We start from the raw sequence: 72,089 nt of genomic DNA on the forward strand, positions 1-72,089 counted from the left end.
TTTTTTTTAAAGCCAAGTATGAATCTCATCATTTAAGTCTTTTTAAGCATTTTACATTCATTCCAAAATAATAACTCAAGGCTATTTAGCTCTTCTTTTTAATAGTTTTTAACTGTTTTTGAATATCATTATTTTTGATATGTATGTATATAATTTTCAAGTCATAAAATTTGTACATCATCCCATTTTCTCCATGATGTATGTGGTCACTAAATACACAAGTAATATCATTATAGGAAAGGAAAAGGAAAGGCAAGTATTACTGTTTCAAGCCAAAGCTGCAGACACTTTTTCCATTTTGTCCAATTTCCATTTTATTTGCAGTTGGCTGTGGTTTATCACACCTGAGTTCAGTTTCTCTAGCCACAGCCAGGCCTGATTGCTGCCACACCTGTTCGCAATCAAGATATCACTTTAAATAAGACCTGCCTGACAAAGTGAAGTACACCAAAAGATCCTCAAAAGCTACACATCATGTTGAGATCCAAAGAAATTCAGGAACAAATAAGAAAGAAAGTAATTGAGATCTATCAGTCTGAAACAGGTTATAAAGCAGTGAACCACAGTGAGAGCCATTATCCACAAATGGCGAAAACATTAAACAGTGGTGTACCTTCCCAGGAGTGGCCGGCTGACCAAAATTACCCTAAGAGCGCAGCGACGACTCATCCAAGAGCTCACAAAAGACCCCACAACAACATCTGAAGAACTGCAGGCCTCTCTCACCTCAGTTAAGGTCAGTGTTCATGACTCCACCATAAGAAAGAGACTGGGCAAAAATGGCCTGCATTGATGAGGTCCAAGGCGAAAACCGCTGCTGAGCAAAAAGAACATAAAGGCTCGTCTCAGTTTTGCCAGAACACATCTTGATGATCCCCAAGACTTTTGGGAAAATACTCTGTGGACTGACCAGACAAAAGTTGAACTTTTGGAAGATGTGTGTCCCATTACATCTGGCGTTAAAGTAACAGCATTTCAGAAAAAGAACATCATACCAACAGTAAAATATGGTGGTGGTTGTGTGATGGTCTGGGGCTGTTTTGCTGCTTCTGGACCTGGAAGACTTGCTGTGATAAATGGAACCATGAATTCTGCTGTCTACCAAAAAATCCTGAAGGACAATGTCTGGCCATCTGTTCGTGACCTCAAGCTGAAGCGAACTTGGGTTCTGCAGCAGGACAATGATCCAAAACACACCAGCAAATCCACCTCTGAATGGCTGAAGAAAAACAAAATGAAGACTTTGGAGTGGCCTAGTCAAGGTCCGGACCTGAATCCTATTGAGATGCTGTGGCATGACCTTAAAAAGGCGGTTCAAGCTCAAAAACCCTCTAATGTGGCTGAATTACAACAATTGTGCCAAGATGAGTGGGCCAAAATTCCTGCACAGCGCTGTAACAGACTCATTGCAAGTTATGGCAAACGCTTGATTGCAGTTGTTGCTGCTAAGGGTGGCCCAACCAGTTATTAAGTTTAGGGGGCAAACAAACACTTTTTCACACAGGGCCATGTGGGTTTGGATTTTGTTTTCCCTTCATAATAAAAAACTTCATTCAAAAACTGCATGTTGTGTTTACTTGTGTTATCTTTGATTAATATTTAAATTTGTTTGATGATCTGAAACATTACTGTGTGACAAACACACACAAAAAAAAAAAAAAAAAAAAAAAAATCTCAGGAAGGAGGCCAACACTTTTTCACACCACTTTATATACTATCTTTAGGGTGCTATAACTGAAGTAGATCTAAGAACTTACTTCTTAGAGTAACCAATAGAATTTTTTATTTTTTTATATGCCCTTATGCTGTAACACATATTTGTAGTATATGATATGTACCCAGAAACAGTGTCCAGATTAGGCAAGTCTTTTGCAGGGTATTTTAAAAGTAACTTTAAAACTAATTGCAATAGATTGGTCTTTTATTTCTAATTCTGTAATAAGTTAATCATTTTAAAAGGTCAGTGAAATCTGAATATATTGACCGCAATATGAACTGAAATATCACATATCGTCCAGAGGGAGGCAATATAGTACCAATGTTTTGATACGACAGTAATGTTTTTAATGTTAAACAAGTGCAACGCCAAAAATACCGCTTCTGTTTTAAACTTTATATCTTAAAGGTTAAAAAAGGTGCGAAAGTGCAGACAATGTCATTATCTGGAGTCGACAAGTAAGAGTGAAGAGTAATTCTAAATCTTTCTTTTACTATAAATCCACATACAGGCAAAAACGCAAAAGTCTGAGTCTCGCTGTATCGCTCAGGCTGCACTGCAGTGTCTATTCACAGGCGCGATCCCACTACTGATCGACACGGGGGCTTTGACCTGCTCCGTCTCCGACCTGGGCCGGTTCACCCCTCCTTAGACGACCTGGTGGTCCCGAGCTCCCCCAGAAACACCATATCGATACCGAACTTAGTGCGGACACCCGATCGACATAGTCCACTGCAGCCCAGAACCCCTGAGCTCAAGCGATCCGCCAGCCTCAGCCTCCCAGTAGCTTGGATTACAGGCGCGCGCCACTGCACCCGACGAGAACTGCGACTATCAGCACTGATACTGAATCTAGTGCTCACTGCGCCCTCTAGTGTAGCAAAGCAGAACACTAGACTGCTATTAGAATAGCTGTTATGGCAAACATCCCAAGAACTTAATCACAGACAGGTCTCAGTTAACAGGTTAAATTATAAAATTCATGACAGTACAATTTGAAAAATATGGGACAAGTCTGGCATGTTTGGAAGGCTTGCCAGAAGAGAGCCTCTTCCGTCTAAAAAAGCATGGCAGCACGGCATGGTTTATGTTTGCAAAGTTGCATCTGAACAAACCATAAGACTTCTAGAACAATGTCGTTTGAACAGACAAGACCAAGGTGGAGATGTTTGGCCATAAAGCATATCAGCACAAACACCTCATGCCAAAAGTCACACATGCTGGTGGAGAGCTGATGATTTTGGGCTTGTTTTGTAGCAACAGGACCTGGGCACCTCACAGTCATTGAGTCAACCATGAACTCCTCTGTATACCAAAGTATTCTAGAGTCAAATGTGAGGCCATCCGTCTGACAGCTAAAGCTGAACCAAAATTAGGCCGTGCAACAGGACAATGATACTAAGTACACCAGCAAAGTATAGTCAGAAAATATAGTCATAACATTTTCTCCATGACATATGTGGTCACCAAAAGAGCAAGTAATATCACCATATGCAGGTATTAGCTACTGCCTCAAGCCAAAGCTATAGATGATACTAGGGTTGGGGAGCCTTGCAGGATACATAGTTGAGACAGAGAGACAGACAGTGACAGGAATCTCCGGGCCAAAAAATTGCTATTTTATTTGCATTTGGTTTTAATAAATGAGAAGGTGCTTCATTATGCTATCTATATACTAACTATTATTAGGAAGATATAAATACAGTAGATCTGAGAACTTATACTTCTTAGAGAAATAAGTAGGAATTATTTTATGAGCCTCTGTTTTATGCTATAATACATACTTGTGGCCCAGAAACAGTGTCCAACAAGTCTAGGATATTTTTTACACTAACTTTAAACCTAATTGCAATAGTTTTATTTTTCGTTCTTATTTCTGTAATGTTTATTTTTTTAAAGGTTAGTAAAGGCTGAATATATTACACATGACTTCAGTGTGCAGACATTGGGTCCAGTCAAGAGATGTAAACTGTAAAAACGTCTAAGATTTAAAGTGTGAAACAGCGACTCCATCTGGTCATTGAATGCAGACACTGAATATGAACTGAAATATCACATATCGTCCAGAGAGAGGTGATATAGTACCAAACATTTGACATGACATACACTAGCGTTCCTTATTGTAAGAAACAGGTGCAACACCACAAATGGTTTATGGCGATTGAATTCTTGAATTGAATTAAATGAATTGAATTCTTAATCATATAATTAATCTCTAAATCTTTCTTTCAATGTTGGTCCACATTCAGGCAGAAACGCAAAAGTCTGAGTCTCGCTGTATCGCTCAGGCTGCACTGCAGTGTCTATTCACAGGCGCGATCCCACTACTGATCGACACGGGGGCTTTGACCTGCTCCGTCTCCGACCTGGGCCGGTTCACCCCTCCTTAGACGACCTGGTGGTCCCGAGCTCCCCCAGGAGCACCATATCGATACCGAACTTAGTGCGGACACCCGATCGACATAGTCCACTGCAGCCCAGAACCCCTGAGCTCAAGCGATCCGCCAGCCTCAGCCTCCCAGTAGCTTGGATTACAGGCGCGCGCCACTGCACCCGACGAGAACTGAGACTATCAGCACTGATACTGAATCTAGTGCTCACTGCGCCCTCTAGTGTAGCAAAGCAGAATACAAGACTGCAGAGTGAAGTTGATAGTATTTAATCATCTCCAAACAGATCAGCAAAAATCTAGTTTTGCACTTTTAATTTGAAACATTCTACTGCTTTTATTTTATTATTTTACTTTAACCCATCTGGGTATCATTTGATCCTACTTAATGGATAGCTTTGCATTTTTAGCTTGTTTATGAACTGTTTTGTTTATCATATGTATGTATATTCATAAGGACGCATTAAGTAGGTTTTCTTTTACAGGTAAAATGTGCCAAAAAAGAGAATTAACTCACACTGAAAAAGTGAAAAATTATTAAATGTCTAAAATATTCTAAACTAATGCAATACAGAAACTGCTAAATTAAATCATGACCACTGGACAGCGGAATGCTCATTGGGTCAGCAGGGTCAGAAAAAAAAACAGGCCAAGAAGAAAAACACATTAACTGTAAAAGAATTAAGAATTAAGGAAAATAATTAGATATGAAACCTCCAGGAACCGTCTTCAGTGCCACCATTTTTCAGAACTGCTACCTACTCTGGAGTCTACAGCAGTACAAGGTGTCAGGTTCTCAGAGAATTTGCAAAAATATAGAAAACTCCTAAAATATGACCCCCAGAATCACATGCTGAAGTGTTTTGAAATACAGGCTAAAATAAAAGAATTAAGGGACTGTGGTCTGAGATGCCAGCCCTGACAGGAACCTCTGGAGCAGCTGTGACTGGAACCAGTGCATGTTCTGGTGATACAACATCTGGAAACTATGAAGCAGCTGTTACAGAAAACTCTTTTTCAGCTGGAAGCTCCATGAATTGGGCCGTGGCAGAAACCCAATAAGGGGCCTCAGCAAACAACCAGGAGGGCTCCTGTTTTGTACCACTTCTTACTGTTTGATTAAATATTTTGTCGTAGATATATATAAAAAATCAAAAAAAAAAAAATCAAACATAAGTTCATGTCCTAGTCACATTGTCTTGGTTAAATAAGCATTACTTACACTATTAGAAAAAATATTACACATAGTATGTTTTTATAAAATATAAAAAATGTAAAACATACATTTTACATACAAAAATATAAGAATATAAGAAAACAATGAAATCAATATTCTGTTTTTTTTAAAGCCAAGTATGAATCTCATCATTTAAGTCTTTTTAAGCATTTTACATTCATTCCAAAATAATAACTCAAGGCTATTTAGCTCTTCTTTTTAATAGTTTTTAACTGTTTTTGAATATCATTATTTTTGATATGTATGTATATAATTTTCAAGTCATAAAATTTGTACATCATCCCATTTTCTCCATGATGTATGTGGTCACTAAATACACAAGTAATATCATTATAGGAAAGGAAAAGGAAAGGCAAGTATTACTGTTTCAAGCCAAAGCTGCAGACACTTTTTCCATTTTGTCCAATTTCCATTTTATTTGCAGTTGGCTGTGGTTTATCACACCTGAGTTCAGTTTCTCTAGCCACAGCCAGGCCTGATTGCTGCCACACCTGTTCGCAATCAAGATATCACTTTAAATAAGACCTGCCTGACAAAGTGAAGTACACCAAAAGATCCTCAAAAGCTACACATCATGTTGAGATCCAAAGAAATTCAGGAACAAATAAGAAAGAAAGTAATTGAGATCTATCAGTCTGAAACAGGTTATAAAGCAGTGAACCACAGTGAGAGCCATTATCCACAAATGGCGAAAACATTAAACAGTGGTGTACCTTCCCAGGAGTGGCCGGCTGACCAAAATTACCCTAAGAGCGCAGCGACGACTCATCCAAGAGCTCACAAAAGACCCCACAACAACATCTGAAGAACTGCAGGCCTCTCTCACCTCAGTTAAGGTCAGTGTTCATGACTCCACCATAAGAAAGAGACTGGGCAAAAATGGCCTGCATTGATGAGGTCCAAGGCGAAAACCGCTGCTGAGCAAAAAGAACATAAAGGCTCGTCTCAGTTTTGCCAGAACACATCTTGATGATCCCCAAGACTTTTGGGAAAATACTCTGTGGACTGACCAGACAAAAGTTGAACTTTTGGAAGATGTGTGTCCCATTACATCTGGCGTTAAAGTAACAGCATTTCAGAAAAAGAACATCATACCAACAGTAAAATATGGTGGTGGTTGTGTGATGGTCTGGGGCTGTTTTGCTGCTTCTGGACCTGGAAGACTTGCTGTGATAAATGGAACCATGAATTCTGCTGTCTACCAAAAAATCCTGAAGGACAATGTCTGGCCATCTGTTCGTGACCTCAAGCTGAAGCGAACTTGGGTTCTGCAGCAGGACAATGATCCAAAACACACCAGCAAATCCACCTCTGAATGGCTGAAGAAAAACAAAATGAAGACTTTGGAGTGGCCTAGTCAAGGTCCGGACCTGAATCCTATTGAGATGCTGTGGCATGACCTTAAAAAGGCGGTTCAAGCTCAAAAACCCTCTAATGTGGCTGAATTACAACAATTGTGCCAAGATGAGTGGGCCAAAATTCCTGCACAGCGCTGTAACAGACTCATTGCAAGTTATGGCAAACGCTTGATTGCAGTTGTTGCTGCTAAGGGTGGCCCAACCAGTTATTAAGTTTAGGGGGCAAACAAACACTTTTTCACACAGGGCCATGTGGGTTTGGATTTTGTTTTCCCTTCATAATAAAAAACTTCATTCAAAAACTGCATGTTGTGTTTACTTGTGTTATCTTTGATTAATATTTAAATTTGTTTGATGATCTGAAACATTACTGTGTGACAAACACACACAAAAAAAAAAAAAAAAAAAAAAATCTCAGGAAGGAGGCCAACACTTTTTCACACCACTTTATATACTATCTTTAGGGTGCTATAACTGAAGTAGATCTAAGAACTTACTTCTTAGAGTAACCAATAGAATTTTTTATTTTTTTATATGCCCTTATGCTGTAACACATATTTGTAGTATATGATATGTACCCAGAAACAGTGTCCAGATTAGGCAAGTCTTTTGCAGGGTATTTTAAAAGTAACTTTAAAACTAATTGCAATAGATTGGTCTTTTATTTCTAATTCTGTAATAAGTTAATCATTTTAAAAGGTCAGTGAAATCTGAATATATTGACCGCAATATGAACTGAAATATCACATATCGTCCAGAGGGAGGCAATATAGTACCAATGTTTTGATACGACAGTAATGTTTTTAATGTTAAACAAGTGCAACGCCAAAAATACCGCTTCTGTTTTAAACTTTATATCTTAAAGGTTAAAAAAGGTGCGAAAGTGCAGACAATGTCATTATCTGGAGTCGACAAGTAAGAGTGAAGAGTAATTCTAAATCTTTCTTTTACTATAAATCCACATACAGGCAAAAACGCAAAAGTCTGAGTCTCGCTGTATCGCTCAGGCTGCACTGCAGTGTCTATTCACAGGCGCGATCCCACTACTGATCGACACGGGGGCTTTGACCTGCTCCGTCTCCGACCTGGGCCTGTTCACCCCTCCTTAGACGACCTGGTGGTCCCGAGCTCCCCCAGAAACACCATATCGATACCGAACTTAGTGCGGACACCCGATCGACATAGTCCACTGCAGCCCAGAACCCCTGAGCTCAAGCGATCCGCCAGCCTCAGCCTCCCAGTAGCTTGGATTACAGGCGCGTGCCACTGCACCCGACGAGAACTGCGACTATCAGCACTGATACTGAATCTAGTGCTCACTGCGCCCTCTAGTGTAGCAAAGCAGAACACTAGACTGCTATTAGAATAGCTGTTATGGCAAACATCCCAAGAACTTAATCACAGACAGGTCTCAGTTAACAGGTTAAATTATAAAATTCATGACAGTACAATTTGAAAAATATGGGACAAGTCTGGCATGTTTGGAAGGCTTGCCAGAAGAGAGCCTCTTCCGTCTAAAAAAGCATGGCAGCACGGCATGGTTTATGTTTGCAAAGTTGCATCTGAACAAACCATAAGACTTCTAGAACAATGTCGTTTGAACAGACAAGACCAAGGTGGAGATGTTTGGCCATAAAGCATATCAGCACAAACACCTCATGCCAAAAGTCACACATGCTGGTGGAGAGCTGATGATTTTGGGCTTGTTTTGTAGCAACAGGACCTGGGCACCTCACAGTCATTGAGTCAACCATGAACTCCTCTGTATACCAAAGTATTCTAGAGTCAAATGTGAGGCCATCCGTCTGACAGCTAAAGCTGAACCAAAATTAGGCCGTGCAACAGGACAATGATACTAAGTACACCAGCAAAGTATAGTCAGAAAATATAGTCATAACATTTTCTCCATGACATATGTGGTCACCAAAAGAGCAAGTAATATCACCATATGCAGGTATTAGCTACTGCCTCAAGCCAAAGCTATAGATGATACTAGGGTTGGGGAGCCTTGCAGGATACATAGTTGAGACAGAGAGACAGACAGTGACAGGAATCTCCGGGCCAAAAAATTGCTATTTTATTTGCATTTGGTTTTAATAAATGAGAAGGTGCTTCATTATGCTATCTATATACTAACTATTATTAGGAAGATATAAATACAGTAGATCTGAGAACTTATACTTCTTAGAGAAATAAGTAGGAATTATTTTATGAGCCTCTGTTTTATGCTATAATACATACTTGTGGCCCAGAAACAGTGTCCAACAAGTCTAGGATATTTTTTACACTAACTTTAAACCTAATTGCAATAGTTTTATTTTTCGTTCTTATTTCTGTAATGTTTATTTTTTTAAAGGTTAGTAAAGGCTGAATATATTACACATGACTTCAGTGTGCAGACATTGGGTCCAGTCAAGAGATGTAAACTGTAAAAACGTCTAAGATTTAAAGTGTGAAACAGCGACTCCATCTGGTCATTGAATGCAGACACTGAATATGAACTGAAATATCACATATCGTCCAGAGAGAGGTGATATAGTACCAAACATTTGACATGACATACACTAGCGTTCCTTATTGTAAGAAACAGGTGCAACACCACAAATGGTTTATGGCGATTGAATTCTTGAATTGAATTAAATGAATTGAATTCTTAATCATATAATTAATCTCTAAATCTTTCTTTCAATGTTGGTCCACATTCAGGCAGAAACGCAAAAGTCTGAGTCTCGCTGTATCGCTCAGGCTGCACTGCAGTGTCTATTCACAGGCGCGATCCCACTACTGATCGACACGGGGGCTTTGACCTGCTCCGTCTCCGACCTGGGCCGGTTCACCCCTCCTTAGACGACCTGGTGGTCCCGAGCTCCCCCAGGAGCACCATATCGATACCGAACTTAGTGCGGACACCCGATCGACATAGTCCACTGCAGCCCAGAACCCCTGAGCTCAAGCGATCCGCCAGCCTCAGCCTCCCAGTAGCTTGGATTACAGGCGCGCGCCACTGCACCCGACGAGAACTGAGACTATCAGCACTGATACTGAATCTAGTGCTCACTGCGCCCTCTAGTGTAGCAAAGCAGAATACAAGACTGCAGAGTGAAGTTGATAGTATTTAATCATCTCCAAACAGATCAGCAAAAATCTAGTTTTGCACTTTTAATTTGAAACATTCTACTGCTTTTATTTTATTATTTTACTTTAACCCATCTGGGTATCATTTGATCCTACTTAATGGATAGCTTTGCATTTTTAGCTTGTTTATGAACTGTTTTGTTTATCATATGTATGTATATTCATAAGGACGCATTAAGTAGGTTTTCTTTTACAGGTAAAATGTGCCAAAAAAGAGAATTAACTCACACTGAAAAAGTGAAAAATTATTAAATGTCTAAAATATTCTAAACTAATGCAATACAGAAACTGCTAAATTAAATCATGACCACTGGACAGCGGAATGCTCATTGGGTCAGCAGGGTCAGAAAAAAAAACAGGCCAAGAAGAAAAACACATTAACTGTAAAAGAATTAAGAATTAAGGAAAATAATTAGATATGAAACCTCCAGGAACCGTCTTCAGTGCCACCATTTTTCAGAACTGCTACCTACTCTGGAGTCTACAGCAGTACAAGGTGTCAGGTTCTCAGATAATTTGCAAAAATATAGAAAACTCCTAAAATATGATCCCCAGAATCACATGCTGAAGTGTTTTGAAATACAGGCTAAAATAAAAGAATTAAGGGACTGTGGTCTGAGATGCCAGCCCTGACAGGAACCTCTGGAGCAGCTGTGACTGGAACCAGTGCATGTTCTGGTGATACAACATCTGGAAACTATGAAGCAGCTGTTACAGAAAACTCTTTTTCAGCTGGAAGCTCCATGAATTGGGCCGTGGCAGAAACCCACTAAGGGGCCTCAGCAAACAACCAGGAGGGCTCCTGTTTTGTACCACTTCTTACTGTTTGATTAAATATTTTGTCGTAGATATATATAAAAAATCAAAACAAAAAAAATCAAACGTAAGTTCATGTCCTAGTCACATTGTCTTGGTTAAATAAGCATTACTTACACTATTAGAAAAAATATTACACATAGTATGTTTTTATAAAATATAAAAAATGTAAAACATACATTTTACATACAAAAATATAAGAATATAAGAAAACAATGAAATCAATATTCTGGTTTTTTTAAAGCCAAGTATGAATCTCATCATTTAAGTCTTTTTAAGCATTTTACATTCATTCCAAAATAATAACTCAAGGCTATTTAGCTCTTCTTTTTAATAGTTTTTAACTGTTTTTGAATATCATTATTTTTGATATGTATGTATATAATTTTCAAGTCATAAAATTTGTACATCATCCCATTTTCTCCATGATGTATGTGGTCACTAAATACACAAGTAATATCATTATAGGAAAGGAAAAGGAAAGGCAAGTATTACTGTTTCAAGCCAAAGCTGCAGACACTTTTTCCATTTTGTCCAATTTCCATTTTATTTGCAGTTGGCTGTGGTTTATCACACCTGAGTTCAGTTTCTCTAGCCACAGCCAGGCCTGATTGCTGCCACACCTGTTCGCAATCAAGATATCACTTTAAATAAGACCTGCCTGACAAAGTGAAGTACACCAAAAGATCCTCAAAAGCTACACATCATGTTGAGATCCAAAGAAATTCAGGAACAAATAAGAAAGAAAGTAATTGAGATCTATCAGTCTGAAACAGGTTATAAAGCAGTGAACCACAGTGAGAGCCATTATCCACAAATGGCGAAAACATTAAACAGTGGTGTACCTTCCCAGGAGTGGCCGGCTGACCAAAATTACCCTAAGAGCGCAGCGACGACTCATCCAAGAGCTCACAAAAGACCCCACAACAACATCTGAAGAACTGCAGGCCTCTCTCACCTCAGTTAAGGTCAGTGTTCATGACTCCACCATAAGAAAGAGACTGGGCAAAAATGGCCTGCATGCCAGAGTTCCAAGACGAAAACCGCTGCTGAGCAAAAAGAACATAAAGGCTCGTCTCAGTTTTGCCAGAACACATCTTGATGATCCCCATGACTTTTGGGAAAATACTCTGTGGACTGACCAGACAAAAGTTGAACTTTTGGAAGATGTGTGTCCCATTACATCTGGCGTTAAAATAACAGCATTTCAGAAAAAGAACATCATACCAACAGTAAAATATGGTGGTGGTTGTGTGATGGTCTGGGGCTGTTTTGCTGCTTCTGGACCTGGAAGACTTGCTGTGATAAATGGAACCATGAATTCTGCTGTCTACCAAAAAATCCTGAAGGACAATGTCTGGCCATCTGTTCGTGACCTCAAGCTGAAGCGAACTTGGGTTCTGCAGCAAGACAATGATCCAAAACACACCAGCAAATCCACCTCTGAATGGCTGAAGAAAAACAAAATGAAGACTTTGGAGTGGCCTAGTCAAAGTCCTGACCTGAATCCTATTGAGATGCTGTGGCATGATCTTAAAAAGGCGGTTCAAGCTCAAAAACCCTCCAATGTGGCTGAATTACAACAATTCTGCCAAGATGAGTGGGCCAAAATTCCTGCACAGTGCTGTAACAGACTCATTGCAAGTTATGGCAAACGCTTGATTGCAGTTGTTGCTGCTAAGGGTGGCCCAACCAGTTATTAAGTTTAGGGGGCAAACAAACACTTTTTCACACAGGGCCATGTGGGTTTGGATTTTGTTTTCCCTTCATAATAAAAAAACTTCATTCAAAAACTGCATGTTGTGTTTACTTGTGTTAACTTTGATTAATATTTAAATTTGTTTGATGATCTGAAACATTACTGTGTGACAAACACACACAAAAAAAAAAATCTCAGGAAGGGGGCCAACACTTTTTCACACCACTGTATATACTATCTTTAGGGTGCTATAACTGAAGTAGATCTAAGAACTTACTTCTTAGAGTAACCAATAGAAATTTTTATTTTTTTATGTGCCCTTATGCTGTAACACATATTTGTAGTATATGATATGTACCCAGAAACAGTGTCCAGATTTGGCAAGTCTTTTGCAGGGTATTTTAAAAGTAACTTTAGAACTAATTGCAATAGATTGGTCTTTTATTTCTAATTCTGTAATAAGTTAATCATTTTAAAAGGTCAGTGAAATCTGAATATATTGACCGCAATATGAACTGAAATATCACATATCGTCCAGAGGGAGGCGATATAGTACCAATGTTTTGATACGACAGTAATGTTTTTAATGTTAAACAAGTGCAACGCCAAAAATACCGCTTCTGTTTTAAACTTTATATCTTAAAGGTTAAAAAAGGTGCGAAAGTGCAGACAATGTCATTATCTGGAGTCGACAAGTAAGAGTGAAGAGTAATTCTAAATCTTTCTTTTACTATAAATCCACATACAGGCAAAAACGCAAAAGTCTGAGTCTCGCTGTATCGCTCAGGCTGCACTGCAGTGTCTATTCACAGGCGCGATCCCACTACTGATCGACACGGGGGCTTTGACCTGCTCCGTCTCCGACCTGGGCCGGTTCACCCCTCCTTAGACGACCTGGTGGTCCCGAGCTCCCCCAGAAACACCATATCGATACCGAACTTAGTGCGGACACCCGATCGACATAGTCCACTGCAGCCCAGAACCCCTGAGCTCAAGCGATCCGCCAGCCTCAGCCTCCCAGTAGCTTGGATTACAGGCGCGCGCCACTGCACCCGACGAGAACTGCGAGGATCAGCACTGATACTGAATCTAGTGCTCACTGCGCCCTCTAGTGTAGCAAAGCAGAACACTAGACTGCTATTAGAATAGCTGTTATGGCAAACATCCCAAGAACTTAATCACAGACAGGTCTCAGTTAACAGGTTAAATTATAAAATTCATGACAGTACAATTTGAAAAATATGGGACAAGTCTGGCATGTTTGGAAGGCTTGCCAGAAGAGAGCCTCTTCCGTCTAAAAAAGCATGGCAGCACGGCATGGTTTATGTTTGCAAAGTTGCATCTGAACAAACCATAAGACTTCTAGAACAATGTCGTTTGAACAGACAAGACCAAGGTGGAGATGTTTGGCCATAAAGCATATCAGCACAAACACCTCATGCCAAAAGTCACACATGCTGGTGGAGAGCTGATGATTTTGGGCTTGTTTTGTAGCAACAGGACCTGGGCACCTCACAGTCATTGAGTCAACCATGAACTCCTCTGTATACCAAAGTATTCTAGAGTCAAATGTGAGGCCATCCGTCTGACAGCTAAAGCTGAACCAAAATTAGGCCGTGCAACAGGACAATGATACTAAGTACACCAGCAAAGTATAGTCAGAAAATATAGTCATAACATTTTCTCCATGACATATGTGGTCACCAAAAGAGCAAGTAATATCACCATATGCAGGTATTAGCTACTGCCTCAAGCCAAAGCTATAGATGATACTAGGGTTGGGGAGCCTTGCAGGATACATAGTTGAGACAGAGAGACAGACAGTGACAGGAATCTCCGGGCCAAAAAATTGCTATTTTATTTGCATTTGGTTTTAATAAATGAGAAGGTGCTTCATTATGCTATCTATATACTAACTATTATTAGGAAGATATAAATACAGTAGATCTGAGAACTTATACTTCTTAGAGAAATAAGTAGGAATTATTTTATGAGCCTCTGTTTTATGCTATAATACATACTTGTGGCCCAGAAACAGTGTCCAACAAGTCTAGGATATTTTTTACACTAACTTTAAACCTAATTGCAATAGTTTTATTTTTCGTTCTTATTTCTGTAATGTTTATTTTTTTAAAGGTTAGTAAAGGCTGAATATATTACACATGACTTCAGTGTGCAGACACTGGGTCCAGTCAAGAGATGTAAACTGTAAAAACGTCTAAGATTTAAAGTGTGAAACAGCGACTCCATCTGGTCATTGAATGCAGACACTGAATATGAACTGAAATATCACATATCGTCCAGAGAGAGGTGATATAGTACCAAACATTTGACATGACATACACTAGCGTTCCTTATTGTAAGAAACAGGTGCAACACCACAAATGGTTTATGGCGATTGAATTCTTGAATTGAATTAAATGAATTGAATTCTTAATCATATAATTAATCTCTAAATCTTTCTTTCAATGTTGGTCCACATTCAGGTAGAAACGCAAAAGACTGAGTCTCGCTGTATCGCTCAGGCTGCACTGCAGTGTCTATTCACAGGCGCGATCCCACTACTGATCGACACGGGGGCTTTGACCTGCTCCGTCTCCGACCTGGGCCGGTTCACCCCTCCTTAGACGACCTGGTGGTCCCAAGCTCCCCCAGGAGCACCATATCGATACCGAACTTAGTGCGGACACCCGATCGACATAGTCCACTGCAGCCCAGAACCCCTGAGCTCAAGCGATCCGCCAGCCTCAGCCTCCCAGTAGCTTGGATTACAGGCGCGCGCCACTGCACCCGACGAGAACTGCAAGGATCAGCACTGATACTGAATCTAGTGCTCACTGCGCCCTCTAGTGTAGCAAAGCAGAACACTAGACTGCAGAGTGAACTTGATAGTATTTAATCATCTCCAAAGAGATCAGCAAAAATCTAGTTTTGCACTTTTAATTTGAAACATTCTACTGCTTTTATTTTATTATTTTACTTTAACCCATCTGGGTATCATTTGATCCTACTTAATGGATAGCTTTGCATTTTTAGCTTGTTTATGAACTGTTTTGTTTATCATATGTATGTATATTCATAAGGACGCATTAAGTAGGTTTTCTTTTACAGGTAAAATGTGCCAAAAAAGAGAATTAACTCACACTGAAAAAGTGAAAAATTATTAAATGTCTAAAATATTCTAAACTAATGCAATACAGAAACTGCTAAATTAAATCATGACCACTGGACAGCGGAATGCTCATTGGGTCAGCAGGGTCAGAAAAAAAAACAGGCCAAGAAGAAAAACACATTAACTGTAAAAGAATTAAGAATTAAGGAAAATAATTAGATATGAAACCTCCAGGAACCGTCTTCAGTGCCACCATTTTTCAGAACTGCTACCTACTCTGGAGTCTACAGCAGTACAAGGTGTCAGGTTCTCAGAGAATTTGCAAAACTATAGAAAACTCCTAAAATATGACCCCCAGAATCACATGCTGAAGTGTTTTGAAATACAGGCTAAAATAAAAGAATTAAGGGGCTGTGGTCTGAGATGCCAGCCCTGACAGGAACCTCTGGAGCAGCTGTGACTGGAACCAGTGCATGTTCTGGTGATACAACATCTGGAAACTATGAAGCAGCTGTTACAGAAAACTCTTTTTCAGCTGGAAGCTCCATGAATTGGGCCGTGGCAGAAACCCACTAAGGGGCCTCAGCAAACAACCAGGAGGGCTCCTGTTTTGTACCACTTCTTACTGTTTGATTAAATATTTTGTAGTAGATATATATAAAAAAAAAAAAAAAAAAAAAAAAAATCAAACGTAAGTTCATGTCCTAGTCACATTGTCTTGGTTAAATAAACATTACACTATTAGAAAAATATTACACATAGTATGTTTTTATAAAATATAAAAAATGTAAAACATACATTTTACATACAAAAATATTACATATAAAATTACATATTATATACAAAAAGAAGGAAAGAATATAAGAAAACAATGAAATCAATATTCTGTTTTTTTTAGAGCCAAGTATGAATCTCATCATTTTAGTCTTTTTAAGCATTTTACATTCATTCCAAAATAAGAACTCAAGGCTATTTAGCTCTTCTTTTTAATAGTTTTTAACTGTTTTTGAATATCATTATTTTTGATATGTATGTATATAATTCATGAAATTCAAGTCATAAAATTTGTACATCATCCCATTTTCTCCATGATGTATGTGGTCACTAAATACACAAGTAATATCATTATATGAAAGGAAAAGGAAAAGCAAGTATTACTGTTTCAAGCCAAAGCTGCAGACACTTTTTCCATTTTGTCCAATTTCCATTTTATTTGCAGTTAGCTGTGGTTTATCACACCTGAGTTCAGTTTCTCTAGCCACAGCCAGGCCTGATTACTGCCACAACTGCAGGCCTCTCTCACCTCAGTTAAGGTCAGTGTTCATGACTCCACCATAAGAAAGAGACTGGGCAAAAATGGCCTGCATTGATGAGGTCCAAGGCGAAAACCGCTGCTGAGCAAAAAGAACATAAAGGCTCGTCTCAGTTTTGCCAGAACACATCTTGATGATCCCCAAGACTTTTGGGAAAATACTCTGTGGACTGACCAGACAAAAGTTGAACTTTTAGAAGATGTGTGTCCCATTACATCTGGCGTTAAAGTAACAGCATTTCAGAAAAAGAACATCATACCAACAGTAAAATATGGTGGTGGTTGTGTGATGGTCTGGGGCTGTTTTGCTGCTTCTGGACCTGGAAGACTTGCTGTGATAAATGGAACCATGAATTCTGCTGTCTACCAAAAAATCCTGAAGGACAATGTCTGGCCATCTGTTCGTGACCTCAAGCTGAAGCGAACTTGGGTTCTGCAGCAGGACAATGATCCAAAACACACCAGCAAATCCACCTCTGAATGGCTGAAGAAAAACAAAATGAAGACTTTGGAGTGGCCTAGTCAAGGTCCTGACCTGAATCCTATTGAGATGCTGTGGCATGACCTTAAAAAGGCGGTTCAAGCTCAAAAACCCTCTAATGTGGCTGAATTACAACAATTGTGCCAAGATGAGTGGGCCAAAATTCCTGCACAGCGCTGTAACAGACTCATTGCAAGTTATGGCAAACGCTTGATTGCAGTTGTTGCTGCTAAGGGTGGCCCAACCAGTTATTAAGTTTAGGGGGCAAACAAACACTTTTTCACACAGGGCCATGTGGGTTTGGATTTTGTTTTCCCATTCAAAAACTGCATGTTGTGTTTACTTGTGTTATCTTTGATTAATTTTTAAATTTGTTTGATGATCTGAAACATTACTGTGTGACAAACACACACAAAAAAAAAATCTATCTTTAGGGTGCTATAACTGAAGTAGATCTAAGAACTTACTTCTTAGAGTAACCAATAGAAATTTTTATTTTTTTATGTGCCCTTATGCTGTAACACATATTTGTAGTATATGATATGTACCCAGAAACAGTGTCCAGATTTGGCAAGTCTTTTGCAGGGTATTTTACAAGTAACTTTAAAACTAATTGCAATAGATTGGTCTTTTATTTCTATTTCTGTAATGAGTTAATCATTTTAAAAGGTCAGTGAAATCTGAATATATTACACACGACTGACTAATAATCAGTGTTGGGGAAAGTTACTTTTAAAAGTAATGCATTACAATATTGAGTTACTCCCTATAAAAGTAACTAATTACATTACTTATTTACTTTTTATGGAAAGTAATGTGTTACATTACATTTGCATTACTTTTTAAATCTGGGCAGGGCTTGCTTGTTTGTTTTTAATATTAAATGTTCTATTTTTGGCAAATGTAAAAGCCTTTTTACACCAAAAGCCTCAGGCTTAGAGAAAAGTAAATTCACGTCTGTACAGTAGACCGCAGAAGAAAAAATGCCAACTCTTCAGAAATAAAAAAAGGAAAACAAATGTAAGATTATCTTGAGAAATTTTTGCTTATAAGTATGGATGAATTGGATCATCGAAGATCGGCAGCAAAGACATCAGTTAATAAAATGGGATTAAATACATAAAGGACATTTGTATTATTTAACATTTATTTATTGCAGGTTTGTGTTGAATTTCACTGTTTTTATTCATTTTAAGGGAATACTGTATCTGTTTTTTTAGTGAGTGAGATGAATTAATGCATGTTCACATTTATTCTAGAACTAAAGTAACATCTTACTCACAATTTCTCTCAACATGAGGACAGGAGAGCTTTTAATCAATAAATGGGGGAAAAAAGTAACTGGCGTTACTTATTTGAAAAAGTAACTCAGATATTTTTGTCAATTAAAAAGTCATTTGTTACTTTACTAGTTACTTGGAAAAGTAATAATATTACGTAACTTGGGTTACTTGTAATGCATAACCACCAACGCTGTTAATAATTGATGATTCAGTGTGCAGACATTGGGTCTGTGCCAGGTCTGTCCAGTCAAGAGATTTAAAATGATAAAACTTCTAAGATGTAAAGTGTGAAACAGTGCCTCCATCTGGTCATTGAATGCAGACATAGAATATGAACTGAAATATCACATATCGTCCAGATGGAGGCGATATAGTACCAATGTTTTGATACGACAGTAATGTTTTTAATGTTAAACAAGTGCAACGCCAAAAATACCGCTTCTGTTTTAAACTTTATATCTTAAAGGTTAAAAAAGGTGCGAAAGTGCAGACAATGTCATTATCTGGAGTCGACAAGTAAGAGTGAAGAGTAATTCTAAATCTTTCTTTTACTATAAATCCACATACAGGCAAAAACGCAAAAGACTGAGTCTCGCTGTATCGCTCAGGCTGCACTGCAGTGTCTATTCACAGGCGCGATCCCACTACTGATCGACACGGGGGCTTTGACCTGCTCCGTCTCCGACCTGGGCCGGTTCACCCCTCCTTAGACGACCTGGTGGTCCCGAGCTCCCCCAGGAGCACCATATCGATACCGAACTTAGTGCGGACACCCGATCGACATAGTCCACTGCAGCCCAGAACCCCTGAGCTCAAGCGATCCGCCAGCCTCAGCCTCCCAGTAGCTTGGATTACAGGCGCGCGCCACTGCACCCGACGAGAACTGCGAGGATCAGCACTGATACTGAATCTAGTGCTCACTGCGCCCTCTATAGCAAAGCAGAATACTTTCTGTTTTTCTAGAAAAAAAAATCATTAAGTTCATTAGAGATCATTCCGTTGATACAAAAAATACAATGCTATTAAAATCATAGACTGTAAAAAATATAAAAAAATTAAAATACAATAGTTTAAATCGCATGCTGTGATTTGTTCTGTCCACTGCTATCCTCCTGACCAACAGATGGCGCACATGAGCGTTATAATGCCGTCAAGTCCCAGAACGTTCAGGAGTCAACTCAACACCTGTAACAGCAAATTCAAAACATAACGACGTCGACCGTCCTTTCCCATGGAGTATTTTTGACAGTGCACCGGTAACTCAAAATAATACATATTTGTCAACATATCAGATAACCCGGGTTAATTACGAGTAGTTCGTTTCAGTGTCATAAAAAGCACTGGTCTGTTAGCCAGCTAGCTAAATAGCTCACTTACTCTTTTGTGCAAGCTTAAGAAATTGGGCATCATTTTGATTTAGAAACGGAGTGTGCTCATTTTGTAAGGTATCCTGTATTTTAGAAAGTAGTCTTTGGAAGCTTTCTAGCTGGTTATATGCTTATTTTAATATCGCTGATATATTCCAATAGACCTTTGAATGTCATCTTTTACTTAATGTTTTTACTTTCGACAGTTTGTGCAACAAAAGCTTTAGTTTCTTGTAACGATCTACTTTAGGACTGATCATACGCCCTGCGAAGAAGTCTTAATTGCTTAAAGTAGACAGAGAACCGGTTGGACTGACTGACAGTACATGATCAGGATTATGACCCTTGGCTGTTTGGTTGTGTGGCTGCTTGAAAATAGCGACAGAGATATTTTTAACAGCCTGCTGTCAGTCAGTGTGTCAAATGGTGTCGTTTCACAGCTATGCAAGGTTTAGGTTCAGAATGCTTCTGGGGGGAAACTGTCCTGGCTATATGTCACAGGAAGCAGAACAAATATGCCTCAGAAATTGGCATTTAATTCAACAAGATAATACAGAGAAACATACTGACGCACTGAACTAAAAATGGCATTTTGAAGTCGAAATGTACGTGTCCTCCAGTAATCTGTTTTATTTATCATTTGTATCAGTGCTGTCTCATTATCAGGTCCAGGGCTGATCAGAATAAGAATAATCTGTTTTTGGAAATTCAATGTTTTGCAGTTCAGGATTTTCCAAATTACCAATTCCAGATCTAAATGTAGATGGGCCATTCTACAGAATTGGTGCAAACTGCTGTCCCACAATTTAAAATTTAAAAATGCTTATCTATTGAAACCCACAATCATTCTTCAAATATCAGTAAGCTTAATATATATAAAATCAACATTTATTGGATGCTTTCAATAGAGAGGTGGCTGTTCCAAACCCTAACCTCTAAATTTCAAATTATGAAAATGAAAATGATTTGTGAATTTTCCATTGTTGTTTTTAAAAGTGTTTTTTGATTCTTTTAAAAGGTGAAGTTACAAAAAAATTATCTTTTCTTTGTAAATTAGGAAACTTTATGTAAAAAAAAAAAAAAAAAAAAAGGCGGGGGGCTTCATATCACTACCGAAACAGTGTTTTGGTCCATTGGCTGAGACTGATTGAACTACACTACATTCATGATCAGGAAATATTTATGTGTCACTCTCTCTCATAGCTACAAGTTGAGTAGATTCCATAACATTTAGTCTTTATGTGTGTATAACTGTTCAAAACTGTGCTAGCTAACCATATGCTAAATAGGATCTTTGAGCTAGGTTTAAAAGTGTCTAAAATTGTCACTTGAAGCTTCTGTAATAGTTTTGGAAATGGCCTCAGTGAAAAAAGACAATTTGTGGATGATTTTTTCTCTCTCATGTATAAACTTGTAGCTGCATAAACAATGAGACCTACAATCAGTCAGTTCCAAAAAATGGTCAAAAGTACAAAAATTATTAATGTTTTGGGATCCTCCAGATCTCAAAATGACCGGAACACAAAAACAAGTGCATAAACTTGAATATAAACCACATAATACTAATGTTAGGTCACCGATTTTATTCCACCCATGATTGATTTTTTGGATTTAATACTTCTAAAATAATTTGAGTAACACTATACTAATGAAGGATTCATTTGATTTCAGATTCGAGAGATCATACAAAATGTTTATTTTTTATTCAGTACTCATATAAGTGACTCTTTTTTATTATTATTTTTTTATTTTAGGGATTTAGGGACTCAATTCTCAACTTCAAACGCTCACTGATGCTCCAGAAGGAAAAACGATGCATTAAGAGCACCTTTAAACTTTTAAAATTTGAAGATCAGGGTATATTTGACTTATTTTGTCTTTTGGGAAACATGTAAGTCTTTTCTGTAGCTTCTGAAGGGCTGTACTAAATGAAAAAAAATGACATTTAGGCAAAATAAGAAAAATATGCACATCTTCATTCTGTTCAAAAGTTTACACCCCTTGCTCTTAATGCATCGTTTTTTTCTTCTGGAGCATCGTTGAGTGTGTGAACCTTCTGTAATAGTTTTGGAAATGGCCTCAGTGAAAAAGAATATTTTTGGATGATTTTGGCAATGTTATCTCAAAAACTGAGCTGTATAAACTTGTAGCTGCGTAAACAATGAGACCTACGATCAGTCAGTTCTGAAAAATTGTCAAAAGTACAAAAATTATACATTTTTTGGGACCCTCTCTGTCTCAAAATGACCGGAACACAAAAACAAGTGCATAAACGTGTATATACACTACATAATACTAACGTTAGATAGCCAATTTTATTCCACCCATGATTAATTTTTTGGATTTTATACTTTTAAAATAATTTGATCAACATTATACTACACTGCAAAAAATGCTTTTCTTACTTAATTTTTTTGTCTTGTTTTCAGCCAAAATATCTAAAAAGTCTTAAATCAAGAAGAATTTTCTAGACAAGTAAAAACAAAAAAACCCAGAAAAAGCAAGTCAAAATTAAGTGTGTTTTTGATTGAAACAAGCTAAATAATCTGCCAGTGGGGTAAGAAAAATAATCTTGTTTTCTGTTTGAAATAAGATTTTTTTGCTTACCCCATTGGCAGATTATTTTGCTTGTTCTAAGCATAAACACACTTAATTTTGACTTGTTTTTTCTGAAAACAAGACAATAATTTTTACTCGTCTAGAAAATCCATCTTGATTTAAGAATTTGTAGATATTTTGGCTGGAAACAAGACAAAAATATCTAAGTAAGAAAAGCATTTTTTGCAGTGTAGTGAAGGTTCAATTTAAATTCCGATTTTTTTCAACCCAGTTTTGTTCCAATCTGAACGCTGAAATCCAATTCTTTTGAATTCCCGCCGATACTGAAATAATCTATTTTTGTGATTGCATGGAGGTTCCAGATGTAGCTGGGGTCTGGCAGCAGTGACCATGGTGCTGTGCTGGGGTGGTTTGTTGGTTTTGGCGGCCCTATCCCGGGCCCTGTGCTCCCTGCAGCCTTCAGAGGAGCCTTCCATTCCAGATGAATGGGTCCTGCTCCATGTTGTACAAGGCCACATCGGGGCGGGAAACTACAGCTACCTGCGCCTCAACCACGAAGGACGCATTATCCTGTGCATGCAAAGCCTTAAGGGAGATGCGGATCTCTACGTCTCCGACAAGACGCTGCGGCCAAACTTTGATACCTACAAGCTTCAGTCTACCACCTGTGGCCAGGATGTGGTGGTCGTCCCGGGGGATTTTGTTAGGCCTGTTGGAATCGGGATCTACGGACATCCGTCCTACATGGAGAGTGAGTTCGAGATGAGGGTGTTTTACGACCAGACGGCACTTGTGGGAGAGGAAATTGAGAAAAACTCTTATTCCTCAGATGAGACTCCTGGTCAGTCTCAACACTCTCAGGGTCCTGAGGACGTGATGGAAGAAGAGGAATCCATCCTGTGGACTATTCTAATCGGGATTCTGAAGATCATACTTGAAATTTTGTTTTGATTTTGATGTTCCAGCTGCCAAAATGACACATTTGCCACAATTAAACATTTTCGTTTAGATCAAATGAGCAGGTTCTTTTGTTCGGAGTTTTGACAAAGACCTAGAAATCTTTGAATTATTTGAATATGCAAATCATACATTTGTTTGTCAAATCACATGGCATATCAACACAATTGGTATGTCAAACAAAAGTTCTCTTCTGATATTTTATTGATGGCGTTTTAAAAAAATCAGTTGCGTGGTGCATTTGTTTGTCTTTTACTGACCTGGGGATGTGAAATCAAAGTTTTTAACTGCACTATGCAATCACACAAATCACCTTGTGACGAAGGTCATACGGCAGTGCCTAATGTGAAGAAGAGTCTCTTGACTAATAAGCAGCAAAGAATCTTCTGCGCCTGTAGTTGTAACATACAAATAAAACCACTTATTTTTGAAAATTGCTCTGTGTCTAGAATTACTTCGATTTGTGTTTAGCTTTTTAGTGTGTAAAGAATAAGGTGGGGTTTGTTTCCATTACCAAAAACTTCCAAAACATCTTTTAACTATTTTATTATTAGCTTTTTTTGCTGTTGTTGGTTTTTTTAATGTAATTTTGAAATTGTTTCAGAATGTGAGGGTACACTCTTAAAAATAAAGGTGCTTCATGCTGCCATAGAAGAACTTTTTTGTCTAAATGGTTCAATAAAGAACCTTTAACATCTGCAGAACCTTTCTGTTTCACAGAAGGTTCTTTGTGGCTAAAGAAGGTTTTTCAGATTATAAAAAGAACCTTTGACTGAATGGATCTTTGTGGGAGCAAAAATGGTTCTTCTATGGCATCGCTGTGAAGAACCTTTTAAAGCACCTTTTTTTTTGGAGTGTTGATCTTACATTTACATTAATGTACCTCTCTTTATATACAGTTGAAGTCAAACGTTTACATGCACCTTGCAGGATCTTCCCAATGTTCATTATTTGACTAAAATAAGAGAGATCATACAAAATGCTTGTTATTTTTTATTCAGTACTTATATAAGGGACTCATATGCAACTATTACAGAAGGTTCAAACACTCACTGATGCTCCAGAGGGAAAAATGATGCATTACGAACCGGGGGTGTAAACTTTTGAACAGAATGAAGATGTGTAAATTTATCTTATTATGTCTCAATATATATATAGATTTTTTATTTAGTACTGCCCTTCAGAAGTTACAGACGATACTTACATGTTTCCCAAAAGACAAAATAAGTAAAATTAACCCTGATCTTCAAATTCCAAAAGTTTTAAAAAGTTACAATTTAAAACAGGCTATATTTGAATAGTTTTTAAGATTTACTTACATACTGTTGAAGTCAAAAGTTTAAATACACCTTACAGAATCTGCAAAATGTTCATTATTTTAGCAAAATAAGAGGGATCATACAAAATGCATGTTGTTTTTAAAATATGTAGTCCACAAGAGAAAATAATAGTTGAAATTATAAAAATGACCCGGTTCAAAAGTTTACATACACTTGATTCTTAATACTGAGTTGTTAACTGAATGATCCACAGCTGTTGTTTTGTTTGATTTTTTTAGTGATAGTTGAGTGACATGAGTCCCTTGTTCATCCTGAACAGTTAAACTGCCTGCTGTTCTTCAGAAAAATCCTTCAGGTAGCACAAATTCTTTGGTTTTTCAGCATTTTTGTGTATTTGAACCCTTTCCAACAATGACTGTATGATTTTGAGGACAATTGAGGGACTCAAATGCAACTATTACAGATGCTCACAGAAGGAAAAACAATGCATTAAGAGCTGGGGGTGAAAACTTTTGGAATTTAAAGATCAGGGTATATTTTACTTATTTTGTCTTTTGGGAAACATGTATCTCCTGTAGCTTCAGAAGGGCAGTACAGTACTAAATGAAAAAAGTGACATATTTAGGCAAAATAAGAAAAATATACACATTTTCATTCTTTTCAAAAGTTTACACCCCCGGCTCTTAATACATTGTTTTTCCTTCTGTAGCATCAGTGAGTGTTTGAACCTTCTGTAATAGTTACATATGAGTCCATCAGATATTCTTAGTGTGAATCGATGGATCCCAAAACCATACAATCATTGATAGGAAGGGTTTAAATATACAAAAATGCTGAAAAAACAAAGAATTTTTGGGAACAGCAAGCAGTTTAACTGTTTAGGACAAACAAGAGACTCATAAACAACTATCTCTAAACAAAACAAACAAAAAAGAGCTGTGGATGATTCAGGTAACAATACAGTATGAGGAATCAAGTGTATGTAAACGTTTGAACTGGGTAATTTTTATAAATTCAACTATTATTTTCTCTTTTGGACTATAAACATCTTTTATGTAAAATAACCTGTTCAGGTCAGCACTAAAAAAATAACATGCATTTTGTATGATGCCTCTTATTTTGGCAAAATAATTTACATTTTGCAGATTTCTGCAAGGTGTATGCAAACATTTGACTTCAACTGAATGTAAATCTTAAAAACTACACAAATATAACCTATTTTAAATTTAATAATAAAAATAATACCATTTTTAAATTTACATTTCCTTCAGCCTGAGGGAATGGAAGTCAAAAATATAACTTTCCATAATAAAACCAAACAAGTAAGCCCAGATCAGATGAGAAAAATTAAAGCAATGCATTACTTTCCATAAAAACTAAATAACGCAATTAGTTACTTTTTTAGGGAGTAACGCAATATTGTAATGTATATTAGGCCTAGTTTTAAAAGTAACTTTCCTAAAATCTGGTTATGAATGATGTTTTTTAATGTGTGGTGGGGTCTGTTTATAAAATTTTTCATAACATATGGTAACATCACAACGTGACATTTCACATACAACAGCGTTTTTGTGTCGCTCTCTAGTTCTGCAGCACAAATCATGTAATATAATGAACATAAATATTATTAGTCAGAATAAGAATGCACAAATAAATATTAAAATAAAAATGAGAAAAAAGATACACCACTATTTCTATTATTTATTGCATTACTTTAAATTACAAACCACAACAAAAACATATACAAATATAACAAGACATCCAAATAAAATAAATAAATAAAAATAAACAAACAAAGAAAAAAATCGGGTTTACAATTTACATTTTAAATGTAAATATACAAAAATACAATTAGACAAAAATACAAGATAAATACCAAATGTCAATATTTCAAATGACAGCGTATTTAATTTCACCTTTCAATCCATTATTTATTGCAAATAAAATTCAAAGACAAAACACCGCTTACGTCATACGTGAGCGACGGAAGCGTGCGCAGAGAGCACACCATCACGACCTTCTGACAGAGAATCCAAATATGTAAGAAGCTGAAATTATAACGACAGTATTTATTGTAACTGTTAATTAGCCCGCATCATGTTTCGTGCAACGTTAGCGACATGTGGAAGAACGGCTGTTAAAAGGGTAAGTAGGTTGCTGCTGGTAATAACCATGTAATATAAACGCGTGTGAATATGATATTGATGGTCATCCTGGGACACATTAACAATATAACCCATGTTTTTTCTCAAACCAGTTCATCTCATCTGTTTCTGGAGAAAGCGCACTTCCATCAAATTTGCGGCTCCCGTCGAATCTCATTGGAGTCGCGCCTCAAAGTAAGCAAAGCTTTTTGTATTTAATAATTATATCAAATATATTACTCACCATTGTTGAAGTCTACAAATCTCTTATTGAATCGATTTCGGCTTTATCCACTTTTCTATTTACATCCATGAGACAAAAAGACCATAGTATATTTGCAGTATACTTACAAAACTGCTGTCACAATAAAACTGTTAACTTACTATTGTGATCTACAAAGCTATTAAGGCAAATTACAGATGTGTAAAGATAGGCTTTATTAATTTTCATCGTTTTACAGTAATAGAATTAAAATTTTCTAATAATTTACTCACCCCTGAGTCATTCAGGATGTTCATGTCTTTCTTTCTTCACTCGAAAAGAGCTTAAAGGAGTAGTTCACTTTAAGAACAAAAATTTACAGATGATGTACTCACCCCCTTGTCATCCAAGATGTTCATGTCTGTCTTTGTTCAGTTGTAAGGAAATTGTTTTAGAGGAAAACATTTCAGGATTTCTCTCCATATAATGGACTTCTATGGTGCCCCCGAGTTTGAACTTCCAAAATACAGCTTCAAAGGGCTCTACATGATCCTGGCCGAGGAAAGAAGGGTCTTATCCAGCAAAACGTTGTTATTTTCTAAAAAAAATTACAATTTATATACTTTTTAACCTCAAATGCTCGTCTTGTCGAGCTCTGTGTAGAGATTACAAAGTATATAAGTTGTAAATGTTTTTAGAAAATAACCGATCGTTTCGCTAGATAAGACCCTTTTTCCACGGCTGGGATCATTTAGAGCCCTTTGAAGCTGCTTTTAAACTGCATTTTGGAAGTTCAAACTCGGGGGCACCATAGAAGTCCATTATATGGAGAGAAATCTTGAAATGTTTTCCTCAAAAAACATTATTTCTTTACGACTGAAGAAAGAAAGACATGAACATCTCGGATGACAAGGGGGTGAGTACATTATCTGTACATTTTTGTTCTGAAAGTGAACTACTCCTTTAAGGTTTTTGAGGTAAACATTCCAGGATTTTTCTCCATGTAGTGGACTTCAATGGTGGCCAATGGGTTGAAGGTCCAAATTGCAGTTTCAATGCAGCTTCAAAAGGCTCTTCATGATCCCAGCTGAGGAATAAGAGTCTTATCTAGTGAAACGATCAGCCATTTTTTGAAAAGATGTAAAAAGTTGTAAACTTTTTAAGCACAAATGCTTGTCTTGGACTAGCTTTTAAAGTAGGCAGATGTACTGGCCCAGTGTTTACGAAGCGAACGTGCAAAGAAAGTAAAAAAAAAAAAGGTAAAACAATGATGATTTTGAAGTTGGAGGAGGAAATAAGATGATGTTTTTTGCCCTACTCTACCTTTTTGAACTAAAGTAAACAGACGAAAAACTAACCGTGTGTGACCTTTCCACCGTAAGAGCTAGTGCTAGACTAACTTTTTTCTTGTTTCCAGCCAAAATATCTTAAAATTCTTAAATAAAAAAGGATTTTCTAGTTGAGTAAAAATTAGTGTCTTGTTTTCAGAAAAAAAAACAAGTCAAAATTAAGTGTGTTTTTGCTTGAAACAAGCAAAATAATCTGCCAGTGGGGAAAGAAAAATAATCTTGTTTTGCTTACCCCATTACCAGATTATTTTGCTTGTTCTAAGCAAAAACATAATTCTGACTTGTTTTTTTCTGAAAACAAGAAAATAATTTTTACTTGTCTAGAAAATCCTTCTTGATTTAAAGGTGCCATAGAATGGAAAACTGTGTTTACCTTGGCATAGTTAAATAATAACAGTTCAGTACATGGACATGACATACCATGAGTCTCAAACACCATCGTTTCCTCCGAAAAATTGGTCAATTCCAACATAACACTGACTGTTACAAAACTTTCCCGAGATCGTTAATAGTTACACCTCTAACATTTGCATCGCCCAATCATCACTAACGTCAGCACATCAGTTAAACAAGGCAAGCCACTGAAGGGACACGGTTAGCTTAATGCTAGCGCTAGCCTGTTACATTGCAATTCATAGGATTTCACTTACCACATAAACAGAGAGATGTGTGCACTGATATATATAATTAGACTAAACTGTCCGCGATTCAAAATGGCAGATTCAACAAACCGCATATTAAAAGCAGCTAGAGCTCCTAATTAAATATATATTTTTATCCATGTGTGAGCTATTGAGATGAGAAGCTTTGTGAAACATCGAATCAGAGCAGAGCTCATTAATATTCATGAAGCTTCCAAATAAGGCAAAAACAGAGCATTTCATTCTAGGGGCAAATCCTAGGGTTGTAAATGGACCTGTAAAACCATTTCTGGAGATTTTTTGCCCTTTCCTATGCCATATACCTTCTATGTAGATATCAGAGAACAATTTAAAAAAATTCTCTCAATGCATTCTATGGCACCTTTAAGAATTTGTAGATATTTTGGCTGGAAACATGACAAAAAAAATCTAAGTAAGAAATAAGTAAGAACTGCATTTTTTTTTTGCAGTGTAGTATTTGTGGTTAAATAGTATATAGATTTTAGTTTTATTTATTTATTTTATTTTTAGAAAATGACAGATTGTTTCACTAGATAAGACCCTTATTCTTCAGCAGGGATTGTGTAGAGCCCTTGAAGCTCTTTCAACCCATTGGCCACCATTGAAGTCCACTATATAGAGAAAAAGCCTGGAATGTTTTCCTCAAAAACCTTAATTTCTTTTTGAGTGAAGAAAGAAAGACATGAACATCCTGGGTGACAAGGGGGTGAGTAAATTATCAGGAAATATTGTTTCTGGAAGTGAGCTAAAGTATTTTGACAGGCCGTTTGGTTTCTGTGGTTAATTTCTGTTCATTGTAAATGAACTGCAACAATGCAGTTTTAAAATCTATGTGATGTATAAGTGACCTAAACATGTCTGAACTCGTTTTAGAGAGGGCTCCTCCATCCGGCTCTGATCTTCCAGTGCTGCGCAGGTGTGAGGCTGATATCCCAGCTCACCTGGCACCTGCTCAGACGTGGCTTGAGTCTTTGGGAAGTCATGACAGTGAACCCCTTGGTGTGGTTGACCTACACCCTGATGTCTTCTCAGTACCTGTCAGGTAAACCATTTAGTTCTGTGAAGGATTTGTGGGCTGGAGTTATGTTGCAGACAAATGGATATATGATTGTTTTTGTTCTTGTTAATAGGCTGGACATTCTTCATGCTGTAGAGGTCTGGCAACGTAATTTCAAACGAATAGTAAGTAACTATGAGATATATCATGCTTTCTGGCATTAACATAGCACCTGTAATGTGCATTAAAAGAATAGTTAAAAAAAAACTTTCAAAAATGAAAATTAGCTAAATATTTACTCACCCTCAGGCTGTCTAAGATATAGATGAGTTTGTTTCTTTATTAGAACAGATGGATCCTCTGTTCATATGATTCTTTAGGACCTTAATGAAAAGTCTATAATATACTTTGGTTAAAAATTCTCAATAGTAGTGTAAAAAAACACCCTTTTACCTTGTTAAAATCAGCTCTGAAAAAAATCAACTTAGTTTATTGCATGTTCCTTCAAATGCAAATGATGTAGGACTATGAGCCGTAAAGTTTACTTTAGCAGCGTTTAGCGGCGGAACTTGCCAACAAGCACATTATTAAGAAAGGCCATTTGCAAAGATGCATAATTGATTCACATGAACATAGATGCATATGTAGATTGGGATCGGCACTTTTCTTTTAAAAATGGAAGTAACATCCTCTGAGACTTCAGCGGCTCAGATGTCGGGAGTAAATGACGACTGCTATGTTCATTATTTCATCCAACAACAGAACACATTTTCAGCTCAGTGAGGGCGGGTCTAAGGTAAGGCGCTCATGTCAATCAACTATCGTGGGAGTGGCCTCTGTCTGTGTGTCGTCACAACGACAAGAAGCTGAGAATGACCTGATTTTAAAAAGGGATATTACTTTTAAAGATTAAAAAAATACCACTGGGTGGATTTTTATCATTGTAGGGTGGTTGTGTACACAAACACATTAATGTTCAAACAACATGTAAAAGTTAGTTTTGCATCTGATGACCCCCTTAATAATGGATTTGTTTATTACAAACATGCAGCTTTTCGCTTTACAAGATTACTTGTGGATTATTGATGTTTTTATCAGCTTTTTGTCCCGCAAGATCTGACTGGTCTCGCGAGAACGTGACGATATCTTCGAAAACATTTTGCAGTGTTTACATTAGAGCTGCATGATTAATTGTTAAAACAACACAATCTCTATTCAAACACCCACACGATCTTATTCCTGAATGACAATGATTCAGTGGTGTCTATTACAACTCGCTCCACTGACGCTTACAATGTGAAACAGGTATTAAAGACATTCAAATCTGCATTCTTGCTGCTGCTGATTGGGAAATAGCAACACCATCAGTCTTTTTAACCACATAATCATCATTATTTCTTTGTTACAGACATTTAAATAACATAAGTACTGGGATAAAAGCTTATAGTTTGGGTATAAACGCTTATTGTGTAGAGTAGCGATTAAAACGAAAGTATCCTAACATGTTATATTGTAACGCTTTTCCTCTTCCGCCAGGAGGTGGCGACAACTGCACTTTTAAAAAAGGATTTATCATTGAATTATACTTTTAAGAGATTCCAATAGAGAAACAAGTCTTTATTAATTCAGATACTGACTTCATTTTTTACAGTTTTGTTCAAATAAAGACTTTTATTACTAACATTCTTTCAGAACCACTTGTAAATTATGTAATTTTGTTTAGATTTCTAATCCTTTTTTCTTCAGAATCGTGATCTCCACTTTATAAAAGAGAATTGTTTTTCAATTTATCTAGAATTATGCAGATTTGCATATAATTCATTACAGTAAAAGTTTAATTTTATAAAGTACAATTCATATTAAAATGCACCTACATTTTTTTGCATTTTGTTTTTTAGTTGAATAAAATACTATTTTTCCTATATATTTCATCATTAAGGATTTCTTAAAAAAAGTTTAAAAATCTTGTCTCGTTCTCGTCTCATCTTGTGAGATAAGTGTCTCGTCTCACCCCTAGACGGCACCCATTCACTGCAGAGGATCCATTGGCGAGCAAGTGACATAATGCTAAATTTCTCCAAATCTGTTCTGATGAAGCAACAAACTGATTTTGGATGGCCTGAGTATGAGTACATTTTCAGCTAGTTCTCATTTTTGGGTGAACTATTGCTTCAAGATACCATCCTAATCTTGTTCTATTACCTTTAGTTATATTTTATCATTGTATTATGACAATCATGTGTCATTTAATTACTGTAGAGCTATGCAAAAGTCAAATCAAGAGCTGAAGTCAGCGGTGGAGGCAAGAAACCTTGGAATCAAAAAGGAAGCGGCCGAGCGCGACATGGAAGCATTCGTTCTCCACTATGGAGAGGAGGTAAGATAAAGTCAGTTCATTTAAAGGGGTAGTTTAAAATTCTGTCATTATCATCTTCGGAAAACAAATTGAGAGATTTTTGATGAAATCCGAGAGCACAGAAACGCAACTGACACGTTCAAGGCCCAGAAAGGTAGTCAGGACAATGCATGCGTCGTGTTACTCTCGTGAACATGCGTTAAGACACAGAAGAGAAGAAATTGTTGGTTAAAGAGCAGCTCATATGTTTTTTTTAAAGTGTCCTGTTATTGTGTTGGAGTCTCCTACAATAGGTTTAAATGCATCTAAGGTCAGAAAACATTGTAATTTTCTCAGAATATACATTTGTTGTATTATTTGTCGATTTCAAAATGGTCTGTTCAAACCAGCTTTGAGCGTAATGTCTGTAAACCCCTCCCTTCCATAAGCCTACTTTGCTCTGATTGGTCAGCTGGCCAGTTAGCGCAAGTTAGCAAGCACTGCCATCTGTGTTGCCAAGTCTGCGGATTGTTTTGATGTCCATGTGTTGAAATGACACCAATAATGTCATATTTAGCCCCTGAAATGCAAATTTATTAGGGGAACCATGACGAAAAGCATGTATTTTAAACCCCTCAAAAAGCGATTGGGCATGTTTTGAGTTGCAATTGGGCGGGTTTTGTTGTGAAAACCTGGCAACCCTGAGCACGTTTACATAAAACAATTAGATAGTGTGCCAATCCGTTGTTAAAATAATGACATAAAAACATTTTGCTTAACACTTATACAAAGCCCACAGCTAAACTGTAAACACATAACTAAACAATAATGGTGGATACGTTAGCCTAGTGACTAACTGGTGAAACAACACAGTAATTGGAACAACGACAGTCTACATTAATCAACACGTTCTTAGGAAATAGTGGGTCCACAGCGAATTATCAGAACTATTTCAGTAAGACCGTATTATCGTGGTTTACCTGGAAACAGGGTTGCCAGTTTTTCACAAAAAAACCCCACCCAATTTCTACTCACAAATTGCATCCAAAGGGGGTCCCCAATTAAAAATTGCGTTTCGTGGGGTAAAATAAATGTTTTTTTGGCAGGGGGTGAGCCAAAAGGAGATAAATATTATGTTACTGGGGTCGCTTCAACCCACAGACATGATAAACAACCCATGACAACAGTGTTAAAGTAGCCCAATTCTGCTGGAAAATCACAAACCTGGCAACACTGCCTGGAAACCTAAAGCTGAACTAGGTATACATCACATATTAGCACCACCAACTTGATATTTTGAGCACTCACTTGAAAATGTACACATACCGTATTAATCGTACTTTCAGGTTGTGATTTGAAGATGCTTGTTAGATGAATTTGAACCATTTTGGCAGTGAAAATAAAACAAACTTGCTTTCACAGTGCAGAACGCAGCTTCTTCTCAACATGATGTAAACACACTAACTAGCGGAAGTGTTTGTGGGCTATAACGACTACAACGTCATAGTCTGTGTTATGTTGGAATTGGCCTTTTTTTCAGTGGTCTTTTGCAAACGCCAGATTTATATAAGAAGGAGGAAACGATGGTGTTTGAGACTCACGGTATGTCATGTCCATGTACAGAACTGTTATTATTCAACTATGCCAAGGTAAATACAGTTTTCTATTCTGTGGCACCTTTAATGAATGTTCTTACTGCATTTCTGGGCCTTGAACGTGGTAGTTGCATTGTTGTCTATGCAAAGTCAGAACGCTTTTGGATTTCATCATAAATATCTTAATTTGTGTTCTGAAGCTGAACAAAGGTCTTATGGGTTTGGAACGACATGAGGGTAATTAATGACAGAATTAAAATTTTTGGTTGAACTGTACCTTTATCTTCAACTTTAACACACAGATGCATGAAACTATCACTGCACTCACTAAATTACTAAACAAACGTTCCTCTTTCTTGTTTAGGAGGAGTATCTCACGGTCCACGAGGACCAACCAGCTATTACTACATGTTGCCCATGAAGGTGCGAGTGCAAGGGCTTAAGATCGCTTTAACCGCCAAACTGGCTCAGGTGAGGGGAAGTGCTTGTTAAATGTGTTTTTTGTAGCTTTTATATTTCTATTTAGCTTTTTGTTATTTCAGTTTTAGCTTTAGTAATTTTAGGGCTTAAATGAAGTGATAGTCATTGTTTCTCCAGGATTACCTTCATATTGTGGACTCACTGGAGATTCCCACTCCAGACCCCCACTACCTCCTGGACCTGGCCAAACACAGGCAGTGGGGGGAATCCGTCCTCATTGTTGATGTGTAAGTATGCAAAAGTGGACATGCACTATATTGCCAAAAGTATTGGGACACCCCCTTCTAATGAACAGGTTCCCTAATTTAGTCATTTTCTTAAATACAAATCTTAATGTTTAAGCATATAATGATATTCTAGAGGATTTTGTGCTTCTAATTTTACAGCAACAAATTTGACAGGACCCTCTTCAATTCTAATATGACAATGCCTTTGTGTATAAGGCAAGGTTCAAAAAGAAATTATTGATTCACCCTGGTGAAAAAAACAGCTAATACCAGCCTAGGCTGGTTGGCTGGTTTTAGCTGGTCATAGCTGGAAGGCAGGCTGGTTTTAGAGGGGTTTTGGCCAATTTTAAAGGCTGGGAAACCACCAGCTAAAACCAGCCTGGCCAGGCTGGGAGACCAGCTTGAACCAGCTACTTCCAGCTTAAACCAGCTAAGACCAGCCAACCAGCCTAGGCTGGTATTAGCTGTTTTTTTCAGCAGGGCAGTCAGTGTGGAAGAACTTGACTGGTCTGCAGAAAGCATAAAGTCCTAATCTCAGCTGAACACCTCTGGGGGCTGTTTTATAAAACAAGTTTACCAAATAAGTCAGGCTTATTTCAGTTAGTCTGACTTATTGTCACTTGATTTGGTTTCCAAAGGGAAATTTACCATAGCTCAAGCCCAGTCACTTAAAAAATTTGCAAATCTGGTTTTTGCTTTGTCATTATTATGGTGCATGGAGTGTAAATTTTACAAATTTATTAAAAATAAAACACTGAAATAAATACATTGCATAAGTATTCATACCCTTAACTCAGTACATAGTAGAAGCACCTTTACAGCCTCAAGTCTTTTTGGGTCTGATGTGGCAAGCTTTGCACATCTGCATTTGGCAATTATCTGCCATTCTTTGCCTCACCTTTTCACCTCTCAAGCTCTGTCAGCTTGGATGGGGGCTGGCAGACATTTTCTAGAGTCCTAGTTGTTCCAATCGTCTTCCATTATGGATAATGCTTCTGTCAACCTTCAATGCAGCAGATTTGTTTCTGAACTCTTCCCTAGATCATTGCCTTAACGCAAGTCTGTCACTGAGCTCTACAGGCAGTTATCTTGACCTCAGGACTTGGTTTTTGCTCTGATATGCATTTTCAGCTGTTAGACCTTTTCTGAGAGGTGTGTGTCTTTCTAAATCAGACTCATTCAAATGAATTTGCCACAGTTTAACTCCACTCAAAGTGTAGTAACATCTAGAAGCAATATGAATGCTCCTGAGCTAAATTCCAAGTGTCCCAGAAAAGGGTTTGAATACTTATGCAACGGGATCTTTTCAGTTTTTTATTTTTAATAAATTTGCACAAATGTTAAAAACCTTTTTTTTTTTGCTTTGCCTTTATGGAGTAGGGAGTGTAGATTGATGTGGGGAAAAAAGTCATTTAAAGTAGTTTAACATAAGGCAGCAACATAACAAAATGTGGAAAAAAATTGAGGGGTATGAATAATTTCGCAATTTCTATAACCGACTGTATTCAAAATACTGTGCCCAAGATTTAATGACATTTTTCTAAGATATTAAAAATATTTTAACATATTTGGTACTTGCACATTCAGTTAATCAGCAGGTTCTAGTCATGGAGGCTTTCTCTCTGGTTTTATGACAGCTCTACCTTTACGGTTATTAGTAGAACGATCTAACATTAATACTCTTTAAAGCATTAAAAACACTAAATTAAAAGTTAGAATTAAAAATGAAAATAAATAATAGAAAACAGACTACATTTTAACCGATAAGAGGAATAGACATGAACTCATTTGAGCTAGTGATTAGGGCTGTATTTGCCATCTTACAGTTACTGCTCTCATAAAAATACACTTATATGTAGGATTAAATTTCTACTTGTCACATTCAATGTCCAACAACAAATATTTGAGCAAAAATTTTTATTTTACACAAAATGATTGCGCTATTATTCTGACAGCGCTCATTCATCCTTGTAAGCCTCGCTCACTCCTGACAGCAAAATGGATATACTTGCATGACTTTCTAACATTTACAGAACATAACTGTGACATCTGTTATGCACAAGGAAAAACACAACATCTCAAATGCATCAAAGGCACAAATATATTTGCTGTTTTAAGGGCTGAAATTATTTTGACTCCCTAAACCTGGATCAAATTAGTCAGACTGCGTGAGCTAAAATTGTCATTTATGAAATCGCTATAGTCTGGATTGATTTGATGGGTTATTTCAAATTAGGTTTTTGACTTTAATCCCTGCTTTTCTTAGCATCTTTTATGAAACAGCCCCCTGGTGTGACTTTAAATGCAGATTTTGAGCAAAAAACCAAACACCAATGCCTTGTACATACACTATATGGACAAAAGTATTGGCACACCCCCTTCTTTAGAACAGAAAAAGGCACTTCCAAAACTTTTTGGTGAACTAACCCTTTAAGTAATTTCTTTTTTTTTTTTGCATGCATGTATGTATTTCAGAGGTGATGAATTCCCTCAGAACATTCTGAAGGCGACTGAAGATCTGAAAACAGTGAATATCATTCCTGCCATAGGTATAAAAAAAAACTGACTACTCTAAAAGCTTGCATTAAAGCTCATTTGTGATACAAATCAGTTGTGAAAACAACCGTTATATTGTTTTGTTTTTGCAGGTCTAAACGTCCACAGCATGTTGAAACACGAAAGTCTGGTTCTCACTCTGGAGGCTGTAAAATTTCTGGAAAAGAAGCTGCTTTGGCACGATGTGCGGTTCACTCCCCTGTATCCCTTCAAACTCCCATACAGTGACCTGCCATGAACAACACCGACTTCAGAGCATTAAAATGTTTATTTCATAAAAAAACAATGATGTTGCAGTCTCATTTCACACGTACCACGGAGTAAAAAATGTCAATATCATAAATAAATAACATTAAGCATGTATAAAAGATAAGGCATAAGTGGAACATTTTCTGTCAGGGATAGGAGATTTTTGCTGGGATTATTCCATGAGCTAAATCATGTCGGATCTCCCATCTCAGTGCAGATCGCTTCTTCTCTGTTGGAACCACGTAAGTGTTGGGGATGTACGTTTTCTGAGGTCTCGGCTATAGAGAGAAGAAAAAGCACTCAGAATAAGAGAATACAGGACATTTTTAAAAAAAATGTCTGTTTTAAATAGACCACAAAACCAGTCATAAGGGTCAAGTTTTTGAAATTGAGATTTATACATCATCTGAAAGCTGAATATATAAGCTTTTTGTTGATGTGCATTTGTAAGGATAGGACCGTATTTAGTCGAGATACAACTATTTGAAAATCTGCAATCTGAGAAAATATTGAGAAAATCACCTTTAAAGTTGTCCAAATGAAGTTCTTAGCAATGCATATTACTAATCAAAAAATAAGTTTTAATATATTTATGGTAGGAAATGTACAAAATATCTTCATGCAACATGATTTTTGGCATAAAAGAAAAACGTTAAATTTAACCAATACAGTGTATTTTTGGCTATTGCTACAAATATACCCGTGCTACTTAAGACTGGTTTTGTGGTCCAGGATCACAACTATATATACATATATATCTATAAAGGGTGACTTACTGGTGGAGGCTGATACATAAGTTGTTCCTGAGGATTAAAAAAAAATATATTATTATATATATATATATATATTCCTAAGAAAGCAGCCACTATAACAACAAGTATGTGATTAGATGATACCCTGATGGCCCAGTGAAGATCCCTCCTGCTCTTCTCTCCTGGAGGTTTAAACATCTCCCAGTCCTGCTTATACTGTAAATACCTGATAAAGGATCCAAACACATTCAGAACAACTTAATGATCAGAGTCTTTAGTCATTTATTTAGTTTATGAAGATTATATATTAATACTGATTCTGAAGTATGCCATACTTTGCCACTGGATCAGTTTTCTTCAAGTTCCTCGTATGAGGATGATCAAAAACTGGCCGTATAACTGTGAAGAGAATCAGACTGTAAATGGATCCAAACTGACAACAATGGGTAAAAGAAACAAGCATGAACTGAGACAAAACTAGACACAAAATGGGACTTACATGACTTTGGACGAGGTCTGATATCACTCTCGCTGTGTGATCGTGTCTGTTGAATGGAAAAATTGAAATTTAAATATAGCTGCTAGCAGCAATTACTGTGGTTCGAGCATTTAAGGCCTTTATGGCTTCTATGCTGTTAGGGTATGGGCTAACATGAAATAAATGGCTGACACCAGAACACATCCATGATGGAGATTATGATTTTATTGACTTTGAGTTTAAACCTAGGATGAGTTCACCAAAGTATGTTTTTTAAATAATTTCAAATATTAAAAGAACAGTTTGATTGACAACAGTAGTCCTAGAGGCAAAGTTGTTCAGGATGAGATCATCTATCATATGATATGAAGATATAGTGTATATGTGGAGATATTGACATTTTATAGTGATTTTAGTTCTTTTTTTCAATAGAAATATCATGTTTTTGACACCATTTTAACTGTTATAGTGCCACCTATGGTCCGATCTTCATGAAACTTTGCATGCTTGTTAAGAGTCATCTGGTACATGTTTTCACCAATTTCCATAAAGTTTAGATTTTTTGTTTAGGTTTTAGGGTATATGTGGCGACCCCCCTTTTTAAAATGACCCCGTCATAGCCAACCAAAAGAAGAAACATTTTATTGATAATTATTGATCTAGAGAGTCCAGAGCACTGCACTGCAAGATCGGGCGAAAAACCTAGGACTAGTTCACAAAAGTACGTTTTTAACAAAACTGAAAATAATTCATGAACGATTTGATAGACAGCAATGGTTCTTGAGACAAAGTTGTTCAGAATGAGGAGATCTATCATATGATATGATGATATAGTGTATATGTGAATATATTGACATTTTATAGCGATTTTAGTTTTTTTTTTCAATAGAAATATCATGTTTTTGACACCTTTTTAACTGTTATAGCACCACCTATGGTCCGATCTTCATAAAACTTTGCATGCTTGTTAAGAGTCATCCGGTACATGTTTTCACCAGTTTTCGTAAAGTTTTAGGTTCTATAGGTTTTTGGGTTTATGTGGCAATGCCCCTTTTTAAAATGACCCCATTATAGTCTACCAAAAAAAAAAACAAAAAAAAAAAAAACATTTGATTGACAGCAAATGTTTTTGAGGCATGTTCAGCATGAGTCATACAGACTTTTAAGGCCATGAGTCGAACATGCCTCCGTTAACCTTGTCTAATAAAACTTCATTGGTGGCCATGTTTTGTGAGATACGTCAGTGTCCTCGTAGACACTTGTGCCACTTTGGACTAAGTCACTGCTTACCAATTTTCAAGTCGATCGCACAAACGTTTGCGCAATTACAGCAGTTTACATGTTATTTCCGTCTTATAGCGCATTTTCATTTATTTGACCAAAGATTGAGCTTATACACGTGTGTACCGAGTTTGGTTAAGAAATCTCATTCCATTCAAGAGTTTTAGCTAAATGTAGCAATTGGCCAACATTAGCATAGAACGTTTTGACATTCCTATACGACTGCGAGTCGAAATGTCAACTTTTTTTGATAATTATTGATATTCAGTGCCCAGAGAATAGTTCTGCATTGGATTGGTTCAGATCGGGCGAAAAACCTATGACTAGTTCGTAAAAGTAGGTTTTGGATACAAGTCCATTTTTCGGGGATAACTGTTCGTAGTAGCTTTTTGAGTCTACGACAAACTGTGTACGAGCTACGGCCAAAAATGTCTAAAATTTTAGTTTTTTTTTTTTTGGCCGATTAAGCTGAGACTTTGTCAGGGTCACAAATGGTATTAAATAATTTTTAAAAAAAGTAAAAAATCAGCCTATTACAATGATTTCTCAAGGATGTTGTGACACTGCAGATTACTTTTTTTGAAGTATCTAGTTAAGTAATGCATTACTCTTTAATTTACAAGAAAATATTTGAGTTACTTTTCCAAATAAGTTTGAATTGTTAATTGTTTGAAAGCTCTCCTGTCCCCATGTTGAGAGAAATAGGGAGTAAGATGTTACTTTAGTTCTAGATTAAATGTGAACATGCATTAATTCATCTCACTCACAAAAAAAAAAAAAAAAAAAACAGATTCAAAATTCCTCAGAATGTCCCCTCAGGGAGCTCTACCTTGTGGCCAAGTTTCAGTTCTCTAGGCCTTACGGTTTGGTCTGCACAATCAGTTTTAGTGGAGAAAAATACTAATAATAAAAAAATTCTTACAATTACAATAGGGTTTCAGCACTACGTGCTCGAACCCCTAAAAATCGAAACTGTTTAAGAGTGCTAAGTGTGAAAGTGTCTGTGTACTGACCATGCCTTTGATGTACTCTTGGAACGCACTCGGGGGTTCCTCCGTCACAGAACTGGATCTGTCAGTATAGCTTTCTGTGTCTTCACTCTCCGAGTCATAATGCACACGAGATGCTCCGATCCGCATTTGGTCCAAACGCTCCTCCAGCTCACTTACTGTACCTACAAAACATACAAAATCTATAATGACATCTAACAATTTCTAGTTTAAATTTTTAGACTTATCCAAGAATCATGAAAAAGCATTATTTTTCCACATACAAATAAATAAATAAATGTGACCATGGACTACAAAATAAGTCTAAGTAGCATGGGTATATTTGTAGAAAAAGCCCATTAATCATTAGAATGTTAAGTAAAGATCATGTTCCACGAAGATATTTTGTAAATTTCCTACTAAATATATCAAAACTTAATTTTTGATTAGTAATATGCATTGCTAAGAACTTCATTTGGACAACTTTAAAGGCGATTTTCTCAATATTTAGTCTTTTTTGCACACTCAGATTCCAGATTTTCAAATAGTTGTATCTCAGACAAATATTGTCATATCATAACAAACCACACATCAATAAAAAAGCTTATTTATTCAGCTTTCAGATGATGTATAAATCTCGGTTTAGAAAAACTGACCCTTGTGACTGGTTTTGTGGTCCAGGGTCACAAATGATATTAAATCATTTTTAAAAAAGTCAAAAATCATTGACTTTCATATCATATTACAATTTCTCAGGGATGTTGTGACACTGCAGACTAAAGTAATGATGCAGAAAATTCAGCTTTGTCATCAATAGAATTAGTTACAATTTAATATATGGAAAAATAATAATAAATTGTAATATTTTGCATTGGTACCGTTTTCACTGTATTTTTGAGCAAATAAATGCAGCCTTGGGCAGTGTTGGGGGTGTTACGTAATCAGATTACTTTTTTGAAGTAATTAGTAAAGTAATGCATTACTCTTTAATTTACAAGAAAATTTCTGAGTTACTTTTCCAAATAAGTAACACTAGTTACTTTTTTCCCCAGTTATTGATTGAAAGCTCTCCTGTCCCCATGTTAAGAGAAATAGGGAGCAAGATGTTACTTTAGTTCTAGATTAAATGTGAACATACATTAATTCATCTCACTCACTAAAAAAACAGTTTCAATATTCCTCAAAATGAATAAAAACATTGAAATGCAACTCACAATATGATGCAAACCTGCAATAATTAAATGTTAAATAATACAAATGTCTTTTATGTATTTAATCCCACTTTATCAACCAGTGCCTTTGCTTCTGATCTTTGATCCAATGCTTCTGTGGTCTACTGTACAGATGTGAAATTATTTTTCCTTCAGCCTGAGGCTTTTGATGTGAAAAAGCTTTTACATTTGCCAAAAATAGAACTTATATTAAAAAACAAACTAGCAAACTCTGCCCAGATTTAAAAAGTAACACAAATGTAACACATTACTTTCCATAAAAAGTAACTAAGTATCATAATTAGCTACTTTTTAAAGAAGTAACTCAATATTGTAATGCATTACTTTTAAAAGTAACTTTCCCCAACACTGGCCTTGGTGAACATAAGAGACTTTTCCCAACGTAACACCCTTGGTAATAAAACTTGTATGACTTAATGTAACGTAAATGATGTCTCTGACTGAAATATGTAGTAGAAAACCCATGAAAGACATATTTTATACATATTTTAGACTATGGGAGCGCTATTATTTCGATGATTGTAAAATGGTTGCACTCAGTAAGCTACTACCCCTACCTGTTGCTATTTTTAACACAACACAACTCAGAAAATAAAATACCGATACGATGACCACAGCTACTGAAAAAGCTTACAGGTGGCGATGGATACAAGCATAGGCATTAAGCAAATGTCGTACTATTGATTTTTCACCACAAGGAGTCTAAACGCCTCCGGCTATCGACTTAAATCCACACTGGGAAACTCTTTCAGTGGCTGTAGCATCAAGACAAACGTCAGCATCTAGCGTTTCTTGTCTCTACTGTTCGTAAAGTCTTTCAGCAGCTGTGGTCTACTAAAAGCCTCAAAGGCATCAGGACTAAAGTGTAGAGAACAAAGACACAGATCTTTAGGACGTTTTAATTTGTCCACAGGCATCTTCCCAATCTTTTTTTTTGCTAGGAAAGCAGTGAAGATCTACATTGCTTCTCTGGTTTCTTTGACTGAAAATTACAACCAAAAGCGAAATGTGGCATCGTATCAGTATTTTATTTTTTCTGGCAAAAATAGCGAGAGGTAGTGGCAGTAGCTCACTGAATGCAACCACTTGATGTCATTGAAATAACAGCGTCCCCCATAGTCCAAAATATGTATAAAACAATGTTTTTTGTTTTTTTTTCAAAAACATACATTACTTCAGTAAGATACATAATTAGTTTTTTACTTTTTTAAACAGTGTAACACACCAAGGCAGCCAGTATAAGCTCCGACTCTCTTCTCCTTCCTTCTCTTCTTGTTGTCATCATATCCATCATCATATTGTTTCTCCTCAGGTCTCCTTTGAACCCTGCCTCTCCTGTGCCTCAAATTAAAGGGATGGTCAAGACTGTCCCGCAAATCCTCCACCTCCCAACTATCAATGAAGTACGACACATTTCCAGAGCCTCCATTTTGAGTTCCTGTGTCATTCTCTGTGGGATTCTGGTGGTGGTTGGCTTGTTGGTCTTGGCTCAGGAAGTCATCATCCTCAGATCCATCATGGCTTTGATCACTACAGACGTTTACATTTTGATTACCATCCGGTGATTCTGCAGGAGCTTGTCCACCAGATGTTTCCAATGCTCGATTGTCTCTGAAACTCGCCAGACTGCCGTCATCCTCATAATCACGAGCATCCAAGATCGATTCATTCCCTTCTTCTAATCCTCCTAAAGTACAGTCATCTCTATAATCCACTTCCTCTGGGTCTCCATCTTTAGGCGAGTCTGGTCTGTTCGTGCCATAACCAGAAGTTAAAATGCTTGCCGCAGGGCTGCCCAGACTTTCGTGAAAATCCTCAACATAGACGTCTTTAATTTCTTCCTTCTGCTGTACATCATCACACTCTTGTTCCCTAGCAGGTATCATGTTATCTTCGTTTTCTGAATGGCCACTGGCTATTGTAACATAGTCATCATCACTTGCCCATGACTTCCTGTCCTGGTCACGATCTTCCTTGTCCTCAACAGGTTCATTGAAAAACCAATCTCTCTCCTCTTCTTCCTCACTGCCTCCTTTAGATACTCCCTCATCCTCTTCACCAGAATAGTGTTGTTTTTTCTCTTCCATCCCATTTCCATGTTCATCTCCTCCAAGCCTTTTCTCTCCCAGATCCTCATTATTGAAGACATATTTTCTTTCATTATCCTCTTTTTCATCCCTCTTTCCAAGTTCTATCTCTTTGTCATATTCATTTAGAAAACATTGACTCTCTTCTTCTTTACTATTTCCATTCCTCTCCTCTTCCTCATTGCTGTCAGGGTTTTGGTCTGTGTTGTTTTTTGTGAAACAGTATCTTTGCTCTTCCTTATTGTTAAGTTCTCTCTGTTTGCCATTTTCTGATCCCTGGCTTTCAGAGATGCTTTTTTTGTTCCCAAAAAAATTAGCACCATCTACTTTTCCCTCAGTGCTTTCACTATCTTCAGGTCTAAAACATACATTATCTCCTTTATTGTCTTCTCCTTCCTCCTTGTCTTGTTCTTTTTCCAATGAAAAATTACTGTATTCCTTGCCACTTTCACCTGTGCTCTCTTTTTTGGCGAGACTCTCTTTCTTTTCCTCACCTGTACACTTTTCTTTACTTTCTGAGTGAAGAGACTCTTCTTCATCACTTTTCTCCATGCTCACCTGATCGCTCTCATCCTCTGGTTCATCACTTGGGACTTTTGTCTCCTCATTTTCCTCAGAGTTTTCTCCACTGACAAAGCTTTCCGTCTCCTCCTCACTATCCTTTTCGTCTTCACACATATCTTCTTCCTCCTCACTCTCTTCTGACTCCTCTTTTTCTTCCTCTTCACTTTCCTCTGCTTCATTTTGTTCTTCCTCTTCAAACTTTTTTCCTATTTCTTCCTCCTCGTTTTTTTTTAGTTCCTCCTCATCTTCTTCATTCCATTTCTGTTGTTCACACAGCTCTTTTTTCTCATCTGGACTTCTTTCTTCTTCCTCTTCACTTTCTTTATCCACACCTTCACTTTCTTCCTCTTCACCCGTTTCCTCCTCCTCCTCTTCACTTTCTTCCTCCTCCTCTTCAAGCTCTTTTTCCTCATCTCCGCTTTCTTCCTCCTCCTCTTCTTCAAACTGTTTTTCCTCATCTCCGCTTTCTTCCTCCTCCTCTTCTTCAAGATGTCTTTCCTCATCTCCTCTTTCTTCCTCCTCCTCCTCCTTTTCACGTTCTTCTTCCTCTTCTTTTTCTTGCCTTGTTCTCATTATCTCCGTGCTTTTTTCATTTTCATCTTCTATAAAATATTCTTTCTCTACTTCACTTTCGTCATATTCCTCGGGATATTTCTCCTTCTCCAATTTATTAATCTGAAGCATCTTCTTCACTCTCTTCTTTTTTTCACTTTCCAATAAAAAGCTTTCTTTGACATCCTTACTGTCTTCTTCAGGCTTTCTTTCATTTGCTCTGCTTTCTTTCTTACAATAGTCCTTGTCTTCCCCCTCACTTTCCTGATCTGTCCAGAAGGAGGAGGACAAAGATCCTTCATTGTCCTTGCTTTCATTTTCCCAGCGACTGTCAAAAGTTTTATACATCCTGAGATAGATGGACAGATCTCTCCTTTAGCCCTCAGTCAGAAAATAAACTTCACTTCTGAGCCAAAGCAGATGGCTAAGAGGGAGGGGGACTGTAACTAAGAAGATTACTGGTAAGAACCTAACTGGGTTTATGCAGCTAATTGCGCCACCTGGTGTATAGGAGGTTTCACGGCATGTAAAGTTAGGGTTAGGGTTAGACCAACGCATGGCTGTGTTTAGAAAAGAAAACTGCCATACTACATTTCAGGATATACAGTTGAGGTCAAAACATTTACATACACCTTGCACCTGAATATTTTACTAAAGTAAGAGGGATCATACCAAAGATATTTCACACAAAATACATTTAAATGTAGTCCACAAGAGAAAATAATAGTTGAATTTATAAAAATTACCCCTTTTAAAAGTTTATATGCGCTTGATTTTAATACTGTGTTGTTACCTGAATGATCCACAGCTGTTTTTTTTTTTGTTTAGTGATAGTTGTTCATTACTACCTTGTTCATCCTGAACAGTTAAACTGCCCACTGTTCTTCAGAAAAATCTTTTGGGTCCCACAAATTCTTCGGTTTTTCAGTGTTATTGCAGATTTGAACCCTTTCCAACAATGACTGTATGATTTTGAGATCCATCTTTTCACACTGAGAACAACTGAGGAACTCATATGCAACTATTACAGAAGGTTCAAACGCTCACTGATGCTTCAGAAAGAAACACAGTGCATTAAGAGCCGGGGGTTAAAACCTTATGAATTTGAAGATCAGGGTAAATTTAACTTATTTTGTCTTCTGAGAAACATGTAAGGGCAGTACTAAATAAAAAAAATATGATATTTAGGCAAAATAAGAAAAATGTACACATCTTCTGTTCAAAACCTCAGACCGATGGCTCTTAATGCATAATTTTTCCTTCTGGAGCATCAGTGAGTGTTTGAACCTTCTGTAATAGTTGCATATGAGTCCCTCAGTTGTCCTCAGTGTGAAAAGATGGATCTCAAAACCATACAGTCATTGTTGGAAAGGGTTCAAATACACAAAAAAGCTGAAAAAAAAATAAATAAATTGTGGGACCCGAAAGATTTTTCTGAAGAACAGTGGGCAGTTTAACTGTTCAGGTCAAAAAAGAAACTTAAGAATAATTATCACAAAAAAACAAACAAAAAAAAACCAGCTGTGGATTCTTCAGGTAACAACACAGTAGGGCTGGGCGATATGGCTGAAAACTATATCACGATATCAGTGTTTCATATCGGTCGATATCGATAATTATTGATATTTTTATGACCCATTTAAAATAAGGACCAGGAGAAAAATATATTACACTCAAGCATTTTTATTTTAAACTTAACCTGCCTCTGATCATAATCCCCTCAGTTATTAAGACAGAAATGTCAACAACCATGGAAAACTCAAATAATTAAAATGTAAACATAAGTCTAAAGTCACAATATACACTTAATTATCTCTTAATCCTCAATTCAAACCCCATTCATTGTCGATGAAGTGAATGGTCAAGCTAATGTATGGCCCAGAAGTACGGCTTGACCACAGGTCAGAGGTTGTTGCAAAGTACTTGGCTGATAATATTTATTGCTGCACAGATTGCTGGTTGCCAGTAGCCAACGTTACTTCTTTCCTGGTACTTTAGCCTATACTTTGTGTAATAACGAAAACATTTATTTCAGTGAAAAAATAAGTCCAAAACTTTCAACATTTTGAACAATAGGGCCCTACAATCTTTTGCTTTTTTCAGAAATTCTTGTTTTAATTTTTCTGATAATCAAATGAAAGCAAAATCACTGATTTATTTTTAAAAATAAAAATAAACAGAGCTTTACTGTTAAAATTGATACATAGAAGAAAAATTATATTCAGTTAAAAAAAGTTTTAATAATAATAGTATTTTTTCAACAATTAAGTGGTGACTCTTTTTTATTTTATTTTTTATTTTTTATCATATATATTGTTTTATGTAAATTATTTAAATGTGAACATATAAACACCTGCATTATACTGTACAAATTAATACAAGACTAATATTGTTCTGTTACATGTTAAACCGTACTTTTATTTTGACAGGTTGCCGTGAAGTTTCAGTGTGTAATACAGTATGAATGATGCTAGTTTCACCAATGAAACGGTAAAATTGACAAAAAGTGACACTCACAGCAGCTTTGGAGATGTATTTATTGGAGTTTATCTGTTCAAGTGAGAATTAGCGGGAGCGTCACGTGTGCAGTATGCGTGTAGTGAAAATAAAACGCGTCTCCTCCATTCATACATATAGAGGCAAACGGAACATGCAGGATTCTTATTGAAACGGTCTTTTTGCATTTCAGTTTTCACAGACACTAGTCCATATCGCGATCTGAATTAATTAACAGACCAGCTTTTGATTTATTGATCCAAAAATCGACGAATTCCGCGGCATTCCGCCCTATAGTAAAGTCCGTTTTTATGAATGGAGTCCGCGATCCCGTCTGTGAGGAGACGTTGTAAACGCGCGTGCCTCATGTAGAGACAGAAATCAAATGCCGTCGTGTAAATAAGATAAATAACATAAGGCTATTTAGTTTGTTTAATACAACAACAAGGACCCGTTCTGTAGGAAAGATAACCTTAACTTCTATTGTGACCTGGCGCTATATAGAAAAGAAAATTAACTGGACGTTAAAGGGGGGCTGGGCGGGCCGATGAAGAATACAAAATATCGAACGTTTTATCGAACACATTTTTTATTGATATCGATCTCTTGTCTATCGCGATATATATCGTTATCGTTTTATCGCCCAGCCCTACAACACAGTATTAAGAATTAATTGCATGTATACTTTGGAATGGGGTAATTTTTTTTAATTTAATCTTTTATATGAAATATCTTATTCATGTCAATACTAAATAAAAAGTAATATGCATTTTGTATGATCCATCTTATTTGGTAAAATAATTAACTTTTTGTAGATTCTGCAAGGTGTATGTATCTTCCATTCCATAGGACTCACCAGAATCTTCACTATGCGTGGACTCATCACAGACTTGAGACCGCCCTTGATGCTTCCTGTAAAATGAGATATCAGATAACGGTGTTTTTTTGCACATTTAATGCATGGGTGATGATGTTGTACTCATCAACTATCAAATCAAGAAATTCAATTATGTCCCTACCTTAACACTTTCCTTTTAATCACAGGCTTCAAATGAACCTGATGTTCTCTGTCAGGACTTGATGTCTCACTACCATCCAAAACGGAGTGAAATATTTCAGAAGGTGCTTCCTCTGTCTCTAGCCTGTTGGGTGCTGTGGAGGGCCGAGTTGGTCTGTGAGCAACTGTGTGCCGTGAATATGAATCATAGTGGTGATTCATACCAGAGTCTCCATGATAATCCTCATTAAATGTGGAGGAGAATATCTGGGTATGGAAAATATGGAAAACATAAGTTTTGTGTGCATTGTCACAAAATTCCGATAAGTTTTTAAGGTGCATAAAAACTCACACCTCTCTCTGTTGCCCTGCTGAGCTGGAGTCGAAGAGACCGTAGTTACAACTGGGGCCGATGTTGTTCAGTTGAACTGAGGGAGAAACACAAATTTAGCAGTAGGTTGGTTAATTGTGTGCTTTAAAGGATTAGTTCACTTTCAGAACAAAAATATATAGGTAATTTAATTACCCCCTTGTCATCCACAATGTTCATGTCTTTCTTTCTTCAGTCGTAAAGAAATAAAAAAAAATTTTTTTGAGGATAACATTTCAGGAATTTTCTCCATATAGTGGACTTCAATGGTGCTCGATGGATTGAAGGTTAGAAATGTTGTTTAAATGCAGCTTCAAAGGGCTCTAAACGATCCCAGCTGAGGAGGAAGGGTCGGTTATTTTTTCCACTAAAAAAAAATTACAATTTATACACTTTTTAACCACATATGCTCATCTTGTCTAGCTCTGTGATGCGTACTCTGTGCACTCCTGTTCAAGACAGTTAGGGTATGTCGAAAAACTCCCATCTCATTTTCTTTTCCAACTTCAAAATCATCCTAAATCACCGTTTTACTTTTTTTTTTTTTTTTGACCTTCTTTGTATGTTCACTTTGGCCTTGTTTACACTGCAGGCCTTGATGCCCAATTCTGATTTGTTGCCTATATCCGATTTTTTTGGTTGTCTGTTTCCAAGTACTTTCAATTTTGACCCATATGCGATTCATGCGTTTACACTTGCCATACCATCTTAAATATCGAGCATGCATTGTTGTCGATTACTGTGCATTTAAGCATTTAAGCAAAACATTTGTTTTTCTCCCTGGTGAAAAAAACAGCTAAAACCAGCCTAGGCTGGTTGGCCGGTTTTAGCTGGTCAACCAGCCTGGTTTTAGCTGGTCGGCCTTAGCTAATCACTATTTGGCAGCATTTGGGATTGCAAGACTAATTTTTGTGAAAACCTCAACCGACATTTTTCACTTTTTCACCATTTTGCCTGTATCTAAAAATATCCTGTGCACATTTACACTCATTTTGCCAGCAAGGGTAACATAAGACAACATTAAACCACGGAAAAGTACCAATTGTAGCAATTTTAATGACCTACAGAATGCAACGCCTTCTGTTTACATGAAAGTCGCATTGGCACATATCCCATTTATTTCCACATATTAATGAGGCCTCTAACTGATCTCGAAATATCCGAATGCATGCGTTTTTTACCCGATTACACTGTCATAGAACAGATCCAATCTGTGTCACATATGAGCAAAAAATCAAAATTGGGTCGCTTTTAACTGACAGTGTAAACTGGGCCTTTGTAAACACTGGGTCGGCACTTCTGCAGCGATGTAGGGCGATTTTAAAGCTGGAGGAGAAAATGAAATGGGTTTTTCGACATACCCTAACTGTGCGCACAGTGTGCATGCGCATCGCAGAGCTAGACAAGACAAGCATTTGAGGTTAAAAAAATATATACAGTCAAGTCTGAGATTATTCATACCCCTGGGAAATTCTGACTTAAAGTTACTTTTATTCAACCAGCAAGTTTTTTTTTTTTTTTGATTAGAAATGACACAGACGTCTCCCAAAAGATAATAAGACGACTCTTTCAGTCTCCTTGCCTTCACCCTGATCTTTAGCTCCCTCCACAGATTCTCAATTGGAAGGCTACATCATTGTGGCCAAACAATTAAATTTTTGTTTTATCTGATCATAAAACAGAAGACCAGAAGTCTTCTTCTTTGTCCAGATGAGCATTTGCAAAGGCCGAATGGGATTTTGTGTGCCTTATCTGGAGAAGTGGTGTCCTCCTTGGTCTGCGTCCATGGAAGCCAGCGGTGTGCAGTGTCCGTTGGACTGTCTGCCTTGAGATGTTGCCACCAGCAGAGCCCAGATTCATCAGGATGGTCTTGGTGGTGATCCTTGGATTCTTTTTTACCTCTCTCACTATCCTCCTGGCCAGCACAGGTGTCACTTTTGGCTTCTGACGTCCTCCTTTTCACAGTGCGGAACGTCTTGTATTTTTTAATAATACTTTGCACTGTAGCCACTGGAACTTCAAAACATTTAGATATGGTCTGATAGCCCTTTCCTGACTTGTGCGCAGCCACAATGCGCAGCCGCAGGTCCTCAGTGAGCTCCTTTGTCTTAGCCATGACTGTCCACAAACCAACAGCAGAGAGCTTCTGTTTTTCACCTGTTGAGTTGATTAAAACAGCTGTTCCCAATGAATCAGGGTAATTAGGATGCTTTAGAAAAGCTTGGACTATTTGGAATGGTATAGAACTTTGGATTTTCCCATAGACTGTGTCAGTTTGCAAAGGGTATGAATAATTTTGGACATGCCACTTTTTGTTCGAATGTAAATAAAAGCTGAGAAATATTTTTTCCACAATGATGCCTCTTGTACATCGTCTTATTATCTTTTGGGAGAAGCCTGTGTCATTTCCGGTCAAAAAAAAAAAACCTTGCTAGTTGAATAAAGTAACTTTAAGTCAGAATTTGACAGGGGTATGAATAATTTCGGGCTTGACTGTAAATTGTAAATTTTTTCAGAAAATAACCGATCGTTTCGCTAGATGAGACCCTTCTTCCTCGGCTGGGATCATTTAGAGCCATTTGAAGCTGCATTTAACTGCATTTTGGAAGTACAAACTTGCACTATATTGAGAAAATTCCTGAAACGTTTTCCTCAAAAAAATCTTTCTTTACGACTGAAGAACGAAAGACATGAACATCTTGGATGATAAGGGGGTGAGTAAATATCTGAGAATTTTTGTTCTGGAAGTGAACTCGCATGAAAGTGTACAGCATGAAGCAGGACTGACTGCTCACCTTTTTCTTTAATAAGCGCAGGTGGGCTTTTGCTGGAGCTGCTGTGAGATGTTGGAGAAGTCCATTCACTGGAGCTGTGACTCTTTGACTTTTCATGACGAACGAGTTGATCTAGATCTGATGGAGATGTATAACATGACAGCACTACTTTAAAGCAAAACATGTTATATAACGTTAACATGAAAACAAAATACACAAAATAACGTTACACTGTTGAGACTGAAACTGTTAAAAAAATGATCCCACCTCTCTTGAATTCCCGCAGTCTTTCTTTAGGAATATTTCTGTAACCAAGTGCAGACAACTGCTGCTGGATCTCCTCTTCAGAAAAGTCTAGACTCTCCATCTTTTACGTACAAAATAAACATACTCGATATTAGTCAAATACGTCGTATGTTCTCAATCTGCTGAGTGTAAACAAAGCTCGACAAAATATTTCTTTACACTTCCTCACTGAAAGCAGCGTTCATGGTATAGAAATAAGAAGGCTGTTGTGGCAACATATAAAAAGAAAACATAGGAAACATTTAAAGTACAATATTTTTCCTTCTATTTTTACTCACTTTTAAATGGTCAGGTTTGTCAGCTGTTGTCTTCAGTACCAGGACAACGGCGGCGGTTGCGTTTTCAAAATACAAAGATGCTAGAACAAGAAAGCGTGTCAATGACAGACTAAAACGCCCCCTGGTGTATGGGAGACCTCTGATGATTTTACTTTAAACTTCATTAACTACAATATGTGACCCTGGACTACAAAACCACTCTAAAAGTTGAATAAATAAGCTTTCCATTGATGTATGGTTTGTTAGGATAGGACAATATTTGGCCAAGATACAACTAGGCCTATCTGAAAATCTGGGGAAAAAAATCTGAAAAAAAAAAAAAAAAAAAATCAAAATCTTAAGAAAATCACCTTTAAAGTGGTTCAGATGAAGTTCTTAGCAATGCATATTACTAAAAATTATATACGAAAAAATATTTTCATGTAACATGATCTTTACTTCATATCCTAATAATGTTTGGCATAAAAGAAAAATCAATAATTTTGACCCATACAATGTATTGTTGGCTGTTGCTACAAATAAACCCATGCTATTTACGACTGGTTTTGTGGTCCAGGGTCACATATGTTATATATGATATATATAATGTATTTATTTATTTATTTATTTTATTTATTGATTGATCATCAAAACTTACACTACAAGTCAAAAGTTTTTGAATAGTAAGGTTTTTAATGTTTTTTTTTTTAAAGAAGTCTCTTCTGCTCACCAAGCCTGCAAAAATAGTAAAATTTGAAATATTTTTACTATTTAAAATAACTGTTTTCTGTTTGAATATATTTTAAAATGTAATTTATTCCTGTGATTTCAAAGCTCAATATTTAGCATCATTACTCCAGTCACATGATCCTTCAGAAATCGTTGTAATATTCTGGTTTGTTGCGTAAAAAGCATTTATTATTATTATTAGATTAAAAACAGCTGAGTAAATCTTTTTTCAGGTTTCTTTGATGAATAGAAAGTTCAGAATAGCAGCATTTATCTTTTGTAACATTATGAATGCCTTTATCTTCACTTTTGATCAATTGAAATCATCCTTGCTAAATAAAAGTATTACTTTCCATAAATTCTTTCCACAAAAATGAATAAATAAATAAACAAAAGTGTTTGAAAAATGTAAAATGTTACAAAAGCTATTTCAGATAAATCTTTGGATCTTTCTAGTCATCAAAAAATCCTGAAATGAATGTATTCAACTGTTTTAAATATTGATAATAATAATAAAAAATGTTTCTTGAAGAGCAAATCAGCATATTAGAATGATTTCTGAAGGATCACGTGACACGGAAGACTCCAGTAATGATGCTTAAAATGTTATTACATTTTAAAATATATTCAAATAGAACGCATTTATTTTAAATAGTACAAATCGTTCACAATATTACTGCTTTAGCTGTATTTTGGATTAAATAAATGCAGGCTTGATGAGCAGAAGCGAATCACTTAATAATTTACATTAAAAGTCTGTTCAAAAACTTTTGACTGGTAGTGTAAAAAAAACTGAAATTTATTTAATTATTTTTGGCGGAGACGGTTGTTACCATTTTTAATTTTTGTACGAACCTGTACGTTTAAAATACTGACAGGCTGGTATAAAAAATAAAATGTATTAACAATAAATCAGCTATAAATTTGACCAGTGACAGGATGTATTGTTTACGTGCGGCACCCACAGCAGGTAGCGGAGCCGAAGCCACGCCCTTTTTACGCAAACCTTTTGAACTCCTATCCAATCACATCCCAGCTCCCAGCGCAGCTCATGAATAAACATAACTTTTTAATACTACATCGAGAGACTGGTAGATGGTGTGGAGGTTTAGTTGGGGAATATTGACTGAAAACCCGTGAACCCCAACAAATCTCCCAAAAAGGACTATCTTGCCTCCTTTTAGTCATCAGGGTGACTATGGCGCACGCAGGGACTCTCCGCGCGTCTCTGCTGCTAATTTTACTGCAGTTAGTCCTGATCATCTCTGCACAGGTAGGAAACAACAGCTCTCTTTTTGCATTAAAGACAGACTGTGTGTGTGTGTGTGTGTGTGTGTGTGTGTGTGTGTGTGTGTGTGTGTGTGTGTGTGGGTTTGAAATCACTGTATGCTTTTTAAAATATCTAATTCTAAAATACAAAGCCAAAGAGAGAGAGAGAGACAGAAAAGGAATGTGTTTGGACGAGACAATATTAAATAATATGTGCTGAAGCACCAAACATATGCACATTTCTGAACTGTATGAAGTATATTTCTTGTTAATTGATGAAGTTTCTTCATTAAATCTGTCTGAATTTGCAAGTACCTGAAAGTCAGAACATGGCTTGGCATATGGAAGTTATTTTCAGTAAATTGGTCCAGGTGTGCACAGCTGTTATCACTTTCCCAGGATAAAAAAAAGAGCCAGTGTGTCACCTCTAACCATAGCATCAGTCACACCTACAATGACTCCATTGTTCTGAAGACTAAACTATTGAGATTTCAGGATCAATTTTGAGCAAGCAATGTTTTATTAATGTATTATTATTATTGTTTTATTTAGAGGGGGCCAGTTGGTCCAAGAGGGCCACCTGGACCTCCAGGGCTTCCTGGGTTTTCTGGTGTCGATGGCATTGATGTGAGTCACATATCATTTTATCTTTTCAAATTTGATTTCTCAGCTTGCATTCTAAACACAAAATATGTTTGTAGCGTCGAATAAGGACTTTTATTGTCATTCCGTTCATCTTTTCTATGACTTTAGGGTGATAGGGGACCTGGTCCTGGCCCAGTTGGCCCCCCAGTAAGTATTTATCTTTTTCAGAACATAAAATTAGTTTTGCGTAGCTGAAATGATGTGCCCCAATCCATTAATCTGATGAATTCGGCAGGGCCTTGATGGGGACAACGGCAAGGATGGATTAAATGGCCTTCCAGGAAAGCCTGGAGCGGATGTGAGTCTTGTTCTTTATTTTTGCAAAGGTCTAGAAACCTAGATAAAATCAGCTTTTCTTTTCTAAGTAACACTTGCAGCATCAGAGCCTGTGAGTGTAGTTTGCATTGGAGAGGTCTGAGTGAAAAAAAAGCTCCTGGATGGAAAAAAAACTAACCGGAGAGGAGAGGAAAGAGAAAGCGGAGAGAGCCCCATATTGGCTTCCTGATGGAGACAGAGGCCTTTTTGTATAACTACGGAGCCACAGGAGCCAAAGTACACCAACTCCTTTGTGGCTTTCATGAGCTCTATAATTCTACTTCCAGAGATTATATCATGAATTAAGTAAATTTTTATACACTCCTGGCAAATATATTTTCTTGTTTAATGCATTACCTTATTTTGCTTTTAAAGTAGATTTATCTTGTTTATCTTCCTTAAAGGACATTTAAATAGGTTTTCCTTGAAAACAAGACAAATATTACTGATAATTTATTTATTTATTCATTTATTTATTTATTTATTTATTTTTTGCAGAGTAACATTATTTTAAAAAATAAATATTTATAAAGATGTTGGATGTTTGGTTGAATTATGAGCTTATCATGTTGGCATTGCTTTGTACAAAAACCCTTTTAATTATACCAAATCCACAATATATGAAGTAGATAACAATAATAATATATATTGTAGGCAGTTTTTTTTAATGAATAGCTGTATTTTATTATTACTGATGCAAATAAGTTACAAAATAATTCTTTATCATTATATATGCATAATGGTATATTAAAATGAAAATATCAACTATGTTTTTTGGGGTGGCTCTCATTTATAGATATAGATATGTTTTCTGTTTTCCTGTGTTGAATACAGGTTCCTGCTTCGGTTCACTGTATTATATTAGAGAAAATGTGGGCGGGGTTTGCTACTTGTCAAAGTCAGGGGATTAGTAGATGTCATTTCTGATTGGTTTAAAAAAGGGCCACATTACTGTGAGTTCAGCTATTTTCAGATGAGTGAATAAAGTAACAGACATTTGATCTGCAGTGAAGTAAAAAGTCCATGTTCATATATATTTGTGTCTTTCTAAGGGCTTGACTGGACCCCGTGGTGACACTGGCCCTGTTGGCCCTCCTGGACCAAAAGTAAGTTTAAACTTAATCAGTTCCACTCACAAAACAAACTTAGTTTTGGCAACTATGAATTTCAAAATTACTTTGTTTTGGCGTCAGTAACTCTGAACTTCAAAATAACGTCACATCAGTTAATTTTTTCGAATGAAGTATATCAAGGCTTAAACTCCCAAAACAAATTCGAACAACTTTAAATTTCAAAATGACGTCACATTAGTCTGTTCTTCAATTTCGCTTGATGTATATCAGGCAAGAACTCTCAAAACGAACACTAAAGGAACTTTTAACACTAAAGGAATTCGGCCGGATCTTATTTAAAATGACATCATATCAGCTTGTTATTTGATTTCATATAAAGTATATTGGGGCCTGAGCTCCCAAAACATACACAAAATTAACTTTGTTTTGCCGTTAACAACTTTGAACTTCAAAATGATGTGACATCAGTTTGTTAACTAAATTCTTTTTGGCAGGATTTTGTTTATAATTACATCACATCAGTTTGTTCTTCGATTTCTCTTTAAGTATATCGGGGCCTGAACTCCCAAAACAAACACAAAAGAATTTTGTTTCGGCCAGATTTTGTTCAAAATTACATCACATAAGTTTGTTCTTTGATTTCACTTGAAGTATATTGGCGCCTGAACACACAAAACAAACACAAAACTAACATAATTTTGCCATCAACAACTTTGAACTTCAAAATGACGTCACATCAGTTTGTTATTCAATTTCATATAAAGTATATCAGGGCCTGAACTCCCAAAATTAACTTCTTTTTGGCAAGATTTTGTTCATAATTACATCACATCAGTTCGTTCGTCGATTTCTCTTTAAGTATATCAGGGCCTGAACTCCCAAAACAAACACTAAACGAACTTCGTTTTGACCGGATTTTGTTCAAAATGACATTACATCAGTTTGTTCTTTGATTTAGCTTGAAGTATATCAGGGCCTTCATTTTGGCATCAACAACTTCGAACTTCAAAATGACGTCACATCAGTTCATTCTTCGATTTTACTTGAATTATATCAGGGCCTGAACTCCCAAACAAACACAAAATGAACTTTGTTTTGGCATCAACAATTTTAAGTTTCAAAATGACATTAGTTTTTTACTTGATTTCGCTTGAAGTATATCGGGGCCTGAACTCACAAATTAACACAAATTGATCTTCATTTTGGCTGGATTTTGTTCAAAATTACATCACGTCAGTTCAATCTTCAATTTAGCTATATCAGGGCCTGAACTCCCAAAACAAATACAAAACGAATTTAGTTTTGGCGTCAACAACTTCGAAATTTGAAATGACGTCACACCAGTTTGTTCTTCGATTCTGCTTAAAGTATTTTGGGGCCTGAACTTCCAAGACAAATTTGATCAGTTTGTTCTTCAATTTTGCTTGAAGTATATTCTTCCCTACAAAGCAAAAAGGCAGTAACTGCATTTTTGGTCAAAAATGAGTTATTATCATTTTCATGACATTCAAGGCATCCTTTGTGACAAAATATCTTATCTCAAATGTGTGTGATTTCGCGGCATCCTCATGGTTTTAACATTGGATAACAGGCTGGATGACAGGATAACTTTAAAGTAATTTTTCTCAGTTCTGCACTCGGCGTAGTTACTGCCTTTTTGCTTTGTAGGGCAGTATTGGGGCCTGAACTCTCAAAACAAACACCAAACAAACTTTGTTTTGGCACCAACAATTTCGAACTTCAAAATGACATCACACCAGTTTATTCTTCGATTTTTCTTAAAGTATTTTGGGGCCTGAACTTCCAAAACAAATTTCGTTTTGGCATCAAAAACTTCAAACTTACGAACTTCGAAATTACATCACATTAGTTTGTTTCTCAATTTAGCTTGAAGTGTATCGGGGCCTGAAATCCCAAAACAAACACAAAACGAACTTTGTTTTGGCTGGATTTTGTTCAAAATGAGGTCACATCAGTTTGTTCTTTGATTTTCGCTTGAAGTATATTAGGGCCTGAACTCACAAAATGAACTTCCTTTTTGACATCAACAACGTCGAATTTTAAAATGAGGTCACATCAGTTCGTTCTTCGATTTTGCTTGAAGTAAATCGGGGCCTGAACTCTCAAAACAAACACCAAACGAACTTTGTTTTGGCGCCAACAATTTTGAACTTCAAAATGACATCACACCAGTTTATTCTTCGATTTTCCTTAAAGTATTTTGGGGCCTGAACTTCCAAAACAAATTTCGTTTTGGCATCAAAAACTTCAAACTTACGAACTTCGAAATTACATCACATTAGTTTGTTTCTCAATTTAGCTTGAAGTGTATCGGGGCCTGAAATCCCAAAACAAACACAAAACGAACTTTGTTTTGGCTGGATTTTGTTCAAAATGAGGTCACATCAGTTTGTTCTTTGATTTTCGCTTGAAGTATATTAGGGCCTGAACTCACAAAATGAACTTCCTTTTTGACATCAACAACGTCGAATTTTAAAATGAGGTCACATCAGTTCGTTCTTCGATTTTGCTTGAAGTAAATCGGGGCCGGAACTCTCAAAACAAACACCAAACGAACTTTGTTTTGGCGCCAACAATTTTGAACTTCAAAATGACGTCACACCAGTTTATTCTTCGATTTTCCTTAAAGTATTTTGGGGCCTGAACTTCCAAAACAAATTTCGTTTTGGCATCAACAACTTCAAACTTACGAACTTCGAAATTATATCACATTAGTTTGTTTTTCAATTTAGCTTGAAGTATATCGGGGGCCTGAAATCCCAAAACAAACGTTGTTTTGGCGTCAACAAGTTTGAACTTCAAAATTAGGTTAAATCAGATCATTCTTCGATTTTGCTTGAAGTATATCAGAGCCTGAACTCACAAAATGAACTTCGTTTTGGCCGGTATATGTTCAAAATGATGTCACATCAGTTCATTGTTCGCTTTAGCTTGAAGTATATCGGGGCCTGAACTCGAAAAACAAACACAAAACCAACTTAGTTTTGACTGGATTTTGTTCAAAATGAAGTCACATCAGTTTGTTCTTGTCATCAGTGAGCTCCCAAAACAAACACAAAACTAACTTTGTTTTAGCCGGACTTTGTTCGAAATTACGTCACATCAGTTCGTTCTTAGGTATTAAGTATATCTGGGCCTTTATTAATAATAATAATAAGTGAAAGTGCACATAAACAATGGGCTTTAATGTATTAGCTCTTTATTGCGAATGGCTGTATTGTATTATTGCTGATGCTTCATTTGAATAATAAGTTGTAGAATTAACTTTAAATTATTAAAGTTTGCTTTAAAAAGCCTCTGGTTTGATGTTTATTCTTTATTAGGGTGAACCGGGTGAGCCGGGATCAAGGGGAGCCCCTGTAAGTAAATGATTCAGATTTTCTTCACAATGATTGAAACATATTTGTCGCTTGTATTTGTAGTGCACTGCTAGAATAATGAAACTTTAATAGAGATGCTTTATGTCCAGTTAGTTTGTTATTATACATGAACAGTGACCATCCATTATAAGATGGCTATGCACTTTGAGCTGTTGCCAGCATTAGGTCATTTGATAAAGTGCAGGTCATTGACCTTTTAGTCCATAATGTGATGTAATTTTATATCATTGCACATCTGTTTCTTTTTTAACAGGGCATTGGAGAGGATGGTGAAGCTGTGAGTGCATTTTATTAATATTTATTTTTTTGGAGGAATTTGTTGACGCATTATTCTCTTGTTATTCAAGAGTAGGCTCTTTAATTGTTTTCTTTTTTACTGAAGGGTGCTGATGGAGAAGATGGATTACCTGGAGAACTGGGCAAAGTTGGACCTCCTGTATGTAATGTTATTCTATTAAACACCTTAAAGGAACACTCCACTTTTTTTTTGAAATAGGCTCATTCTCCAACTCCCCCTGATTTAATAAGTTGAGTTTTACCGTTTTTAAATCTATTCAGCCATTCTCCTGTTCTGGCGTTATCACTTTTAGCATAGCTTAGCATAGATCATTGAATCCTATTAGACCAGTAGCATCACGTTCAAAAATGACCAACGAGTTTCGGTATTTGTCCTATTTAAAACTTGACTCTTCTGTAGTTATATCCTTGACTATTACTCCGGAATGGAAGTGTAGTTCCTAATCTTATCAGCCTAGAAAATTGAAGCTTTGCATTTCCACCGGTCTTAGTACACGATATAACTGCAGAAGAGTCAAGTTTTAAATAGGACAAATATCGAAACTCGTTGGTCATTTTTGAACGTGATGCTATTGGTCTCATAGGATTCAATGATCTATGCTAAGCTATGCTAAAAGTGATATCGCCAGAACAGGAGAACGGCTGAATGGATTTCAAAACGGTAAAAATCAATTTATTAACTCGGGGGGAGTTGGAGAATGAGCCTATTTCCAAAAAAAGTGGAGTGTTCCTTTAAGCAACCAAAAAACAATTTAAAAAGCTGAATAATAAATTTGAGTCTTTGGTTCTGCTGTAAAGGGAAGTCGTGGACCAAGAGGTCCTGTTGGTGCGGCCGGACTGGCAGGGCCCAGAGTAAGTGTAAAATTAATGTTTAGATCTTTATGATCATTCACTGATATCCTGAATTCATAAATGGTTCTAAAACAGTGTTGGTAAACTATATTCCTTCTGTCCACAGGGTCCTCCTGGAGTCTGGGATGGTAAGGAGCTGGTATGTATCCTCAAATCTCATATCTGGTTACCTTTGCACTAAATCTTGCATTTGCTCTTCATATTTCTGATTCTAGTCTTCTGTAAACAATTAACAACAAGTATTTGAGGTGCTATATTTGTTCAGGTTTATTGTGATTTTGTATAATTCAGTTTCTTGGTTGCTTTCTCTACACGAAACTCATCAAATGTTAGGACTCTTACACTCTATGCTGAGTTGATTTAGTCTGAATTTATTTATGGGTGATTCTTCCCCCACTCCCAATAATTCTTAAAGGATTTTAATAATTCAAATAGATATTTTTCCTAAAAAAAAGAGTATTAAAAATATTAAATTCATTGTTCCCTACTGACTATCCCCATGCATTTTGGACAATTGAGTGCTTTTTGTTTTGTTTTTTACCACCCCCCCCCCCCCCCCCCCAAAAAAAAATATTCCTATTATAGATGGTTATTATGGAATTGCCAGTTAATATTTGATATTTTACAGACACAATGCATTTACTTTTATAAATTCAATGGTATTTGACTTTTAGCTAACCTGCTGTTAGAAAATCCAAGGCTTATATTTTCTCAAAAACAAAAGTAAAAAATGGCATTTTCATCATGAACAATATTTAAAAATCATTACTCTTTATACAAAAAATGACTTTCATGAAAGGTGACATGTAAATGTTTTAAATAAGATGAAAAAGTATGAAATAGTTATAGAATAGAATCTTAACTGAAGAATCACCTTATGCATCAATGTTTCTGCGAATTAATCTGTCTTTGTTATGTTTCTCAGTGTCCAAATGCCTGTACTTCTGGCCTAAATGGTTACACAGGTCTTCCAGGCATGAAGGTAACTTTTAAATTATATTTAATTCAATTCATTCACATTTCCTGGATGCTCAAACAACTATTGTTCATTCTGTTGTTTTGTTCATCTTTAGGGCCACAAAGGTGTCAAAGGTGAATCAGGTGAACCAGGAAGACAAGGACATAAGGTGACAGTTGCATAAATAATTAGCACAACATAATTGTTAGACTAATTAAGCTAGCCAAGGTACGAAGATCATTTCTGGGTTTGTAATTTTGTTGCTTTTCGTTTACATCTTACAGGGTGAAGAAGGAGACCAGGGAGCACCTGGAGAGCAAGGATCACAAGGACTTCCTGTAAAAAAGACATTATTTATCTAATGTCCTTTGTTTATGTCAGATGTTAGTGAACTGTCACTTGACATATCTTTGTGTGCTTGCTTTGTTATAATAGGGTCCACATGGTCTCAGAGGAATCACAGGGATGATGGGCTCTAAAGGCGACAGGGTGAGGGTCAACAGGGCTTCATATTTAAACAACAACAAAGATAGCTTTTGAAATGACCAAATGTAATTGCTTCTCCATTAGGGACCTCGTGGGAACGTTGGCGGTCTGGGACCTCAGGGTATTCAGGGCGCTCCTGTAAGTGGCAAAATCAAAACCAAATACGTTTTTGCATCTGTAATTGAATCTTTCACATTCATTTACATAGATGTTAATGTTATCTGTACGTAATCTTTTTTAAAGTTACATAACAAGCTGTTGCTTGATTTGTTTTTGTTGATGAACACATATAGATTTGTACTGTGTTTCATTTTTAAAGGGTGATCGGGGTCAAAGAGGAAAAGTAGGTGAGACTGGACCAAAAGGATCTCAGGTAAGTCTTCATACTCAACACATATTCTTCAACTTCATAGTCACACACATATTCAGCAAGCTTGCTATGTTTTATATTTCTATTTTGGCTTCTTCTTTCTAGGGACCTCAAGGGTTGCAGGGACTTATGGGTTTACCTGGACCGAAAGGAGAGCCTGTAAGTTACCTGTGCTGTTCCATATTGTGTTATTCTAAAGTGACTTATTATATCTTATTTTAAATTTAACATTTTTGTGATGTAGGGTTTGCCTGCGGTGGATGCTCGTGATGGTATTCCAGGACTCCCTGGAGTGAAGGTTGTGACTTAAATTCATACATGCAGAGAAAAATCGCTTGACATTTTCAGTAGTGAAGTGATTTTTATTGTCATATTGTTTTAGGGTCTTCCTGGGAAAGTTGGCTCACCTGGTGATGCTGGACTTCAGGGATTTCCAGTGCGTATGACCTTTAACCCATGTTTGATATGCCAAAAGTATGCAGTAATATCTTCTTGTAAGATGACTGGGAATTGCTTGCATTTTTGATCATTTCTTCTCGTTCAGGGTTTGCCAGGCATTCCAGGAGCTAAAGGCCACATGGGTGCAAAAGTAGGTCATTCATATGTGAATTGTTAGTGTGTTTTCGTTCTTTAAAGGGGTCATCGGATGCCCATTTTCCACAAGTTCATATGATTCTTTAGGGTCTTAATAAAAAGTCTTGGATATACAGTACAGACCAAAAGTTTGGACACACCTTCTCATTCACATTCAGTCTGTACTGTATATTTTTATTAAAGTTTTTACTTTATTTGTGCAGTTTTCAGTGGGTTAGTGATATTTTTTAAATATATATAAATTAATAAATAGACATTTTTTTAAATGGGTTTTTATACAAAAACTGCTCTTTAATGTAAAATTCACTTTATAAAAGACCCACATTTACAACTTTAATTCATGGGATAACATGGATAATTTCACATGGTTTAGTGTAAGATTTTTGCCTGTCTTTTGGAAAATCCAGTTTTAAAAGCAAAAAAAAAAAAACTACAAATAACTTTTACCAGTAGGTGGCTGCAGTGCTCCACTTTTTGCTATTTGCTATTTGACCACCTGAAAGATATTTTTTCACAAGTGTTTTCAGCTGAATTCATATCTACAGTACAGACCAAAAGTTTGGACACACCTGAATGAGAAGGCGTGTCCAAACTTTTGGTCTGTACTGTACTTTGGTTAAAAATTCTCAATAGTAGTGAAAAAAAACACCCTTTTACCTTGTCAAAATCCGCTCTACAAAAACTCAACTCATTTTATTGCATGTTCCTTTAAATGCAAATCATCTCTGCTCGCCCCGCCCCTCTCTGCCTGGGATGATGAGACGTGATGTTTACTTTAGCCGCATTTAGTGGTGAAACATGCCAACAAGCACATTATTAATAAAGGCCATTTGTAAAGATGCATAAAAAACCCTTTTACTCACTTCTGCTGTGGGTGAAGCTGCATCACGAATGATTCACACGAACATAGACGCATATGTAGATCGGGATCGGCACTTTCCTTTCAAAAACGAAAGTAACGTTATCCTCTGTGTCTTCAGCGGCTCAGATGTCAGGAGTAAATTAGACTGCTATGTTTATTATCACATCCAACAACAGAACACCTCAATCGCTCAATCTGAGACATTCTTGTCTTCCCCTGCACCTGAGTCACACAATGGCGATTGGACTGTTTCAGCTCGGTGAGGGCGGGTCTAAGGTAAGGCGCTCATGTCAATCAACTATCGTGGGAGTGGCCTCTGTCTGTGTGTCGTCACATTAACATAAGGCTGTGAATGACCTGATTTTAACAATGGAAACTACTTTTAAAGATTAAAAAAAATACCACTGGGTAGATTTTTATCTTTGTAGGGTGGTTGTGTACACAAACTGCCAACACATTAATGTTCAAACATCATGTAAAAGCGAGTTTTGCATCCGATGACCCCTTTAAATACCTTCATTCAGCAAGTCTGCATCAAATTAAATGACGCCTGGTTAACCGATGCATCTTTAGTGTCCATTAGCTGCAAAGATAACCTGTTTTGTCTTTGTTCCAGGGAAGTACTGGTGATCCAGGTGTGGCAGGTCTGATTGGAAATAATGGAAAAACAGTGAGTCACATTTATCCATTTGTTCACCACAGCTTAAAGGCCCATGTGGATGGATGAACATCTTCTGACATTTTGATTTCAGGGTGAACGTGGCGAGCAGGGAGAGGTGGGACCAGTCGGACGAAGAGGTGGGCCAGTGAGTATATTTCCTCTTACATCATATAGTGTCATGTTAAGAAATGTGTCACTTCTATAATGTTCTTTCTTTTTCTCTAGGGTGAGAGAGGAGTGAGAGGTCCTGATGGGCCTGCAGGCATCCCAGGTGCGAGGGTGAGTTATCAGAAACCACAATTCAGCTAAGGGGAGACGAATTGTTTGAGGCATTTTAGTTTTTCAAAAAGACTAGTGTAAAGAAAACATCCAAAAGACACTGTTAAGTGTCTCTTTTATTGCACTTTATCTATTTCTTTCAATAGATTTCAATTACAATCCATATCTATAAAGGCGTTTTCTCAAAATGAGTTTTTTCTACACTGAGCCATAACTCTCCACTTCAGTAGCACTTACACGCACCAAACTTTACATTTTTATTCCTGTCTATATTCTGAAGGTTTTTACAGAGGGATTTGTTTATATATAATTAGCTTGATTTTTATACATTTTATTCCCTCAAAAATTGTGAAAAATATGTCTGTTCTATTCTATTCAGTTTATTCTGAATTATGTAGTGACAAAATTTGACACCCAAAATTCACCAGGTTCAAAATTCTTTTTTATCACTTTATTATCTGACGGAAAAATATACATTTTCACCATGTTTTTAGTAGTACAAATTTGAATAAAATCAAAATGATATATGAACCTCTCAGTAAAAACCTTCAGAATATAGATATGATTAAATCTGCATACACCTACCACAGTAAGATTTTTAATGTTTTCAAATAGGTCTCTTTTGCTCACCAAGCCTGCATTTATTTGATCCAAAATACAGCAAAAACAGTAACATTTTGAAATATTTTTACTATTTAAAATAACAGTTCTCTATTTGAATATATTTTAAAATGTCATTTATTTCTGTGATTTCAAAGCTGAATTTTTAGCATCATTACTCCAGTCACATGATCCTTTAGAAATCATTCTAATATTCTGATTTGCTGCTCAAAAATATTTTTATTATTATTTTGTTGAAAACAGCTGGTTAGAATTTTTCTGGTTTCTTTGATGATTAGAAAGTTCAGAAGACCAGTATTTCTCTGAAATATAACATTATAAATGTCTTTATCAACACTTTTGATTAATTTGAAGCATGAATGGTATTGTGTATAATGTTACAAAAGCTTTTTATTTCAGAGAAATGCTGATCTTTGGATCTTTCTATTCATCAAAGAATACTGAAAAAATGTACTCAACTGTTTTAAATATTGATAATAATAATAATAATAATAATAAAAATGTTTCTTGAACAGCGAATCAGCATATTAGAATGATTTCTGAAGGATCATGTGACACTGAAGACTGCAGTAATGATGCTGAAAATTCAACTTAGATCACAGGAATAAATCACATTTAAAAAAAATTATTTGGAGTATTTCTTCATTGCACAATGCACATATCTTAATATTATGCCTAAAATGTGTTGTAATATCATAATTAATATAGATTGTCTTTAAATGCAATATATTTAAAGTGTACCTGAAGTATACTTGCAATAGTTTAGCACAATCAAATATACTTAGTATCTTTAGTGAAATGCATTACAAGTAATGCAAGTTACGTAATAAAATTACTTTTTAATCTAGTAACTTAGTAACTAGTAAAGAAACGCATTACTTTTTAATTGACAGGAAAATATCTGAGTTACTTTTTCAAATAAGTAATGCCAATTACCCCCCCCCCCCCATTTATTGATTAAAAGCTCTCCTGTCCCCATGTTGAGAGAAATCTTTTTCTTCTGCGGTCTACTGTACAGATGTGAATTTACTTTTCTCTAAGCCTGAGGCTTTTGGTGTAAAAAGGCTTTTACATTGGCCAAAAATAGAACTTTTTATATTAAAAACAAACAAACAAGCCCTGCCCAGATTTAAAAAGTAATGCAAAAGTAACGTAACACATTTCCATATCGTCACTTTCCATAAAAAGTAACTAATGTAATTAGTTACTTTTTAGGGAGTAACTCAATATTGTAATGCATTACTTTTAAAAGTAACTTTAAGTAAATTTAAAATATGTAAATTTATTTAAAGTAGTGCGAAATAAATGTTTTTCAAAAATATTTTAGTTCTTTTTTGCTCACTAGAGTTGATAAATGTTAGTTCTACTGAAAAAAAAATTGAAAGAAAATTGCCTTTAGATATATGTATTATAACTCAAATCTACAGATGCAAATATGTAAAGTTGAGTAAAATAAACACTTTCCACTATTCATGAACAATGCATTATGAAAAGCAACCTAAAATCTCTAAATTGACCAGTGCATGAAAAAACAGTTTTTGCTAGTAGTGTCTTGACTTAAAAAATAACAAAGAGGGAACAATATTGGGACCTTGTGACTCACTTATTACCGCTAAACTTGCGTAGCTGTACTACAACACTGTCTAGATGTTCCCCAACAAATCGAACACAATCAGAAACATGTTTCACTTGGTCTTACTTCTCAGATTCCTGTCCTGTGTGCTTACTCCTATGCTGAGGAGCTTAATAGTGCTTCAAACTGTAATGCAATCTCCTTAGAAAGCTTCGGTGAGCTTTAGTACAGTAATCGGCTGGTAAGGGCATGAATAGCCTGTTGTTATTGAGGCCTAGTAGCTGGGGGTATTTTCTTTGGTAAGGGGATATTCAGAGCAGGACGGGGGGCTGAATGAGCCCTCTGTCTTGCAGGAATTCCTTCAAGCAGCCAGCGAAGGGCATCAGGCTTAATCATAGTTCACATCCATCCACACACCTAAGAGGTGCCGCGCCAGCAGCCTGCTCACTGAGCTGCCGACTGTGTTTTTTTAGGGCAGATGTGGTTTGTGAAGCAGCTACAGGCACAGGCCGTGTAGTGTTCATGAATTTGTATTTATTTCTGTGCGTCTGTGTGTTTTTGTATTTTACAGGGGGCTAAAGGAGATCCGGGCCTTCCTGGTCTTCCAGGGCCTGCTGGCTTCATCGGGCAGAAAGGCGACAGGGTAGGATTTCAAAAGCAGAAATTGACAATTCAAGATACAAAAGAATTTATTAAATCATATATTTAATAATCATATATTTTATACATCAATAAGGTTGTCTATGATTAAAAAAACTTACTACTATAACACTCTATTTAACACTATTTTACTATACTGCACAGAGCATGAAAATGTAAGCATGCATAGAAATACATTTAAATGACCTCCCAAAATGGCTAGAATGTCCAGTATGCAGCAAAAGTACTTGGTATTGCATCCTATAATGCAATTGACCATATGCACGGATTACTTCCTTGTTTAGACAAGCCAGCTCAGTCATTTCCGGTCAACTGTACTGTGCCGTAATTGGAGTGTACTTTGCTCATTTTCTCTACGTAATACTTTCTCAATTGAAGAAAAGTTTTGTTTGTCTAAGAGGACCAAATGTCCATTATATGTTTCAAGAATGACAAACACCAGTTTAAAAAATACACGATTAAATCGTCTAAATATGCGTAAGTCATTGCTATGATTGACAGTAATAACCGGACGAAACGTCTGACAAGCTGATGTCAAAAAAAGAGCTGTGCATTAAATGATTCAGACTAAATTCAGAGGAACAAAACTACAGCAGTAACAGGTTTGTGTTGGTTAAATATAGGCTATTTAATAGCTTTCACAGTTCAAGATAAAGCTTAAAAGATGTAGTTATTAAATTATATAAAATATTTCAAATTCATATCGATTCATACTGAGTGCATTATTTAATTCTTATACCATTAATATTTAACTTATTTAATTTGTAGTGAACTATATAAAAGTATTTAAATAATTCACCCTTATAGGCTGTTTGTGTCTGAGCTTAGGCTAATGACTTTCTGGACTTGCTATACTTATATACTTCAGTGCGGTAAAAGTACTACAATTTATGCTAGTCATTTTATAATAAATTGAAAAGCAAGGTGTCTTGACAAAACTAGGGCGTTGAAATGGCAGCTGCAGCCAATGATTGATCCTCTGCTGCCATCTTTTGGTTATACGGGTAATTTTATGTTATTTCCATCTTTAAAAAAGACGTTTTCTGTGAAAAGAAATTTTTTTCCATGTCGTTTTTATGAATGAAAAGTGAATCTTTGAACTGAATTTTATTGCACAGCTGTGGAGTTGAAAATTAATAAAGGCTTTAAAATATTACAAGATTTTATAATGTGTTCATGACTATGAAGGCAAGTTACTGATTATCATTGATTATCATTAAGATGTCCTTGAAGAGAAGTGTCGCTAGCTAGCTAATGTTAGCCAAAATGTTGTTAAATAATATGAAACTGAAAGTTCATGACGCTGTCATTTTATGATGTTGCAATTATTATTTTTCTCAGTTTCTGATAAGAACGAGGCAGTAGAGGAGTCTCAAAAGTGTCCACCTATATGTAGCACATATACGAACTTCAGCGGAAGTTTACGATCTGCTTATCATTATGCGGAAGTTCTAAAGAACTTGGCCTTTAAATTAGGGCTGGGTAACAATGATCAATTTCTCGATTTTAATTGATTCTCATTTTTACGAAACGATATTCATTCTTAAATCACAAGAATTGATTAGTTTAGTCTGTTTTCAGTTAATGAACGAAAATTTTTTGCATGCCCCCTATCCAATAAATCGCAGTAAGATTTGTGCTTTGTTACTTTTTTGATATGAAACAAAGTCTCAGATTTCTAATTCTGTCCGTTTTATTACAATATTCAAACAATAAATACTGTTTCGGCGCTGTTTAATATGGAGTGACAGATTTCTGTAACACAGTGTTGCCAAGTCCGTGGTTTTCCTGCGTAATTGGGCTACTTTTATACAGTTTTTGCTTTTTTTATACTGGCGTGCAAATTTTACCAGAGGAACTCCACCACAAAACGTGTATTTTACCCCCTGGAATGCAATTTTTACCGGGGGACCCCCCTTGAAACACGATTGGGTTACTTTTGGTATAGTTTTGAGTAGCAATTGGGTGGGTTTTGTTGTGAAAACCTGGCAACCCTGCTGTGTAGCGCCTCTGTTCAACTGATCGTCTCCTCCGCTTAAATACCATTTTCAGCACGAAATACACATGAATAAACATCCGAAGGCATGTGAAAAGAAGTACAACTTACCGAAATCCATATCCTGTCTCATGTAATCGCTTAATGAGTGTTTCAACCGCAAAAAGACGTCAGTATAACAGCTTGTAAACAATGTAACATTACGTCAAATTTACCTCAGAAAAAAACAAAACATATACAGTGACTATAAACTCGTTAATCAGCTAGAAAATGGTATTGTATTACCAACTGACTCTCACTGAATCTCTATTTCACATCCTTATTCAAGAGATTTCTTTCTCTTGAGAAAATTTGACATTTACTGTACATGATATACATCCAAAATAATCAATATCGAATCGAATCGCAAGCTTGTGAATCAAAATCGAATGATGAAATTTGTGTCAAAACCCAGCCCTACTTCAAATTCCTGTTGATAAATGAGTGTGATTAAAAAAAAATTTCAGTGCTGAAGGCATTTGTACAGAAAATTAAATTTTGCTTAATTCCTGTATTTTTGTGATGAGACTTAATTAAATATGTAAAGTGGTGAGATCATGTGGCTTCTGGATTTCAGAATTTGAGAAATAAGCTGTTATTAATTACAGTTAAAGTCAAAAGTTTACATACACCTCGCAGAGTCTGCAAAATGTAAATTATTTTAACAAAATAAAAGGGATCATACAAAATGCACGTTATTTTTTAATTATTTAGTACTGACCTGACTAAGATATTTCACATTCCAATCCATAAGAGAATATAATAGTTAAATGTATAAAAATGACCCTGTTTGAAAGTTTACATACACTTCTTAATACTGTGTTGTTACCTGAATGATGCATAGCTGTGTTTTTTTTTGTTTAGTGATAATTGTTCATGAGCTTCATGAGATAAATACCTGAACATTTAAACTGCCTGCTGTTCTTCAGAAAAATCCTTCAGGTCGCACAAATCCGTTGGTTTTTCAGCATGTTTGTGTATTTGAACCCTTTTAACAATGACTGTATGATTTCGAGATCCATATTTTCAACCTGAGGACAACTGAGGGACTCATATGCAACTATTACAGAAGGTTTAAACACTAAACATGCTTCAGAAGTAAACACAATGCATTAGGACCTGGAGGGTAAAAACGTTTTGAATTTGAGGATCAGGGTAAATTTCCCTTATTTTGTCTTCTGGGGAACATGTAAGTATCTTCTGTAGTTTCTGAAGGGCAGTACTAGATGAAATATATATATATTTAGGCAAAATAAGAAAAATGTATCTTCATTCCGTTCAAAAGTTTACACCCCTGGCTCTTAATGCATAGTTTTTCCTTCTGGAGCATCAGTGAGTGTTTGAACCTCCTGTAATAGTTGCATATGAGTCCCTCAGTTGTCCTCAGTGTGAAAAGATGGATCTCAAAATCATACAGTCATTGTTAAAAGGGTCCAAATACACAAAAATGCTGAAAAACCAAAGAATCTGTGGGACCTGAAGGACTTTTCTGAAGAACAGTTTAACTGTTCAGGACAAACAATGAACAACTATCACAAAAAATCATTCAGGTAAGAACACAGTATTAAGAATCAAGTGTATGCAAACTTTTGAACAATTGAGTAATTTTTATAACTTCAACCATTATTTTATCTTGTGGACTATATGTAAACATCTTTTATGTGAAATATCTTATTCAGGTCAGTAATAAATAAAAAAACAACATGAACTTGTGTTAAATCCCTCTTATTTTGGTCAAATAATTAACAATTCGCAGATTCTACAAGGTTTATGTAA

General features: G+C 36.4%; 4 protein-coding genes across 4 annotated transcripts in view; 3 read left to right on the forward strand and 1 right to left on the reverse strand.

Annotated features, from left to right (window-relative positions):
• Positions 1-19,682: 19,682 nt before the first annotated feature.
• On the forward strand, positions 19,683-23,858 carry c20h6orf120 (chromosome 20 C6orf120 homolog). The gene is made up of 2 exons (XM_073826170.1): positions 19,683-19,795; positions 22,821-23,858. The coding sequence occupies exon 2, from the start codon at positions 22,856-22,858 to the stop codon at positions 23,414-23,416; it is 561 nt and encodes a 186-aa protein (XP_073682271.1). The 5' UTR covers positions 19,683-19,795; positions 22,821-22,855; the 3' UTR covers positions 23,417-23,858.
• A 2,797-nt stretch (positions 23,859-26,655) lies between these two features.
• Positions 26,656-37,555, forward strand: mrpl4 (mitochondrial ribosomal protein L4). Its single transcript, XM_073825896.1, has 9 exons — positions 26,656-26,847; positions 26,960-27,041; positions 29,933-30,101; positions 30,190-30,241; positions 32,316-32,433; positions 34,351-34,457; positions 34,584-34,693; positions 37,169-37,242; positions 37,342-37,555. Exons 1-9 carry the CDS (start codon positions 26,800-26,802, stop codon positions 37,485-37,487), a joined length of 906 nt encoding a protein of 301 aa, XP_073681997.1. The 5' UTR covers positions 26,656-26,799; the 3' UTR covers positions 37,488-37,555.
• On the reverse strand, positions 37,505-52,437 carry hyls1 (HYLS1 centriolar and ciliogenesis associated). Its single transcript, XM_073825567.1, has 13 exons — positions 52,338-52,437; positions 52,092-52,208; positions 49,281-49,354; positions 48,949-49,193; positions 48,786-48,841; positions 45,506-45,702; positions 43,456-45,409; positions 41,023-41,183; positions 38,750-38,795; positions 38,586-38,649; positions 38,395-38,476; positions 38,275-38,301; positions 37,505-37,776 (listed from the first exon to the last, which is right to left on the reverse strand). The coding sequence occupies exons 1-13, from the start codon at positions 52,435-52,437 to the stop codon at positions 37,645-37,647; spliced, it is 3,255 nt and encodes a 1,084-aa protein (XP_073681668.1). The 3' UTR covers positions 37,505-37,644.
• Positions 52,438-54,462: 2,025 nt separating this feature from the next.
• col9a1a (collagen, type IX, alpha 1a) overlaps positions 54,463-72,089 on the forward strand; it is a 26,755-nt gene continuing 9,128 nt past the window's right edge. The window contains exons 1-24 of the mRNA XM_073825791.1: positions 54,463-54,635; positions 55,184-55,258; positions 55,385-55,423; positions 55,512-55,574; positions 56,644-56,697; positions 60,009-60,044; positions 60,319-60,342; positions 60,448-60,501; positions 61,161-61,214; positions 61,321-61,353; positions 62,140-62,196; positions 62,288-62,341; positions 62,457-62,510; positions 62,608-62,661; positions 62,743-62,796; positions 62,978-63,031; positions 63,134-63,187; positions 63,273-63,326; positions 63,411-63,464; positions 63,573-63,617; positions 65,101-65,154; positions 65,237-65,290; positions 65,371-65,424; positions 68,190-68,261. Of these exons, the coding sequence (XP_073681892.1) occupies positions 54,561-54,635; positions 55,184-55,258; positions 55,385-55,423; positions 55,512-55,574; positions 56,644-56,697; positions 60,009-60,044; positions 60,319-60,342; positions 60,448-60,501; positions 61,161-61,214; positions 61,321-61,353; positions 62,140-62,196; positions 62,288-62,341; positions 62,457-62,510; positions 62,608-62,661; positions 62,743-62,796; positions 62,978-63,031; positions 63,134-63,187; positions 63,273-63,326; positions 63,411-63,464; positions 63,573-63,617; positions 65,101-65,154; positions 65,237-65,290; positions 65,371-65,424; positions 68,190-68,261 (1,275 nt within the window). The 5' untranslated portion in view covers positions 54,463-54,560. The remainder of the gene's footprint in view (positions 54,636-55,183; positions 55,259-55,384; positions 55,424-55,511; positions 55,575-56,643; positions 56,698-60,008; positions 60,045-60,318; positions 60,343-60,447; positions 60,502-61,160; positions 61,215-61,320; positions 61,354-62,139; positions 62,197-62,287; positions 62,342-62,456; positions 62,511-62,607; positions 62,662-62,742; positions 62,797-62,977; positions 63,032-63,133; positions 63,188-63,272; positions 63,327-63,410; positions 63,465-63,572; positions 63,618-65,100; positions 65,155-65,236; positions 65,291-65,370; positions 65,425-68,189; positions 68,262-72,089) is intronic.

Source organism: Garra rufa, chromosome 20 (assembly GCF_049309525.1).
Source record: "Garra rufa chromosome 20, GarRuf1.0, whole genome shotgun sequence".
In the NCBI taxonomy this organism is placed as follows: domain Eukaryota; kingdom Metazoa; phylum Chordata; class Actinopteri; order Cypriniformes; family Cyprinidae; genus Garra; species Garra rufa.

Bases quoted from the DNA above. Each gene is read 5' to 3' on its own strand.
- hyls1 (XM_073825567.1), bottom strand. From the start codon at position 52,437: ATGGAGAGTCTAGACTTTTCTGAAGAGGAGATCCAGCAGCAGTTGTCT. The intron at 52,209-52,337 runs GTGGGATCATTT...CATCTCCATCAG, and splicing joins ACTGCGGGAATTCAAGAGAG to ATCTAGATCAACTCGTTCGT. The intron at 49,355-52,091 runs GTGAGCAGTCAG...TTTCTCCCTCAG, and splicing joins TGCGCTTATTAAAGAAAAAG to TTCAACTGAACAACATCGGC.
- c20h6orf120 (XM_073826170.1), top strand. From the start codon at position 22,856: ATGGTGCTGTGCTGGGGTGGTTTGTTGGTTTTGGCGGCCCTATCCCGG.
- mrpl4 (XM_073825896.1), top strand. From the start codon at position 26,800: ATGTTTCGTGCAACGTTAGCGACATGTGGAAGAACGGCTGTTAAAAGG. The intron at 32,434-34,350 runs GTAAGATAAAGT...TTTCTTGTTTAG, and splicing joins TTCTCCACTATGGAGAGGAG to GAGGAGTATCTCACGGTCCA. The intron at 34,458-34,583 runs GTGAGGGGAAGT...TTGTTTCTCCAG, and splicing joins TAACCGCCAAACTGGCTCAG to GATTACCTTCATATTGTGGA.